This window comes from Rutidosis leptorrhynchoides, chromosome 3, assembly GCF_046630445.1.
Source record: "Rutidosis leptorrhynchoides isolate AG116_Rl617_1_P2 chromosome 3, CSIRO_AGI_Rlap_v1, whole genome shotgun sequence".
In the NCBI taxonomy this organism is placed as follows: domain Eukaryota; kingdom Viridiplantae; phylum Streptophyta; class Magnoliopsida; order Asterales; family Asteraceae; genus Rutidosis; species Rutidosis leptorrhynchoides.
Window position 1 is genome coordinate 132,295,019 of NC_092335.1, and position 72,089 is coordinate 132,367,107.

A 72,089-nucleotide genomic window follows, 5' to 3' on the forward strand; every position below is an offset into this window, starting at 1 on the left:
CACGAACTATACAATATATGTTAATTATACGTTTGTGTATATATATGTATATATACATATTTAACATGATTTAGGGATGTTTAAATATCTCATTTTGTATTAATAACAATAAGTTATAAGTATATTTTGAAACTACTAACTTAAGCTTTCAAAACGATAACTATACGTAACGTTATTTGACATAAATACTTACGACCTATAATGTTTATACATATATCGTATATATAATGTATTTAATCACTTTTAAAGACTTAAATACATAAAACAATATAAGTATATTCACAAAAGATAGCTATATTTGAATCCTCATTCCATTTTTCACAAGATTTCTATACGTATATCTAGAGTATATGTACTCGTATCATACCTAGCTTCTATACGTATTTACTATTGGTATATACACATCAAATCACCACCAACCAGCCCTTGTTCATGCCTTATGTATAAGGTAACTACTTTTGTTATTTAGTATGACAATTTCACATGATTAAAAGATCTTTTCACAAAATTACAAATTTATACACCTTTTACACCACCATAAATACATGCATCCATTTTCAATTTTTGGAACATCATTTCTCTAGCTAAACACACACACTTACTAGCCTCATGTCTCTCTAAGAACTCCAGCAAAAATCCTCTCATGAATCACCTTAAACACCACCATAAAAAGATCAACAAAAACACTACAAAAATACAACTTTCAATTCAAGTTTATGTCTTAAGTTGCTTCCAATCTTTCATCCAATTTCATCACTCTTTTGGTTCTAGGTTTTTACTCCTCTTTTACAGCAATCTTGTCCAAGTAACTTGAGGTAGTAACTTTGTTCATAACCTTATTCGATTCATATATATATAGCTATCTTATTGTATGGTATACAATTTTAACAACAAAAACATAGTTTGAATGATTTCAAACTTGTTTGCAAACTAAATAGATCCTTCTAACTTAACTTTTAAAATACTTCAAGACCTGTAATATAACTTAAATATATGCTAATTTAACAAGGTATAACTTGGTTTTTCAAAGAATACCTTAAAAAACTGTTTTTATGACGTCGGAGTGCAACCGGGGGCTGTTTTGGGTTGGATAATTAAAAACCATCTTGAACTTTGAATTGGAGGTTTATATTCTGGAAAAATGATATTTCTTATGAATATGTTAACACATAAAAATTTCATGATTTAATTCATAGTATAAGTATTTTTAGAAAAATGGTCATTAAATGATGTTTTTGTAACAAAAATGATTAACTTCATAAGTTTCACCAAAATTTGACCTATGACCTATGATTTCGAATACAAACTAAGGTATTTACAGTTCATATTCTTAAAGAGGGACTCGATCCAAGGAAGTGGAAAGTTGAATCAACGAAAACGGAGTTGTAACGAAGAAATTATGACCAAAACAAAATCGGATATCCAAGACTAGTTTAGCCACGAAAATAATTGGAGAAAATTAAATAAATCACATCTTCCTAAAGTAACATGATATTTTATACATATGTACTCATAATTTAATTTTATATGGTTCAGGATCACCCGTAAACAATACGAGAAGATTAATCATAAGATCCCATGATTGTACGCAACACGTCATTTGACAACACCGGTACTTTATGTACGCAACACGTCATTTGACAACACCGGTACCATGGGTCAAGATTAATCTCGACCAATACATATACGATGGGGGTTTTATTTATTTCATTGGGGGTTTATTAAACAACTAAATATGAACCATTAAAATTGAATTACTAACATCGGACTGCTAACTACGGACTAAGGAATTATTAAAAGTATTAAAAGTATTATAAGTATATATATGTGACGATTGTTTAAAAAGAAAAGGTATTGATATATTATATATGGATAGGTTCGTGATATCAATCGGAGACCAAGTCGAAATTACATATCTTCAAGACAAAAGTGAGTATATAGTCCCACTTTTAAACTTAAAATATTTCGGGATGAGAATACATGTATTTTATGTTTTACGCTATGGACACAAGTAACTGAAAAATATATTCTACGTTGAGTTGTACCACTGGCATACTTCCCTGTAGCTTGGTAACTAATATTTACAGCGGTATTGTAAACGCGAATCCTGTTGATAGATCTATCGGGCCTGACAACCCCAACCGGACTGGACGACCAGTATTCAACGGTTGCACAGTACTTCATTTCGTGACTACACCTTGGTACGGTGTAGTAAGATTTCATAATAAAGGGAATATGCGACGTGATTAAATGTTAAGTATGGTTACCAAGTGCTCAACCACTTAGAATATTTTTATTAAAATGTTTATATATGAAATCTTGTGTTCCATTGTTATAACGCTGCTAGCATCAAACCTATATATCTCACCAACTTTATGTTGACGTTTTAAAGCATGTTATTCTCAGGTATGAATTAAGTCTTCCGCTGTGCATTAGCTCATGTTAAGGATACTACTTGGGACCTTTTAAGCCATGATACAAAGACGTTGCATTCGAGTCATTGGAGTTCAATAGAGAATATAAATAAGTAAATGACAGATTAGGACATTTGGATATTATGAAATGTTAGACGAAAATGTCAAATATTGATGTAATGATAGTTTGCCTTTTAAGAATAAATGCAACGTTTGTAAAATGTATCATATAGAGGTCAAGTACCTCGCAATGTTATCATATGTTATTGTATTCGTCCCTATGGATTGGGTCGGGTCGTCTCACGACTGGTCCCTCGGTTCCACTAAACGTCTGTGGTTTGCATCCTTGAAAAGTTTTGTATGAGCATCCGTTTCATGAGTTTGTGTTTACAGCTGCTGCTTTGGCTGCTGCTTCGGCTGTTGCTTTGGCTGCTGCTTCGGCTGTTGCTTTTACTGCCTCGGTTGCAGCAATTCTTTCATTCACACGTTTCTCTACTAGTTGCTCAAACTCAGCATCCGACATTTGAGACATGTTTCTTCAATAAACACAACAGATATAATTTAATCATATAGAATATTATAGGTAAAATGAGTTGTCAATAGTTAATCGTAGCATATTAATAATATGAACCGATTATTATAAAAGCCTTTTCTTCTTATTAGCATTTTATAATTATTTCTAGGGTATTACCTACCCGTTAAGTTCATACATAATAGCTAGTACAAGGAATTAACTACTAAAATCCTAATAATATTCCACTATGAAAAATTATAGCGAGTTACTACATTATTATGTAATAATAATAATAATAAGAAGTAGTAATAATACAAATAATCATTCCATGCATTTATTATTAATAAACCAAAATAATACAATACCATACAATACTGATATTTTACATATGCTTATTTTACATAACAAGATAGAGTAGCACACATAAGCAATAGAATAGCGCATGGAAGATTTATGGTTGTGAGGTCGTTTATTCAGAACTATCAGAAACTTCTTCCCATTTGGTTCTCTCTGCCAATTGTTTGTGTGCACATGGTCCGACAGACATTCTGGCAGTGTATTTTATTTTTGGTTGGGGTTTTGAGGTACCCGTTGCCTCAGTGGGTTTAATATAATAAGGGTGGTTACGGATCGAATGGTCATGTTCCTTTTTAATAATTAAGGACTTTTTATTATTGTGGTTGTTTTTATTATCTATAGTAAGTTGGAATTTCTCCTTAGTGACCTCTTTTATTTCATTAGCGAAATCCTCCTCCTTACTGATTTCGTCTGATGACGAACTGTCTGAGTCATGTGTAGGAGAATATGATGACAAACTGCGAGAATATGTACTGGTGGTCATGAACCGAAATCTGCCAGGCGTAATCGGCACAACCCGCCCGTCGGCGGTATATCTGGACCAATGTCCATATTTGTTTAGAAATGGACGATCCTCGTCTACTCCAGGGATCATGAGTCCATGCCAACGATACTGTGGCTCCGGAAAACTAAAGCTGAGTGGAGCTGGAACCTCCTCTGGATTTACCGGGAGTTGAGATTCCCCGGCTAACACAATTTCTTCTTTAATAGGTATTGGAACGCCCTTTTCAGTTGTGGATAGAATAGATTCAGTGTCCAATTCCGAGTCGTACAAAATGATAGGATTAGAAGAAGTCATCTATCACATAATTGAAACAACAATTACGTTAGCATATAAATATATCACATATAATGTTTTTTGACCAAATGATAAGCAAAAATCAGTAAAAACAGATATGGTCATAGTCCAGACTCACTAATGCATCCTAACAATTACCAGTTAAACACACTAATGTAATTTCTGGTTCCCTATGACCTCAAGCTCGGATACCAACTGTAATGACCCGTCAAAATCGCTATTGACGCGGCACGTTAATCATTGATTCCACAGTGAGGTTTTGACCTCTATATGATACGTTTTGATAAAATATTGCATTCATTAAAATAAGTGACTTTCTAAACATAGAAAGTTATAAACATGTGGGCGAGTGCTTAGGTATAAGCAAAACCCCAAAATACATAAGTCTTTAATTTACAAGTTGACATCACAGTCCAATTATTTATTACACAACGCAGTTTTATTTTGAATGCAATAAACTTTGTACAAAGCATGAGAGACTCCACGCAGGCAACAAGCACATCACAGCGGAAGCATTCTAAGGACGTGAGAATAAAACATGCTAAAAAGTCAACACGAATATTGGTGAGTTATAGGTTTAATTGCTCGAGTCATAAGCATATATAAAGATAGACCACAAGATTTCATCAAAAGTTTATCAATAGATTCTACGTAACAGAGCACCCTGGTAACTAAACTTAACGCTATAGTGATAATTACCCCAATCGTTTTAATACACGCAAACCAACGTGTCTTAAACTCAAATAACATACGTCCGTTAAAAGGCTAGCGCTCTAGCTCGGACGGGGATGTCAAGCCCTATGGATCCATATACAATTATTCGCGCCCACCAGTCCATATCCTATGTACTGGCAGCTACTAGTTACCAAAGCTAAGGGATTTTTGGTTTAACTCAGTGTAGAATTTAGTATGTACTTGTGTCTTATCGCGTTTAAAATAAATTGCATGTATTCTCAGCCCAAAAATATTTAAAGTATTTAAAAAGGGAGACTATAAACTCACAGTTCAATATTGAGACTTAATATTGTAGGCAAATTGCGTAGACGTAATGATGGTAGATGACTGTATGGTTGGCCTTGGATTCAAGAACAATACCCCGAACAATACCCAATATTTCCTTAGCTTAAAGCGGTTTGAAACCCGAATTAAAACACCCTCGAATATACTTTATTATTATTAAACTTAAATTTAAATTATAATTATAATTATAAATTTAAATTTAAATTACATATGAAAATAAAATATGAAGTATATCGTCGAACAAACTGGCCATTTATAGTACTTTTCGATTTACTGTAGCTCATGCGATCACATGAGTTTTCAGTGTTTTTGCCATGCGATCGCATGGCCGCCTTTTCTGTTTTTGTTTGCTAGTTCGCCGACATCAAATAGTGTTACTGTAGCAAATAGTGTTTACTGTAGCAAATAGTGTTTTACTGTAGCAAATAGTGTTTTACTGTAGCAAAGTCATTTTTACAGTAGCAATTAGTGTTTTACTTGTACATCTTATAATATATATATATATATATATATATATATATATATATATATATATATATATATATATATATATATATATATATATATGTATGTATATTTACATAATATTAAATTATATAGAGAATTTGTTTAAATTAGTCGAAATTTTCCGGGTCATCACAAATTTTCTATGAACTTTTATCTTCCTCAGATTAACAATGGTGTACGAAATACTATTCCTATTAAAATTGTAACCAAAAACCTCGGCTGCTAATTCTTCTTTTCCCATGTTCTTAGAATATATTATCTTATTATTATATTTATTATTTATTAACTAACCTATAATTAAAACTACAGTTATCATACCCGTGAATCAAATAGAAAAGTTGATTGCAAATATTACTGTTTTGTACTGTTTCCATTTTGAAATTATTTCATCAACTTGATTTCTTTATGAAACCATTTCATCAATAACCATCTTATATATATACAAAATATATACATAAGCATGAATACATATTAATACACTGCATTAATAATCGAGCGAGTGAACCGACCACCATTAAAAAAAACCTTCCCCTCTTTCGTTTGATCACAACCAGTAAGTCCGCAATCATTAAAGTGGTATCCACTTAGTTAAGGTGGTTACACAATCTGTCTAGTGATGTTTCTGTCTCACTATGCAAACAGTCGAAATTGTTTTGTAAATGATCACGAGTTGGAGTTTAAATTGTTTGATTCGATACTAACAAAGCTGAGATAATATGCATATGTTCCAAACACTACTGAACTGCTGCTATTATCCCGCACACCGCCATTACTTTCGAGCTTTTATTATTCGTTAACCATCAACTACCATGACCCTAACTAAACCAACACAAATTAAACATCTCTTGTAATTTATACTTCTAATCATAGCTATTAAATACCTTTTCTGTTGAAGCCACCACCCCACCCATTTAGTCACCATCACCACTGCTACTTTATTTCGAATACTACTTCTATATTTTTATCTCGAACCAGGCTACTGTTACGGTCACTGCTTCAACGAACCACCATCACCAATTAATCACCCTAATCTTTCAAATAAAGCTGTTCCTACATACTATTGTTCCGTATTTACTTCTCTTTGTCGAATAACAAACAAAAACAAAATGTACTACTGCAGCTACTACAGCTTCTATATATGTTTATTTTTTTTTTCTTTCGATCACCCTCACTTTTCATCACCTTCATTCACTCCTACTGCAACTGCTCCGCTTTTCTTGTATTTGGTAAGTAATAAAACAAATACTAATGAGTTGGCACCATGATTATAAAGGGAATTAAAAAAAATCAAATGCATTAGGTAAAGTTCTCGCATGTGGGACGGTTTTGGATTTTATGGCCAACAAATATCATATTCATAAGCTAGTGGGTATTTTGTGTCGACTAGTACAAAAGCAAAAGTGGGCAATACTTTTTGTTCCACCTTTTATTATTTTAAATATATGTTGAACTTCATGTTTCATTTAAATGAAACACAATTGGTTAGTTATTCGAATGATATGCATGACTGTGATGGCATTATACGATGATGAGATTGATTATGTTATGATGATCGCGATTATGTTGAGGATAAGTAAGATAGATTGATGATTATGATGCCGCTAGTAATACGATGATAAGTCAGAAATTAAGAGGATGTAGATATAGGGATATGTTGATATGATCACATAATGATGATATATATACGGTAATGATAGATGATGATGTTAGATGCGATGATTATGAGTAATGTGATATCTTATGATCATAATAATATTAGATAAGGATGATGATGATAAACGTTAATGATGACCGAGAAAGAAGATGTAGACCTGCCCTTCTTTTCTTCTTCTTCCCGCTACGGTTCCCTTGTGTTTTTCTGATTTAATCGAGCTACTTATCAAATCAACGAAACCCTTAAGTTATAAGTGGGCTTAGGATTTTAAATGATTGGGTCGAAGATTCATATTATTCAGATGGGTCGTGTGGATTTATTTGGTTGATGGGCCGAAGCCATGTTTAATTTTCTGTTGGGTTGTGGGGTTAGGGTAGTTGGGCTGATAAAATCTGTTGTTGGGCCAAACTTTGTTTGGGATGAAAATCGGGTTATATACAATGGGGTTAGGATAACTTCAGAAAATCGGAGATGGAGGATGGTTTAAGGGTGTTTTGGGTGAGTGGGAGGTCGCGGGTTTGAGCCCGGCTCATGGCAGATATTTTTTTTTATAAAGCTTAATGAGGTAGTAACCTATTTATTATTATCATTTTTATTTATTTATTATTATTATTATTATTATTATTATTATTATTATTATTATTATTATTATTATTATTATTATTATTATTATTATTATTATTATTATTATTATTATTATTATTATTATTAATATAAGTATTGTTAATGTTATTATTATTATTAATTTATCATTTTAGTACTACCATTATTATTATGATTATGTTTAGGATTATTATTATTGTTATTATAAAAATAATACAAGTTAATATTATTTCCACTAATATTAATATTAATATCATTTTTGTAATTATTAGTATTACTATTATTATTAACATAAGTACTATTTTTAAAAATATCGTTATTATTATTAGTATTATCAATATCAAGAAAGTTATTATTATTAGTAAATCATTATTATCAAAACTATCATTTTTGTTACAGACAAATATTTTGTACCTAAAATATATACTAATAAAGGAAATTATGTGATTCCATTAAACGTATTAATAAATATACAAATGATATAGATTCGTGAATTCGAGGCTAACCCTGCATTGTTCAATGTCGTCATATGTATTTTTACTACAAAATACAGTATTGTGAGTTTCATTACTCCCTTTTTAAATGCTTTTGCAATTTATATTTTTGGGCTGAGAATACATGCGCAACTTTTATAAATGTTTGACGAAATAGACACAAGTAATTGAAACTACATTCTATGGTTGAATGATCGAAGACGAATATGCCCCTTTTGCTTGGTAGCCTAAGAATTAGTAAACCGATCTACTAATTGACGCGAATCCTAAAGATAGATCTATTGGGCCTAACGAACCCCATCCAAAGTACAGGATGCTTTAGTACTTCGAATTCGTTTTTATCATGTCCGAAGGATTTCCCGGAATGATAGGGGATATTCTTATATGCATCTTGTTAATGTCGGTTACCAGGTGTTCAATCCATATGAATGATTTTTGTCTCTATGCATGGGACGTATATTTATGAGAAATGAAAATCTTGTGGTCTATTAAAATGATGGAAATGAATGTTTATGATAAACTAATGAACTCACCAACCTTTTGGTTGACACTTGAAAGTATGTTTATTCTCAGGTATAAAAGAAATCTTCCGCTGTGCATTTGCTCATTTTAGAAATATTATTTGGAGTCATTCATGGCATATTTCAAAATACGTTGCATTCGAGTCGTTGAGTTCATCAAGAATATTATTAAGTCATTTATAGTTGAATATATTATGAAATGGTATGCATGCCGTCAACTTTCGATTTAATGAAAGTTTGTCTTTTAAAAACGAATGCAAGGTTTGTAAAATGTATCATATAGAGGTCAAGTTCCTCGCGATGTAACCAAATGTAATGTATTCGTCCTGATGGATTAGGACTGGTCGTCTCATGTGGTATCAGAGCGGTGGTCTTAGCGAACCAGGTCTTGTATTAGTGTGTCTAACTGGTAGTTATTTAGGTGCATTAATGAGTCTGGACTTCGACCGTGTCTGCATGTCAAAAGTTTTGCTTATCATTTCTAGTCGGAAATCATCTGATTATCATCCTTAGGAAATCACTTGCTTATCATTCTTAGTCTAGACACATTTTACTGCTTTGATTGCATGAATAGTGTATAGACAAATTCATATCTTAGCGTATCTGTTAATCCATATCTTAGCGTATCTGTTACTGTAGACTTTATCTGACACATTTTCTTAATTCCCTCCGTAATTTACGGGATCTTCTGTACTATAGACAGGTATTCTATGTAATTATAATATTATCCGATATCCAAAAATCATTTCATATCTAAAACCATTTATCAAATCGTACAAAATGGACCTCGTCATTAGTCCAAGTTTTCCGGAACCCGACAACCATTCCGACATGAATGTTCACCTAAGCTCCGGAAGCAGAGTCACCAGAATGAATCAACCAATCAGCCATCCCCAATTCATCTGATGGGTTCGTAGTCGACTTAAACAATGGAGACGCGATGAAGGCGATCCTTTCTACCAACCAAATTACCCTCTTGGCGAAGAACCTGAAGCACTTACCGGCCAACCTATCCGAAATACCATATTCACCCTCATTTCCAGGATATCTCACAATGATTATATGATATTCAAAATTCCCAACCTTATTCATCCGCTTATTTCCAACCTACAATCATCCCGGTGTAATAGAAGAAGTCAACGAGCTTCGCGCTTGAGTAATCAAATTGGAAAATATGGTGCAAAATGTACCAACTTCAACAACATCACCAGCACCAACATCAATACCAGTACCACCAACAACCCAAGTTTCAACATCACACACCCCAACATCTCATTATGTACCTCGAGCATAATCACCAATATGCGAATCGTTCTACATCATTTATCTTCGTTCGACATGGCGATTATGTAATCTCTAATGTTTTAGAGATTATATATTCTTGTTCTAACGATAAATCTGAAAGGACCCGTTCATATACATTATAAACGATTCACAATAGTTGATTACATTGCGAGGTATTTGACCTCTATATGATACATTTTACAAACATTGCATTTGTTTTTAAAAGACAAACTTTCTTTACATCGAAAATTGACAGGCATGCATACCATTTCATAATATCCACTATCCAACTATAAATTGATTAATAATAATCTTTGATGAACTCAATGACTCGAATGCAACGTTCTTCGAAATATGCTATGAAAGACTCCAAGTAATATCTTTAAAATGAGCAAATGCACAGCGGAAGATTTCTTTAACACCTGAGAATAAACATGCTTTAAAGTGTCAACCAAAAGGTTGGTGAGTTCATTAGTTTATCATAATCATTTATTTCCATCATTTTAATAGACCACAAGAATTTCATTTCCAGTTCTCATAAATATACGTCCCATGCATAGAGACAAAAATAATCATTCATATGGTGAACACCTGGTAACCGACATTAACTAGATACATATAAGAATATCCCCTATCATTCCGGGATCCTCCTTCGGACATGATATAAATTTCGAAGTACTAAAGCATCCGGTACTTTGGATGGGGTTTGTTAGGCCCAATAGATCTATCTTTAGAGTTCGCGTCAATTAGGGTGTCTGTTCCCTAATTCTTAGATTACCAGACTAAAAGGGGGCATATTCAGTTTCGATCATTCAACCATAGAACGTAATTTTAATTACTTGTGTCTATTTCGTAAAACAGTTATAAAAGTTGCGCATGTATTCTCAGCCCAAAAATATAAAGGGTAAAAAGCGAATGAAACTCACCATACTGTATTTTGTAGTAAAAATACATATAACATCATTGAACAAGTGTAGGGTTGGCCTCGGATTCACGAACCTATATTAATTATATATATTTATATGACGGTCAATATTTGTCTAACAATTTAGGCCAAGTCATAGTGTACCACAATCCTAATGCTCGAGTCTGACTCAACAGTATAGTAACATGTTATATTACCCATGCTCAGTTAGGTCAAAAGTCAAAGGTTAAAGTAAAAACGAGGTCGCATGCAAAAATACAATAACTTATACAAAAAAAAAAGATTTTTCGGTCAAACATGACTAAACGACCACTTCAGCGATTTTTAGAAAAATTAACGGAACTCCGATTGATAAACGGTCCAAGGATAAAAGTTACACATTACCAAAAAGATTAAGCATAAATTTTACAGAAGTAAACTAAAACTAGACAACTCGTAGTTGCCAACGCGGTTTCGGCGTTTCAAAGTTAATTTTTCAGCTTTAATAAAATTTACAAAAGTGACCGAGTAGCCTACTTTGGAGATTTTTAGAAAATTCCTCGAAACTCGGATTGACAAACGGTCAAAGCCTTCAAATTCTCGTTACCACAAAGATATAACATGATTTTTGGTAAAAGTAAACATACATCAGGCCGACCATGACAACTGATACAAAACTGACATTTTTAATAAAAAGTTTCAGCTCTTTTTAGAATTTTAAAATGTGATCAAACAGTCAACATTGACGATTTTTAGAAAAATCGTCGAGACTCAAATTGACAAACGGCCAGAGTCGTTTGTTAGACCTTACAGCAAAGAATTCAGTGGTATTTTTGTTTTAATCTGAAACAACGCAGATCATCGAGAATTTCAGTTTCCGTATCGACGTTTCATCAAAATTTACAAAACTTCTTTTATCCATAACTTGACAACCGTTCAACGAAACGAGACGTGCTTTATATGAAAATTCATCTACTCGACGAGTAGAATCCAAATAACCACTTTTTATTACCCAGAAAATTAGTTCACTAATTATTAACAGCATTTTTAATTACGAAATTAATTGTTTAATTCATAACTTTCTAACCGTTCATCGAATCCATTCGATATCTAAATGAAAAGTTTTTAATTTTTCGCTAGCTTTCCAAAGACATGCATATCTTATACCTTATCTCATCCCTAGTATAACAACCTTTAAGATTCATCATAACCTATCTAAGGGCAATATCAAAAGTACAAGCATGCATAATCCTATTTTCTCGAGCACTAGTCAGGGATACACTATTAATATGTAAAAATTAAATTAGGAGTACTCACGTATCAATATTGAGATTCAATATTGCAGGAAAGGTACGTAGACACAACGGAGTTGACAAACACAAGTTTGACCTCACAAGCATACCCATGAACAATACCCATCACCTCCATAGCCATAACTCATAATTTCCTTAGCCCTATCCCACTCATAAAACTTATTTTTAGATCACGCGAGCAGACCCTCGTTGTAGTATTTTATATGAATAATACTAATAATAATAATACTAATACTAATACTAATACTAATAATAATAATTTGATTAATAACAATAATATAAATATAAATATAATTATGAAAACTAAGTGATATGTGTGTGTATGTGTTACTAAATATAAAGGAAAGAAGTAGTCCACAAAACATAATTCGTTCAATTTAAAGCATTTGTCACCACCTACTATGCCAGCTGTTTTCCACTTATCCCTTGCCATCGTTTTTTTTTTTTTTTTTGGTCGCATGCTTGCTTCAAATTCACATGACTTCTTCTGCCGACAATTCTATGTAACATATGTTTTATATTTATATATTATTTAATATATAATATATTTAATCTTTAGAATTAATTAAATATTATATTATATTTACGTTCATGGTAAAAATATAATTTTTACAAAAATGACACGGTCGTGGTCTCACGACTCATGTACCACTTTCGGTTTTTCGGGCGCACTTTCGTACGTTTAGAAAACTAGCCTTTTACGTTACGCGACGTGTACCTTTTTCAAAAATTTGACTTACTCAACAATAAATTTCCTTTATAAAAATATAACTTATAAAATTGAGCGTTGTGGTCATTTACTTCTATAAATCAGTGACTCGTTGTTTGTCAAAATATTTTATTTTAAACTAAACGTTTTGTGACATGTACCTTTATTAATAACTAGACTTAAATTAATTAAAAACTAACTCACTTAAAGTGTAACTTTATCTTTTAAGTATTTTGATCATTTCCTTTTATAAATCCTAGTCTCATTGTTTATCAAAACATATATAATAATATTAGTTTAAATCAAAACGTTTTATGACTAGTTTGATATTGTAATTCATCTTTTTGTAACATATAAATATATTTTTTATTTAAAATATATAAACTTGTACATATTGTATATCATGGAAGTATTAATATAATAGTATAATAATTAGTTTTTGAAAACTAATAATAGTTCAAAGTTTATTTTAAATTCGTTTAGAAAATCTTATAACACGTAACATTTACACTCTAAACCTATAATTCCTTTATATGCTAACGTTTATTTTAGTTTCCTTAACCTTTCTAAATAAAATAACTTCGTATCGATCGAATCAAATAACAAGGGTTATGAAATTCAATCCTCCACCAACTTTTGTCTAATCCCCAATAATTAACACTTTTGTTCTTATATACAATCACTTTTCCAAATATTCCGAATACCGTTAAAAGTAAGGGTTTTCTAATTCAAAGTGGACCACATAACAGAGACTCTTCATCCTAATTCAATGTATCTTATAAATCAATCATTTGATATTTTCATCTAAACATCGATAAGCATAATAAACTTATTTTGAAACAAAATACGTTCTTGTAAAGTATTATATATCTAATACCTTGTTAACGCCTTCACTTATTAAGTATTTATTATATACACATATCTATATACACATAGATGTTCGTGAATCGTTAGGCATGGTCAAATGGTAACTTGAATACATGAATATAGTTTCAAAACTTTCGAGACTCAACATTACAGATTTTTTCTTATCGTGTCGGATACATATGAAGATTAAAGTTTAAATTTGATCGGAAATTTCTGGGTCATCACAAAATCAAATGAGTTTAATATCATATTGACTCATTACATCCATGATTACATCTGAAGAAAATATATATGTATATACATTTTTTCATAAAGATTGTAATTAAAAATTCTTTCGTACAAACTGTTAATGGTGAAAATATTTTAACGGGTAGGTAATACTCGAGGAATATTTAGATTTCACATTAATAAGTACACTGTACATTCTTCGAACCTGATTCAACAGTCATTTACTATCCCACTTACATCCACAAGATATACGAATCCGTTCACCACAGAATAACCATTTTCATTCAATTTCATATTTGAATTTTGACTTATCAGAATCCAACAAGTGGCATAATGAAGAAAACATTGGACAAAAATAAAATTTGTTAGAAACAAACAAATTAACTATGAGAAATTTTGTTAAGAAACCACGCTAACAAAATCCTAGCTAACTGTTCCTAGCTAACTGTTAATTCCTTATTACATTTTAATTATCGCAATTTAATTCTCGCAATTTTATTTATCGTCATTTAATTTCTGTATTTATTTTACGCACTTTAAATATCGAGACACGTATACAAGGTTTTGACATATCATATCGACGCATCTATATATATTATTTGGAATAACCATAGACACTCTATATATGCAGTAATGCTTGAGTTAGATATACAGGGTTGAGGTTGATTCTACAATAATATATATACTTTGAGTTGTGATCGAGTCTGAGATATGTACACGGGTCACAATACGTATTAATTAATTCAAATATTATATATTAAACTATATATGAATTATTGGACTATTAACTGTGAACTATCGACTGTGGACTAATAACATTGGACAATTAAAATGAATTAAAATATTGATTATAACATATGAAACTAAACATTTCTTCAAGTTTGCCACTTGATTTCATCTTAAACCTCATTTGTATCTTGATGATTACAATCTGCGTTCAAACCTTTCATGATTCTTGAAAACACCTCAATAGAGAGGATGAACCAACCGCACTTCATCTATGGAAGAAAAGATTGATGCATATAATTATGCACCTGAAAACACTCGAAATCTGAGAAAACATTTAGAAGGTATCTGTACTAGCTCCTTTAGCGTTATTATTACCAAAAAAAACACTTTACAATCCCTCTCCAAAGTAGCCAATTTTGTCACTGCTCCAGTAAGTCAACTTCGACCTTTCGTTCGAAACAACCTTATAATAACCTTGATATATGTGTGTGCTCTTTTATTGTTACCAGGGAACCTTTTATATTCCACCATATTACCATCAATGTTTAATCATCTAAAAACACAATTCTCCTGAAACCACCGCGGATTGATAACCGATGATTTAGATATCGTAGCATTAAATGCAGAGGAAACAGAAAAATTGTAGATGGTCTAAACGGTCAAAAGTTTGATGATAAAGAAGGGAGTGTTAGGAACGTTCAATAGAAAATTTGGTACTGAAAAACAGATTGAGCAAACCATGTAGGAGACCAAGGCTAAATACAAGGACCATACCATATATTCAAAGAAACCAGGTAATTCTGGATCCGATGAAACCTTCAACGAATATCTTGCTCCGTACTTATGTTAAAATCTTGCGGAAAAATCTTTCTTCATCAACCATCGAACTTAGAAATTCCAAAATATCATCATAAATATCTTCGATATTTCTGAAGATATTTTCATAAATATTCTCATTCTAAATTATTTATCTCTTCGTGCTATCTATATTACATCATAAAGGAAACTACTTTAGTTTCTAAATTTCTTTAAAATTTGAGTTTGAATTATGAATGATTTTGGAGTAGTGTTGGAAATTGATGCATGAGTTAGTATAATATAATGACGTCCGGCCAACGTGATTATATTACAGTAAGTCATGCTGAGTTTCTAATGAAACATGATGATTCACAGACCCTACCATCATCGTGTGCCATGTTACATAACTCTTTCATTCTATTTAATCTCTAAACATATCAAAAACATATTTTCCTGATAGTTCTATCTTTCCCGGATATTCTGGTGATTTGACAAAACAATTCGTGCTATTACCGTTCCTTTCTGCTTAATATATTAAGATCAATCGAAACTTCATACCTACGAATTCTGGACCATTATTCGCTTGACTTAAAGTCGGGAAGATAAAACAAAAGTATGAAGCTCCGGAATATAAGGGAGAATATAAAGCCCGATAACAACACATAATTTATAAACCGTGTATATCAATGTTTATTGCAACATAAAGACATGGGAGAATTAAAAATATTATAACCCCAAGGGCTAAGTAGAAGAAAATAGATTCCTCCGGTGGTAGTTGGAAAAAGAGAATGATTGTTGCGATAGTAAGGATAAGGACAAGAATCAGAACTGGATTAAGCATTTTCACAATCTTTTGAATTTGGGAATTGAGTATAGGAGTGGTAAAAATAATGGAACGGAAGAAGTTAATTTATAATGAAATAACCAATAAAGAAATCAAGGCAGATTTCTGCATTTAATTAGAGAGATCCTAATTTCCTTAATCCCGAGGAAATCAGATCTTATTCAGATTTCAAAGATTTTCTTCAAATCCCTTGAACTCCAGAAATCAACCCTATCTATGTCAAAAGTTATGATGAAACTTTAGTTTCTCATTTCACTCTTTTGTGATAGCTTCACTCGTACTCATCATATAAACGAATTGTTTTATCCATATTACTCTATGGTAATAAAACTCTATTTATCAACTCATATCCGTCATGAAAACATTTTTATTGTTAACTATGACGACCTCGATCAAATTTCGGGACGAAATTTCTTTAACGGGTAGGTACTGTGATGACCCGGAAATTTCTGACCAAATTTAAACTTAATCTTTATATGTTTTTGTCACAATAAGCAGACTCTGCTAGGTTGAGTCTTAAAAATATTGAACTGTTTTATATATTCAATTGACATTCGACTGCTCCCGACGATTCACGAACAATTTATTTGTAAATAGATATGTGTGTGTGTGTGTGTGTGTATATATATATATATATATATATATATATATATATATATATATATATATATATATATATATATATATATATATATATATATATATATATATATATAAATGGTAGTTGAAAATATAATTTTAAATATTATATGTTGTTGTTAAAATGAACTATGTAAAATAAAATAAAAATATGATATTATAATAATTATTATTTACGACATAACTATATATAATAAAGTATATTAAAAATAAATATTAAATAATTGTAATACTCGTTTGATATTCCGATTGATATTAAGTAAGTTAAATTCGAACTTATATTATTTTAAAAATTAAACGGTGATCCAAAAATGAATGATATAAATTATAGGCTTATTAAAAATGTATTTAGGAGTTACTTGTTAAATTTTATCACTTTTCATATTTTACCTCGAATCGAGCGTGGACAGTGATGTAATTTTTATTTAGTAGTTAACAACCAAATTTTATACCATAATGATTAAAATAAATAAATATAATTATTTTTAAATTTTGGAAATTTTCTATGAACTTTTATCCTCCTCTGATTAACAACGGTGTACGAAATACTATTCCTATTAAAATAGTAACCAAAAACCTCGGCTGCTAATTCTTCTTTTCCCATTTTCTTAGAATATATTATCTTATTATTATATTTATTATTTATTAACTAACCTATAATTAAAACTACAGTTATCATACCCGTGAATCAAATAGAAAAGTTGATTGCAAATATTACTGTTTTGTATTGTTTCCTTTTTGAAATTATTTCATCAAGTTGACTTCTTTTTGAATCCATTTCATCAATAACCATCTTATATATATACAAAATATATACATAAGCATGAATACATATTCATACACTGCATTAATAATCGAGCGAGTTAACCATCGACACTGAAACCATCAAACCATCACCGTGAACCACCCTAAGACCACCATTAAAAAAAACCTTCACCTCTTTCGTTTGATCACAACCTGTAAGTCCGCAATAATTAAAGTGGTATCCACTTTGTTAAGATGGTTAAACAATCTGTCTAGTGATGTTTCTGTCTCACTATGCAAACAGTCGAAACTGTTTTGTAAATGATCACGAGTTGGAGTTTAAATTGTTTGATTCGATACTAACAAAGCTGAGATAATATGCATTCGTTCCAAACACTACTGAACTGCTGCTATTATCCCACACACCGCCATTACTTTCGAGCTTTTATTGTTCGTTAACCATCAACCACCATCGACCCTAACTAAACCAACACCAATTAAACATCTCTTGTAATTTATACTTCTAATCATAGCTATTAAATACCTTTTCTGTTGAAGCCACCACCCCACCATTTAGTCACCATCACCACTGCTACTTTACTTCGAATACTACTTCTATATTTTTATCTCGAACCAGGCTACTGCTACGGTCACTGTTTCAACGAACCACCATCACCAATTAATCACCCTAATCTTTCAAATAAAGCTGCTCCTACATACTATTGTTCTGTATTTACTTCTCCTTGTCGAATAACAAACAAAAACAAAACGTACTACTGCAGCTACTACAGCTTCTATATATGTTTATTTTTTTCTTTCGATCACCCTCACTTTTCATCACCTTCATTCACTCCTACTGCAACTGCTCCGCTTTTCTTGTATTTGGTAAGTAATAAAACAAATACTAATGAGTTGGCACCATGATTATAAAGGGAATTAAAAAAAATCAAATGCATTAGGTAAAGTTCTCGCATGTGGGACGGTTTTGGATTTTATGGCCAATAAATATCATATTCATAAGCTAGTGGGTATTTTGTGTCGACTAGTACAAAAGCAAAAGTGGGCAATACTTTTTGTTCCACCTTTTATTATTTTAAATATATGTTGAACTTCATGTTTCATTTAAATGAAACACAATTGGTTAGTTATTCGAATGATATGCATGACTGTGATGGCATTATACGATGATGAGATTGATTATGTTATGATGATCGCGATTATGTTGAGGATAAGTAAGATAGATTGATGAATATGATGCCGCTAGTAATACGATGATAAGTCAGAAATTAAGAGGATGTAGATATAGGGATATGTTGATATGATCACATAATGATGATATATATACGGTAATGATAGATGATGATGTTAGATGCGATGATTATGAGTAATGTGATATATTATGATCATAATAATATTAGATAAGGATGATGATGATAAACGTTAATGATGACCGAGAAAGAAGATGTAGACCTGCCCTAATCGAGCTACTAATCGAGCTACTAATCAAATCAACGAAACCCTTAAGTTATAAGTGTGCTTAGGATTTTAAATTATTAGGCCGAAGATTCATATTATTCAGATGGGCCGTGTGGATTTATTTGGTTGATGGGCCGAGGCCATGTTTAATTTTATATTGGGCCGTGGGGTTAAGGTAGTTGGGATGATAAAATCTGTTGTTGGGCCAAACTTTGTTTGGGATGAAAATGGGGTTATATACAATGGGGTTAGGATAACTTCAGAAAATCGGAGATGGAGGAGTGGTTTAAGGGTGTTTTGGGTGAGCGGGAGGTCGCGGGTTCGAGCCCGGCTCATGGCAGATATTTTTTTTTTATAAAGCTTAATGAGGTAGTTACCTATTTATTATTATCATTTTTATTTATTTATTATTATTATTATTATTATTACTATAAGTATTATTAATGTTATTATTATTATTAATTTATCATTTTAGTACTACCATTATTATTATGATTATGTTTAGGATTATTATTATTGTTATTATAAAAATAATACAAGTTAATATTATTTCCACTAATATTAATATTAATATCATTTTTGTAATTATTAGTATTACTATTATTATTTACATAAGTACTATTTTTAAAAATATCGTTATTATTATTAGTATTATCAATATCAAGTAAGTTATTATTATTAGTAAATCATTATTATCAAAACTATCATTTTTTGTTACAGACAAATATTTTGTACCTAAAATATATACTAATAAAGGAAATTATGTGATTCCATTAAACATATTAATAAATATACAAATGATATAGGTTCGTGAATCCGAGGCCAACCCTGCATTGTTCAATGTCGTCATATATATTTTTACTACAAAATATAGTATTGTGAGTTTCATTACTCCCTTTTTAAATGCTTTTGCAATTTATATTTTTGGACTGAGAATACATGCGCAACTTTTATAAATGTTTGACGAAATAGACACAAGTAATTGAAACTACATTCTATGGTTGAATGATCGAAGCCGAATATGCCCCTTTTGCTTGGTAGCCTAAGAATTAGTAAACCGATCTACTAATTGACGTGAATCCTAAAGATAGATCTATTGGGCCTAACGAACCCCATCCAAAGTACCGGATGCTTTAGTACTTTGAATTCGTTTTTATCATGTCCGAAGGATTTCCCGTAATGATAGGGGATATTCTTATATGCATCTTGTTAATGTCGGTTACCAGGTGTTCAATCCATATGAATGATTTTTGTCTCTATGCATGGGACGTATATTTATGAGAAATGAAAATCTTGTGGTCTATTAAAATGATGGAAATGAATGTTTATGATAAACTAATGAACTCACTAACCTTTTTGTTGACACTTGAAAGCATGTTTATTCTTATGTATGTAAGAAATCTTCCGCTGTGCATTTACTCATTTTAGAGATATTACTTGGAGTCATTTATGGCATATTTCAAAAGACGTTGCATTCGAGTCATTGAGTTCATCAAGAATATTATTAAGTCATTTATAGTTGAATATATTATGAAATGGTATGCATGCCGTCAACTTTCGATGTAATGAAAGTTTGTCCTTTAAAAATGAATGCAAGGTTTGTAAAATGTATCATATAGAGGTCAAGTACCTCGCGATGTAACCAAATGTAATGTATTCATCCTGATGGATTAGGATGGGTCGTCTCAGAAACGGGGAGTCCTAAACCGGGTCATGTTACTTTTGCCGATGTTTCTATTGATGATCTTACAGGTTCTAGTGGTAGTATGGGAAACAATGAATTACCAACAAACGGTGAGGCGTCGGAAAATGCTAATGATGGGGATGGTTCGAAAAGCGGTGACGATTTCGAACTTAGTGCGGTTTCTAGTGATGAGGAGGACACAAATGAAACCGGTCCAACCATTTAGGTTATTCCTACACTAAGATGCTCGACTAGAGTGCCCAAACCTAATCCTAGGTATTCTCCATCAGTAAACTACTTGCTCTATACCGAGAATGGTGAACCCGAAAGTTACTTTGAGGCAAGAAAGATAAAAGAATCCATACAATGGGAGCTTGCCATGAAAGAAGAGATGGGGTCACTTGAGAAGAATAAAACTTGGTCACTAGTGAAGTTACCTCATGATAAAAGGGCGTTGCAAAGTAAATGGGTGTATCGAATCAAGAATGAGTTGGATGGCAAGAAAAGGTACAAGGCTCGTTTGGTAGTCAAAGGCTTTCAACAAAAGGAAGGGGTTGACTACAAAGAGATATTTTCACCAGTAGTTAAAATGACTACTATCCATTTGGTACTTTCTATGGTTGCATCCGAAGACTTACATCTAGAGCAACTAAATGTGAAGACCGCATTCTTGCATGGTGATCTTGTTGAAGAGATCTACATGAGGCAACCCGAGGGCTTTGAGGTAAAGGGTAAAGAGAAGTGGGTTTGTAAGCTAAAGAAAAGTTTGTATGGATTGAAGCAAGCACCTCGGTAATGGTACTTGAAGTTTGATGATTTTATGAAGAAGATTGGTTTCTTAAGATGTGAAGCGGATCACTGTTGCTACTTGAAGAAACTCAAGTCTTCTTATATAATCTTATTGTTGTATGTTGATGACATGTTACTTGCAGGTTCCAACATGTTCGAAATTAACAAGTTAAAGGGATTACTTTCCCGTGAATTCGAGATGAAAGATCTTGGTGGTGCTAGGCAAATACTTGGCATGAGTATTGTGCGTGATCGTTTGAAAGGTACTCTATACTTGTCTCAATCCAAATATATTGAGAAAGTAGTAGAGAGGTTTAATATGGAGAATTCAAAGGCTCATTCTATGCCTTTGGGTAGCACGATTAAGTTATCGAAAAGTCAATCACCAAAGACGGTAAAAGACAAAACGGATATGGAAAAGGTTCCATATGCATCGGCCGTGGGTAGTATTATGTATGCCATGGTTTGTACAAGACCCGATATTGCTCAAGCAGTGGGAGTTGTAAGTCGTTATATGTCTAATCCGGGGAAAGAGCGTTGGGAAGCGGTCAAATGGTTGCTTCGTTATTTGAAAGGTACTTCTAATATGGGATTGTGTTTCTCCAAAAACAATCTCATACTTAGGGGTTATGCGGATACTGATTTGGGTGGATGTGATGATTCGGGGAAAAGCACTACGGGTTATGTTTTCACAATAGGAAAGACGGCGGTTAGTTGGATGTCTCGACTACAAAAGAGTGTTGCTTTATCAACCACCGAAGCCGAATATATGGCTATTGCAGAAGCTTCTAAAGAGCTTGTTTGGTTGAAAAACTTCTTAGGTGAGTTGGGTAAAAAGCAAGACTATTGCGTCTTGAATTGTGATAATCAAAGTGCGGTTCATCTTGGGAAGAATCCGGTGTTTCATAGTCGTACGAAACACATCAAGATAAGGTATCATTTTATTCGACAACATATAAATGATGGTACTTTATTATTGGAGAAAATCCTTGGTACGAAGAATCCTGCTGATATGTTTACTAAGGTTGTTATGATAGAGAAATTGAGGTTTTGCATTACCTCAATTGGTCTTCTAATGAATTGATGAGAGAAGACCCCTACTAGAGAATTAGAGAGTTAATGTTTCAATTCTAACAAGTAGTGTTGAAGACCTTGTATCGAAAGTCTGCTCATCCGAAGTATGTGTTGAGTGTGTGTGTCCCAAATGGAGTTTGGCGGTATAATGGTGGTTTAACGTTCTTGGTTAGATCGTTGATATTTTGGGTTGACGAAGGTTGGGTTTGTTCAAAGTCTCCAAGTGAGAGATTGTTGGAGATATGGAGAACTTTAAACAATTAGAGGGAAGATTCCAGGAAACTCACACGAAGCTTCCACGAAGTTGTTAGGAAACTCATATGTATCTTCCACGAAGTTGTTAGTAAACTCACATGTAGCTTCCACGAAGTTGTTAGGAAACTCACATGTAGCTTCCACAAATTTGTGAGGAAATTCACATGTAGCTTCCACAAAGCTGTCAGAAAACTCACATGTAGCCTCCATGAAGCTGTCAGAAAACTCACATGAAGCTTCAAGGAATTGTTTTTAGCTTACTCCTTAAACCATTCTATAAATAGACCCTCTTGTAACTCATTGTAAACACACCACAAATATTCAGTAAATACATTCTCTAGTTAGTCCGTGGACTAAAGCAATCACAACGATTGCATATAACCACGTTATCTCTTGTGTCGATTTACATTTCTTGCATTTATAATCTTTCGTTCATTAAGTGGGTTAGTAATCTTGTAGAATTACTATCGGTGAGTGATCTTGTTGAATCACTTGCGTTGTTTTGGGTCCTAATATCCTAACAGCTTTTTGCTTAGCTCGTATGTTTGCTAAATCTTGCATTTTGAAAAAATATATATTATGAAGTATAAACTCAAAATATAAAATTATAACAATTTAACACATTTCTATGTTAGTAAATCTAACATTTATAGAACAAAAATACTTAGAAGCGTGAATGAATAAATGTGAAAAAGAGGTGCCAATGGCCAAACGCATTTTCATGTCTCGATATTTAATGAACCCCATTATATGACACGCTATATATACTCTCCTATGAATTATACAATTGCAATTTCAATTCCTTCATACATCATTCCTCTTACTTTTGTGATTAATTTTAAATAACATTTTTGGCATATGAATCAAGCAAAAAATTAATCGAATCAATGGCTGCACGATCCGAAATTATAGGTATTATAGATGCAATTATAATAATTATTTTTTTTCAAAACTTATGCTAGAAATTTTTTTTTTTGCTTCTAGTACAAAAAATCATTATAATTTTTTATTTAATGTTGTTCATTTATGATTTGTGATTGGTAAGTGAATAAATCAAGCGCAAACTATCAAAACCTGCTACAAAAGCACGTTATATTTTTTGATCGTAACCATGATGGTGTCATCTACCCTTCGGAAACGTATCAAGGTACTTGTTTAATATTACTAACAACGATTACCTTTGGCCTTATTATTTTAAATCATAATTTTATGTATATTTCGTTTGTTATATTCACGTAATAATATAATATTGGGTACGTACACTGTTTAGGGTTACGAGCAATTGGTAGTGGTATTTTCAAGTCTGCATTTTTTGCAGTCATCATAAACGTCGGTCTTAGTGGCAAAACTCGCCCGGTATGTATATCCCACTTCTAATTTTTCATTATGTGTATACTGGTTACTAACTTACTATATATGTCTGTTTAATCAAATATTAGGTTACCTTTACTAATATCCTAAGTTCATAAGACCATGCTTACACTCGCAACCCATGGCGTGTGTTAATTAGGTGGTAAGGCCCACAACACCATTTTTCTAGTCACGCGGCGTGGATTGATTGTATGGGTTGGACGTGTGTTGAAAACTCACGGATATAGTAAATTAGTAACTAGGTGTGACTTTTTTTAATGTTTTTTTTTTCTTTTCTATTAATTGTTTTTACTATAATTATTTTCATCTCCTTTTTAGTCCATTTCTAATTATATTTTACCACATTAACACAATACTCTTCGATCTTCACCTACACCCAACTCACACCACTATCAAAAATTCTCAACACACACCTTTTTACCATAACAAATGGTCTAAATGCATAGAAGAACATGTGATTATATTGGTGTGAAAGAATAACAAGCGCCAGATAGTTTGAAACAAAAAAATCGAATGAAATCCGTTATAGAATGAAGCCTGTGAATATTACATTATTACAACACGATATATATAGGATACTGATGATGTGCGGTGCCCATCGGGCCGAGTAATTGGGCTTGGTCCATAGGCCGCGATTAAGTCTCCATTCAAAACCTTAATTCCCTCTTATAAATAGAGGGGGTATCCATCAATTAGGGGGGACATTCTACACTAGGGTTTTTACCTACCACTCTCGGTAGGGTTTTTCCCTTTTGCCACCAATCGGCGCGGTCCATTGGCCGTCGATCGGCCGTTAGCCACCCTCCCGAGATCATCATCTCGGCTAGGGTTATCACGGTAACCGGACCGGAGGTTAACGTCGTTGAATCTAATAAAACCCCCTCTAATGCTCTCATGCATGTTCTTAGCCCTAGACGGAAATATGCATGATCAAGTGGTGCTTTCATTGAGAGATACAACATATCTTGTATTCCTTCTATCAACCAAACGGCTGTAAGTTTTTAATATTTATTTCATTATGTTAAAAATCTAGAAAACAAATGTTAGTATGTAATATGGTTCGCGGTTATCGATCAACCATATCACATGATATTTTAGATTCAAAATATAATGGGTTACTGAAAATAAATATGGGGATCTTGTCATGGGTTTTGTGATGCAAATCGTATGCATACGAGTTTAAAGCATTTTCCAAAGATCCCATGTTAAAAGCTATTTGCAATATTACTCCATGTAATACAATATGATTTGCAAGTTTCATGAACTTCACAAATCTTGTCTTTCGGAAAACTTTACATTTAAACGTGGAAACAACCACTTCTAAAATCAAATCGCTTCTAAAATTGGCCGAACACGAAATCATCTATTTGTTATCTTCACTCCCGGCTAAACATGATTGACAGTCGGAATCAGTAATTTTAGGCTGACGACTAAAGGTGGATGTTGTGTTGCGTCGGTGTTTGTGTTACGACGATAAAACGTGTGGGCACGGCAAGATCCGTAAACATGTATTCTCGATAAGTATACGGTTAAAGGTATACACGCTGCATCGCCGGCGGAGAATACGCATATTCGCCAAATGAATTGGATATTCCCGGATATTCATGACATCAAAGGTGCACGTGGCTTTGACGTTATTAGACGCGTTTTGCAAGTGGTTTTATATCCCATAATGGATAATGGATATGCACGACATAATTAATTATCTAGTTATAATATATGGTTGATTTTTGTGCATACGAAAGGAAAAGTTGTTTTGTTTCCAAATTTTAAGCGTATTGTTATATGTAACTACGAAATTCAAATTTTATTTGATTCTATTGTTAATCAGAGAAAGGTTCTGGAACATGTCACAAATTTCGTTACAGATCAAATTAAATATCACCATTAATTTAAATACTTCTTTCGCTAAGCTCATTATGCTATACTATTCGGCGAAGCTTTATTTGCGAAGATTAATTTGCCATAGCCAATTTATTTGACATAGATTCGGTGGCGATTAAATCGGTGTTAATCGTGTTGCGTTATCCGCAGTTTATCTATGCTTCAAGCACTTTGCATTATGTCAGAAAAGGAAGAAAGAAATTTATTTTTCTTTGGTTTAATTCCCTGGTTTCTCGGTCATTGCATAATAGCAAACAAAATTTGTTTTGTTTAATTGCATAAAGGTAATTATTTATTTATTTAATTGGATCCTTACGATCTAGACTCGATTTAATCGGATATTTGACAATTATGTCTATAAATATTTTACACAACTATGATTCTTTCAATCGTCGTGACGGGGTTAAATAAAGTAGAATTTCAGCCTTTAAATTTCTGCACGACGTTGTAGCGATACTCAATATGTTGTCGGCCATGGGCCTTTACTTGCTCATGCATTATTTAACTCTCTTGCCACTAGATTGGGATCAAACCAAGTACAAATTTGCTTGAATAAATACTAGTCTTTGCAAATTTGCATCAGCTTGTTCGCGGGAGCTTTCGTGGCAATTTGCAACAACTTTTGCGATCAATTTGCATGGTTCAATCTTTGCGCGCCTATTAACTCAGCACTTCGTGCAGTCTTTTACTTTTTGCAAAGCCTGTTTGTGCAGCCCTTTGTACGGTCTTTTGCATAGCCTTGCACAACCCTTTGCTCGCATTATTATGCCGATTATTTGTACTTGTATTCATGGTTTTGTGTGCGTTTTGCACCAACGTTTGCACAGCCTTTGCGGCGATTTTCATTCACGATTTTGTGTGCGCTTTGCACTAACGTTTGCGCAGCCTTTGCGGCGATTTTCAGGTGAAACACTCGCAACTAACTAGCGCAGTCCTTTGCGCCTTTTGATTTGGTATAGTACTACACACGGTACTTTACGCAAACATGAATGGGGTTCGAACTTCATGTCATCGATTTTATTGTCATCGTGACGGCATAAACGTGACGTTGATAACAACCGCCGTAACCTCACTGTCGATCGTTCCATTGATCAAAACCCCGATTGAATTTTTCCTCATAACTAAGGCATTTGACACAATCTTTTGTGGGATATCTATTCGACCTAAATTTGTGATGACCGCACGCGGTACAATTGCACAATGTTTTTCTACAATACCTTTTCACGGTGCCATAATGCGGCGTTAATCGTAAAGCATCTCTGTTTTCACTATGGCAGCTCTGCGTAAGCCCATGGTCGAAGTTTATGGGCGATTCCCAACACTGCACGCCCATTCACACGATTCTTAGTGTGTTATATGGCCCGATTCTTTGCACGTATGTTCGCATCATGTTTGCACAGTTCGATTGCAGCCCGAGCATTTCCTTGAAAGTGTACGCAGTTTCAAGAATAGACCATGTATTCTGTTTGTGGCTTTCCGGATGCTTAATTGTAGTCTTGTTTGGGTTCGATTCACATTCCATTCCATATGGGAGCTCTAATGGCCAAACGTGAATTTTGGGTTACCAAGATTAATTTACAGGGAACTTTAATACTTTATTTTCATGAATGCAATGCGCATGGTTTTGATGCATAAATATGCAGATGTGATTATTATATACTAAAGGGTCATGCGTATGCTTATGCTTTGTTATAAATATTTTTCGCTTATAACAACTTAACATAATATAACATGGCCAGTTTATATTAAATGCCTATTTGCGCAGTCATTTGTGCGATTCATTGCGCGGTCCTTTGTAAGTTCCTATTACTTTACAGTGTCAAGCTGTAATATTTCTATTAAAATTTCATACGCGTTTATCGCCCCTAAAGGTGGCCGGTGTCAACTTAGTGTTGGATTTCACCACCACAAAATACTTTCGTAGTATTGAAATGGGGGCTAGCATGGTACCAGGTTAGTAATAGGAAATGTGTATTCTGCTTTGTAATGTTCGGCCGTACAACCCATTTTAGGTGGGCCCGTTTGCACAATATGTGTTCTTCGGAATATCTCCCCTTTGGGAGGAGCGTCATTATCCCTCTGGATAACACCGGGTCGCTCCCGTTTCATGTTTCGTTGTGTCGTCATTGACTATACTAGTTTGTCGGAACTGACGCACTTCATTACCTTCTTTATGATGAGGGCGTAGACTTATGACGCAAATATTTCGCAACACGCTTCAACAATACACGGTATCTTTCCATACTACCTTTACGCGTTAAGTGTCATTCATGGAATTAATCCCGCATAGCACCATTCGCACTTCTACCGGCTCTCTTGTACGTTTTAGTTTTTTCATGCTTAGAGCAACTTTACATTGCACCATGGCTGCTCCGCATAAGCCCATGGCCGCAGTTATGTTCGTACTTAACGCACATTGCGCCATGGCGGCTCCGCATAAGCCCATGTCCGCAGTTATGTTTGTACTTCACGCGCATTGCACCATGGCAGCTCCGCATACGCCCATGGTTGCGAATTTGGTGTTGAGTAGCTTGAACATTTCTTTGAACGGTTATTTGTTCAGTAATTTGTGCGGACTTTCGCACAACCCTTTACGTGGTCTTTTCTGCGGTCCCTTGCGTGTCCATTTAAGTGCAGTTCTTTGCGCGATGTCGTGCACAGTTCTTCCAACAAGAATTCTACCTGTGTGAGTTTCCTGATGCGTTTCTGTATCATCCTTGAAGGTAGTGTCAACTTAATGTTCGATTTCAACACCACTAAATACTTAGTAGTATTAAAATGGGGGCTACCAGGATATATGGCTTCAACTGATAGGGAAGGTTTGTTTCTTTTAGCAAAGACCCTAAGCCGGAAGTACACACTTCGCTTTGCACCATGGCGGCTCCGCGTAAGCCCGTGGTGATGTAGTTCATTTGTGCATTACGCACGTTGCATAAGACCATGGTAGCTCCGCATAAATCCATGGTCGCATCTTATTTGGCATGCAACGACATTAAAGAGATGTAATATATAGCTAGTTGGACTTGATCACCTAAATTATCAGCTTATGTTCTTTACGACCATGATACAACTCTTCTTCATATGGCTTCTTGCCTACTTCCTTGCCTAGAATCGTCTTCACGATTGGTTTTTGGGTTTTAACCGTATGATTAGCTATACGGTTTATTCCCGGTTTGTCACATGATTACAATCATTCGACGGAGGACGCAACATTACGTAGATCATACTTTATTGAATCGATAGTCGAGTTACGTAAACCATCATTCATTCGTTCGTGGTTAGGGTTAACAGGTCAGTCTCTTACAACGGTAACCTACAACCCTCACGGGGCCATCGATCAACGAAAGTTATCGATGGTGGACTTAACATTTAACCACCCCATCGATATCATCATATCAATCTGGGTTATTCACGGTAGCCGGACCAGAGAGTTAAATTCTAAGATCCATAAACCCCACATTACTCGCAATTCCGCTAGGATTGTCTACGGTTTACGAACCGAAGAGTGGAATTCTGTTGTCCTCAAAATTCTATTGTTCATGGCAAGATTAAACGCGTCGCGGATATAATAACTTTCAAATGCCAATAAATCTCTCGCACATATTTTATCAATAGTTTATTGTGTGGTTCCTGCCTACTTAAGGGGTGTCCTCTAGCCCCCGTGCGGCAGAAGCCTGTTTGGTTACAAGGCTAGAATATAACGGCAGGTGAAGGGAATTGGGTTTTCCCTAGCCAAGCGCCACGCAGACTAGAAGGCTGCCAAGTCGACTTAAAATACGAGCATTGGGTTGCTTGTGCATATTAAATTATCTCAAGTATTGGTTTACTTGGGGAAACTCTTAAGTATAAAAATATTGGTTTGTTTTTAGTTAGCATTGCCTTACCACACAACTAAGTGCACCCCTAGTACGTGACAGAGCAAGTGATGCTGTAACTTATGAGTATAAACTTTTTTCTTGCGGACTCGCACACGGGCTTTTTGTTAAAATATTGATTTATTTTACACAGCGCCCGAAATTGTGCATAAGTTTTAGTTAACTTATGCGCACATTGTGTGAATTATCTTAATTCGCGATGATAGACAATTACAATCAAATGCATAAATGTCCATGATTACGCTGCGTAAGCGCATGGTTACTTGATACCCCTCACAAATATGTGGTAGGGATACCTCAGTATGACTCTGAGATCGGACTCCGCGAGTCTGAGATGCCTTGAATACAACTACGAGTTTCGATCAACTAGTTGTTTCAAGATGTCACCTTATCTTGGTCTTATTTATAGTTCGACATGACATGTTTTGATTGTTTTCACATTTCATACCGAACTGGGGGGAGTGATGGTATACTATCAGTATCCCTTCAATTTTGTCTTTGCTACATCGCTGATTTGTGCATCGCGGATGGTAGCGGAAGTTAGCATGCTCACACCGCTACATTGCATTAAGCGCAAGGATGCGTCGCGATCAGTTGTGGTTAACATGCGTGCGTCACATTTGACCGTATCGCGCATGATTGTAATAAGCAGGGCTTTATTGCGCATAGTTATAATGTACAGGCCGTACTGTGCAAGGTTCCACCCTGCAAATCTTTGCCCACCGCATGTCTTCATTACGTGTGGACTTATTACACCGCGTCATCACATTACTACATGGCTGCAGTGTGTATTGTGCATGACTTCACAGTTGTGATTGCGCATCGCACGGTTATATGACACGTTACTGCATGAGTTTTCGCGGATTCGCAACTCGTTTCAATGCAGGATAGTTACTATCCAGGGTAGATTATGTGATGGGTTATTTGCGGTGGCATATTTGTAACTTCGATATGACATTAATATGTCACACCGAACTTGGGGGACTTGATGATGTGCGGTGCCCATCGGGCCCAGTAATTGGGCTTGGTCTATGGGTCGCGATTAAGTCTCCATTCAAAACCCTAATTCCCTCTTATAAATAGAGGGGGTATCCATCAATTAGGGGGAACATTCTACACTAGGGTTTTTACCTACCACTCTCGGTAGGGTTTTTCCCTTTGCCGCCAATCGGCGCCGTCCATTGGCCGACGGTCGGCCGTTAGCCACCCTCTCGAGATCATCATCTAGGCTAGGGTTATCACGGTAACCGGACCGGAGGTTAACTTCGTTGAATCTAATAAAACCCCCTCTAATGCTCTCATGCATGTTCTTAGCCCTAGACGAAAATATGCATGATCAGATACATAAACCTTAAAGCTACTTAGAAACTCCAATGAACCAAAGCCTACAATAAGACTTGGCCTAACCTAATCCTCTGTCAGAATGTTGTGAATCTTTCCATCTAATGGTAATCAAACACAGCCTCAACGTATCGAGTTAATTGAATCTATCATGAGATAACCTAGTGGCAACCATCATGATATTTTAATAAGTCTTGAGTTTAAAATTTACAAGCATTACATTTTGGGTGGCTAGGAAAAAAATCCAGAAATGATAATCGGATTACCCAGTTAGGTACATCATAGTTCAAAATTTAAATCCCTTAGTTCAAAATTTTGTGTTAGAACCCTAATTCTAATTTCGTACTGGATCGTTGATTTGGAATAATGTAACACATATGAGAATTTTGTGTTAGAACCCTAATTCTAATTTCGTACTGGATCGTTGATTTGGAATAATGTAACACATATGAGGACCCCGTATATTTGTTTAATAGAGGGTGTTTTGTTTAGGGTAATGTTGTAATTAAACAAAGGAATTTTAGGTGAGAGACAAATGTTGAGTTATCACAAGATCTAATGGTTGTTATTGGAAGATAGAAGTTAATTCAAGGATTCTTTTTACTCCATTTAAATTTTTTTGAAAAAGATTAGGTGAATATGACTTTATTATTATATATAATAAATAATAAATATAGAATATAATATTGATAGATATAGAAGACAGATAGATATAGTAGATATAGATAAAAATAAAATGATCCGGCTAAATTAATACTCGCATATCTAAAAATAATGGTTTTCAAGTAATATGGTTATCTTATATGGAAACGACATTTTATTAGCTAGCTATATCAGCAACTTACTAAAAAAAGACATAAGCAAAAGCCGAATTGAATTATTACTCCATACTAAAAATTTAGTTAATGTACGATTAAATAAATGTTGGACCAATTTTGGTATATATAAAATTGCCATATTGGTATATACACGGTGTTCAATATTTTGTTTTAAAGTGATTAATCTAGAAGTTAAACCGAATGAAAGTTGAGAAAAAACAAAACCGAATGAAACTTTGAGAAAAAAACAAAACCGAACGAAACTTAAGTTTTCGGATCGGTTTTGGTTCAACATTTTTTACTTTATCTTTTCGAATTTAATTAAACCGAAAACAGAATTCAAAATCGATTCATCTAATCTAATAAATATTGAATTATTAATATAAAACTGAAAAATAAAAAAAATTTAAATTTAAATATAAAGACTGAAAATTTAATTTTAAAATCAAAAGTCAAATTTAAAAATCGATTTGTTATGATTTGATTTGTTATGATTGTTTTGGTTAAATTGTGATTTTTAGAATCTTCGATTTAGCCGAAGCCAGGTAAAACTTGAATTCAGTTTCTAGTTCGGTTTTGAAATTAAATTTGGTTTCGATTTTGGGTCCCAAATTTTCGAAATCAAACAAACCAAACCAATAAATTAAGGAAACTGAAATCGAAACGATGATGAACGCCCATATTAATCGGTCCGTAAATGCACTTTACAAACCTAAGATCCATTGATAATACCGGTTGTAATTAAAAGGGTTACGCATAAACACTTAAAGTTAAGACAAAATGATTTTGTGTCTGGTTGAAACAGGGGAAGATATTTCCTAATCTACTATTCCCGATTTACATCCAAAACATTGTTTTGGCTAAGCATACCAGCGACTCCGATATCTACGACTCTGAAGGAAGGTATTTATACGACTCACTTCGAACCTATTTCGTCCATTATCTTTAATTCGAACAATTACGTATCGTTGTTATTAGTTTGGTTCAAAAAGTACGTATGTCAACAAAACTCGTACATGTTTCATCGTTAATCAAGGTTTGTTCCCGCCAAATTCGAGGAGTTATTTCAAAAGCACGCACGCACAAATCCTAATGCCTTGACGGAAAAGGAAGTGGACGAGTTTATAAAAGCTAATCGCGAACCCAAGGACTATCTAGGATGGTATATAAATACAACGTTTTTAACAGAAACATTTCAATTGTCATTCATATGATTTGAACAACACATTATGCTATGTGGTACCGTTTTGTCTAGGATCGCGGCTATTGCTGAATGGAAGTTATTGTACGATGTTGGGAAGGATGAAAACGGATTAATTCATAAGGACATCGTTAGAGGTGTTTTTGATGGAAGCTTGTTCGAACAATTGGCAGAAAAACATGCGAATTCATCCAAAAAGAAACAATGCGTAAGTCTTTAAGGTTACGTTTAAACACATATATGACTCAATCCTTTATTTATAACTTAAGTTATCATTCATAAATATGGATACTAAATTTAAATAAGGAAAGTAAATGTAAAACAACAATTATTTTTTTTTACATGTTGAATATGATGAGATTTAACTAAGTGATATATTTTTGGTTATTTTGTTTTCTTTGTAGTGCTAAAAGTGCAATGGGTGGAACTCAGTAGGGATGGCAATGGATCGGATATGGATCGGGTGAGGCTGTATCCATATCCATATCCATTAATTTTTTTATTTTTCATCCATCCATATCCATATCCGTCGGGTGAAGCGGGTTAATGGATAATTATCCATACCCGTTTAAATTTTTGTTATTTTTAACAATTATAAGCGGTGGTTCACTATATACGATCAAAAGTAATATTTTTAATAGTTTATGCGATCGAAAGTCACATTTTACTAATCCATATAACAAATATTCAATAGATAACCTATTAAACGTGTAAAGATATCGACATGTAAGTTACTTACTTTTAGCTACATGGAATCACATTTGAACCACCAAAGTACGATAAATACATTTGATTATTTAAACAAAACAAAATATAAGAAGAAAGTTATATTTTTAGAGAAAATATAAAGAAAGATGAATATGAATATAATTAATGAAATATTACTATATAAATGATACTAATTTGAGTGATAAATTTATATATTTAGTTATTTCGGGTGAAAGCGGGTTCATCCATGAATGAATTTTTTTCATCCACATCCATATCCATATCCATTTAGATCGTCCATATCCACGAATAATCGGGTGGATCAGATGGATATCCACTGGATCGGGTATCCATTGCCATCCCTAGGTAGAAGTGTAGCATGAAGAGGTTTTATAGTATTGGTATTGTACAGTTGATGATGTGTTTGGTTGGGTGTGGTGTGACGTGTGCAGACGTGTATATATACTACATTAAATTATTAATTTGTATATATGCTGGTATTGAGAAGCTTTGACTGTTTGTCTTATGGGACTATGTAATTGAATAAATGATTTTGTAAAGGTAACGCTCAAAGCTTGGTTAACACACTGGAAAATGTTGGAAAATGTTGTGAATAGTGATTAGTTATTACATATAGTGTGACGATTATTAAAGTTTACAACACTTTTAAACGTATTAATTAAAGTCTTAAAGACGCTCATTAGAAAAAACCTCTAATAAATTGAGTTTAAGAGTAATAACGAACATAACAGTCTATATTGTTATCTCATTAATTCATCGCGTATAAAGGCGTGAATGGAAAGGAACAAAAACGTATTAGTGAAGGAGACGATTAGAGGAGTTTAATACGGAGGTTTGAAAAAATATGGCATATGAAAAGGCTATCTTAGCTTGTGTTTAGGTGTCACCTCTAGATTTTAAAGTGTTGATATACGGAGTAATCAAGAAAGAGACGTATTTAATTAATTTAGTGGCGTGTAATAAAGAATGGAGTGGAGTGGAAGTTGCTATATATCGCGTAAAGCCATGTTTAAATCCTTGGTTGCCAAGTTTGTGTTACTTGATCCATCTCAGTAAGCCAAATATCCATTATAAAACTTTTCAAAGAAAAGGTTACCACAATAACAATAATATTATAAGAAATAATTCCTGACCTTTAATTATTTTATGATATCTGTTGTTCGCTGTTCTTTTAAATACGTCTTACGGTTTATTTCTGAGTTTGTTTATAAAGGAAAGTAAAAGAAGAGAAAAGGATTAAAAGGAAATGAAATAGGATCTTTCTAATTTGAAATAAAAGTGAGAGATATTTTAGTTAATTTTTCTTTCATTATTTCTTTCTAAATTTTAGAAAGAAATAATGCAAAAAAAATTAACTAAAATTTCTATCACTTTTTTTTTTTCTTTACTCTTCAAAATAAGAATATTGTTCTTTTTTTTTCACCATTTACTTTACTTTCTCTTCAAAATTAAAGAAGCAGACACATCACTTCTTTCTTGTTTAGGCTTTGCAGTTTATGAAGATACGATTCACATAATAAAAACGATTCACAAAGACAATACTTGAGACTTGATTAGATCCACAAGCTGAACAATACAATATCGGATTCAAATACAAACAAAGCCTCTCAACAGTAACGCTACAAGATTAATAGTAGAAAACTATAATATTCGAATATTTCTAACAATAACTCGATCAACCATGGCATTGGATTATAACAAGAACACGGAAGAAAGAATATGATCGAGATGAGAAAAACTGAGCATGTGAAGATAGTTTTGTATATGATTAATTAAAAATATAGAACTTTAGTCACATTACCTTTGCATAAAGGCCTTTCTTAACTTTCAATCTTCTCCGAATCTCCACATGAACATAACCATCAACAATGCAGGATGATCAGCAACTCTTCAACATGACTGCTACACTGCGTTTCATCAACTCAACATCATCCTGCATAAGTTTAGGTTGTGTTTGGACGAAATTAGTTGAGCTTATGTTTGAAACTGTAGAGTTTATTATTTTTATAAGTATTTGGTAAACTAATTTGAGCTTTCGTAAATTAATTGAAAGAACAATATTAATATTAGTGAGGAGTTTTGACCTGGAGTTTATTTTTATCATAAGCTAGTAGAGAGGAGTTTATTTTTTAGAAATTTATTATTTTCATAACTTCTACATTTTATGTCTACCAAACGAAGCTTAGACTTAGAGCTTATTAAATTATAAATTCAAGCTCCTATAAACTTCCATAAACTCACACAAGCTCGCTCTCCAAACACACCTGTAACTCATTAATTAATAGCAAAACCAACAAATATATATCCAGATTATAAACCGGAACATAATTCCATTTCAACACTGCGACTCTTAATACTTAATTAATAATAAATAATTAAAATACTAAGGATAAGAAAAGTACTTTTATTTGGATTATCAATTACCAAATTAATTGTGAAACTCAAATCAATGGTTATTGAAAAGAAACACAAATATGACAAGATATCCAAATCAATAATTGAAATCAAAGTATAAACTCATCTAAAGTTTAATATATAACGTTCATTTAAATGTCACTTACTTTATTCTTCATCAACAAAATCTCTTCCTTTTCCACTATAACCTACTCGGATTGATTAAAATACAAAGCGGACACTAGACGTTGAAAATCTCAAAATAATAATGTGGACACTTGATGCGAGACGAAAGAAGTAACTGCTAACTTAACACGGTACTCAAAATTTATATTTTTAGTTTCATATCAGCAAATATTAATATTAATGTGTCGACATATTATGATTCAATTAGAGTCAACTGTCACCAACGATCGAAACATTTTTAACTATATATAATTTTATTATGTTAATCTATTATGTTATTTATTACTCGTACAATTATTAACATCTTACAGTTGTCTCAAATATATTTGGTGTTATCAGAGTATTAGAGATATACTTAGGGGTCAAATAATTGTTATACTTGGAAAGCAAGTTATGAGTAATATTGTATAGATATTGTTTCTAAATTGTTGTAATGTAGCTTTCTCTGCAATTCATGTATGTATTATAAATATCAATGAAATAATTTCCACACTGTGTGAAGAATTATTTTCTAATATTGTATATCAGCCCAATCGACTCCAACCACTTTAAAAACTATTTTCTTCTTAGTAATTCTTCTTTCTTAACTTCTTAAACTTTTCTAATTACATATGGACTGTCATTAAGGTGTATAAAAAACTTATACAATTTCATAACCGTAACTTTTAATTACATTAATAATCGCTATGTATAAGACTTTATGCACCATAACGACAACCCCACTAAAAAAAAATTCATTTAAATTTATATTATTTTATAGTAAAACGGAATTTAAATTAAAATAGATCCAAAGATCTAAGTTGTTACAAAGTGATTCAAACCCTAACTATTCAAATTAAATAGAAATGAAATGATCAAATTTACAATTTTAGTGATGTAGACCCTGATCTCACTATGTATATATATATATATATATATATATATATATATATATATATATATGTATATATATATATATATATATGTATATATATATATATATATATATATGTATATATATATATATATATATATATATATATATATAAAAGTTATCGGATAGTTTGCAATCGATCAGGAGCAAACTGATTTCGAAAAAATTCAGCCAGGGAAGAGAGTACTCCAATGCCTTTTGCAATGGCCAAAACTTTGTGGACGTGTTTACGGGAAGAAAAAGAATGCCATATTTAAAAACTGATTCATCAAAGATAAACTTGGAGAGAATGGGCAAATGCCTGATTGGGGGAAGTTAAAAACTTTGAGGCACTTCAGAATTTCTGAACCATTTGTAATATAGAGGGCTTCGAAGATTGCATCATAACTTATCTCAGAGGAGTTTCCATTCTTATGGAATGGTCTAACAAAGAGGCGGCTCTTAATGTGTATCAAAATTGTTGATAATGCTAAAAACGAACATATATTTCATAGCATTATCCCTCAAGAAAGACAAGCTTTTAGTTGCAATTGTTCTATTTACAAGTGATAATCGTTTAAATAATAAAAGGTAAAGACAAAAGACAGATTCGACGAATTGAAGATGCAAATGACCAAAAAGCTAAAAAGTACAAAGTACAATCCAAGTGGTTCAAATTATTGATGAGAAACGTTTAAAAATTACAAGAGTACAAGCCGTGAAACACAAAGTACAAGATATTAAATCGTACGAAAAGGCGTTCAAAAATCCGGAACCGAGACATGAACCAACTTTCAGCGCGCGACGCAATGGACCAAAAATTACAAGTCAACTATGCACAAGAATATAATATAATATATAATTAATTATATATATTATTAAATATTATAATTATACGCAGCCCACGTTTTGAATTTAATCTATGAGCTGAATTCCAGTCCTCCGCACTCACAGAGATTTGATGAAGAAAATCTCCGCACTCGCGGAGCTCAACAGTGAAACGTGGGCCTATAAAAGGCCGCGCATTCTGATCGATTTCAACATCTTTTTCTTTTCCTTTCTCATATCATATACGATATATATTTATATTTATATTTTATAATTTTAATTTTAATTTAAGTTTAATAATAATAAGGTTATAGTGGCGAATGTTTTAAGTTTGTAAGTCGAAATTCTGTCCGTGTAACGCTACGCTATTAATACTCATTGTAAGTTATGTTCAACCTTTTTAAATTAATGTCTCATAGCTAAGTTATTATTATGCTTATTTAAGCCGAAATAATCGTGATGTTGGGCTAAATATTAAAGACGGGGTAATTGGGCGTTGGACCATAATTGGGGTTTGGACAAAAGAACGACACTTGTAGAAATTGGACTATGGACTATTAATGGGCTTTATATTTGTTCAACTGAATGATAGTTCGTTAATTTAATATAAAGATTTACAATTGGACGTAATTATAAATAACCACATACACTCGATCGGACATGATGGGCGGGATATTTATAAGTACTAATAATCGTTCATTTGACCGGACACGGGAATGGATTAATAGTCAATGGACTCATTAAAACAGGGGTGGATTACATGCAAGGACACTTGGTGTAAATGATAATAAAGTATTAAAACCTTATTACAGTTTAAGTCCCCAATTAGTTGGAATATTTGACTTCGGATATAAGGATAATTTGACGAGGACACTCGCACTTTATATTTATGACTGATGGACTGTTATGGACAAAAACCAGATGGACATATCGAATAATCCAGGACAAAGGACAATTAACCCATGGTAATAAATTAAAATCAACGCATCAAACATCATGATTACGGAAGTTTAAATAAGCATAATTTCTTTATTTTATATCTCATCGCACTTTTATTTACTGTCATTTTATTTATTGCACTTTTAATTATCGTTCTTTTAATTATCGCAATTTTATTTTACCGTCATTTTATTTATCGCACTTTAATTTATCGCACTTTAATTTATCGCACTTTAATTATTGTCATTTACTTTACGATTTAAATTAAGTTATATTTATTTTTAATATTTTACATTAGGTTTTAATTGTGATTTAAGACATAAAATCGATAAACCGGTCATTAAACGGTAAAAATCCCCCTTAATAATAATAATAATACTACTTATATATATATATATATATATATATATATATATATATATATATATATATATATATATATATATATATATATACACAAATATAGTTTAAAAATATAGCGTTAAACTTGGCTAGCTCCCTGTGGAACGAACCGGACTTACTAAAAACTACACTACTGTACGATTAGGTACACTTCCTATAAAGTGTTGTAGCAAAGTTTAGGTATATCCACTCTATAAATAAATAAATAACTTGTGTAAAATTGTATCGCATTTAATAGTATGTCGCAACAAAAATATAACTATTTTGTACCCCTCTGCTTTAACATCAAGTATTTTTGGCGCCGCTGTCGGGGATCACCGAAGCGAAACGCTATAAAAAAAGATTTTTATTACGTTTTAATTTCTTTTTATAAAGATACGTTTTATATAATACAATCAAAAATATAAAATCAAGAAAAAGAAAAATATATATCTATATTTTTAAGTTTAGTTAAATTTAAAAAGTTTATATTTCTTTTTATTGTGAAAAGTTATAAAAACTAATAAGTAAATTTTTCTTATTTATAAGTTTTATATAAATATTTTTTTAAAAAAAATTTAAAACATAAAAAAAAGAGTAAAACGAAAATATATATTTTATAAAGTATAAAAGTATTTTTTTTAGATCTTAAAAATATAAGTATATTTAAATTACTTATTTTAAATTTTGTAAAATTATAAAGTAAAAATTAAAAAATTAAATAAATAAATAAAATTAAAACTGAACCTGCGATTTCTGGCCTGCATCTCTTCTGAACCTGCATACTCCGCACTCGCGGAGCTCCTAGGCAGAAAAATCCGAACTCGCGGAGCCTATTCTGACACGCCAGATTTCAACATCATACAGCATTAATTACGGAGTATTATTAATTATTATTATTATTAATCAACCCTAATTAGGGTTTAATTATTTAATTAGTTTTTAATATTTGTTTTAGTTTTATTATTTAATTTATAATATTAAGTATTAATTAGTTTTATTACTTATAAAATTAATACTTTTATAAAATAATAATATAAAAATAATTTTTTTGTTAAATTGAATTTTTATAACTTTAAGCCTATTTTTATATTGTGTATATTTTTAATCGTTTAATCGTAATTTATATATTTATCATTCATAACTAGTTCAATAGAAGCATTGGCAGACTTAGGTGCTAGTATAAATTTAATGCCATATTCACTATACACTAAACTAGACCTTGGAGAATTGAAACCAACACGAATAAGCATACAACTAGCAGATCGATCAGTAAAATATCCTAGAGGGATAATGGAGAACATGCTAGTTAAAGTTGGTACTTTAGTATTTTTAGTAGATTTTGTTATTCTGGACATGGAAGAAGATTCTCGAGTTCCTCTTATATTAGGAAGACCATTCTTAAACACGGCTAAAGCAATAATAGACGTGTTCGGTAAGAAATTGACCCTAAGTATAGAGGACGAGAGTGTTACCTTTTCTGTTGATAGAGCCATGCAACAACCGCAATCTGCAGATGATACATGTTATTATATTCAAACTATAGATTCACATGCAGAATTGTTAGAAGAATTTTCAGAATTACAAGGAACAGGAGAATGTTCTTTAGGGGAAGGAACTAAACCAATTGATGAAGCTGAAATGTTAGCCGCACTCATGGCTAATGGATATGAACCAACAACAGAAGAAATTCAAATGTTAAAAGAAGAAGACAAATATCGATACAAATTATTGATAGAAGAACCACCGACATTAGAATTAAAGCCACTTCCAACCCATTTGGAATACGCTTATTTACATGGTGAATCTGAATTACCTGTAATAATATCGTCTTCTCTTTCGGAAAATGAAAAATCTCAACTCATTTCTGTGCTAAAAGCTCATAAACCAGCTATTGCATGGAAGATTCATGATATTAAAGGTGTAAGTCCTTTGTATTGCACACATAAAATCCTTATGGAAGAAGGTCATAAAACGTATGTGCAACGCCAACGAAGACTAAATCCTAATATGCAAGATGTTGTTAAGAAAGAAATTATTAAACTGCTAGATGCAGGTTTAATTTATCCAATCTCTGATAGTCCATGGGTAAGCCCCGTTCAATGCGTACCTAAGAAGGGTGGCATGACTGTCATCACAAATGAAAAAAAATGAACTTATTCCTACTAGGACTGTAACAGGATGGCGTGTTTGTATTGATTATAGAAAATTAAATGACGCCACCAGAAAAGATCACTTTCTCTTACCTTTCATTGATCAAATGTTGGAAAGATTAGCTGGGAATAGTTACTATTGTTTTCTTGATGGTTTTTCCGGATATTTTCAAATTCCAATAGCATCCGAGGATCAAGAGAAAACCACGTTCACGTGCCCTTATGGTACTTTTGCTTATAAACGCATGCCATTTGGACTTTGCAAAGCCCCTGCAACCTTTCAAAGGTGTATGATGGCAATTTTTCACGACATGATAGAAGAATGCATGGAAGTTTTCATGGATGACTTTTCAGTCTCCGGTGATACTTTTGAAACATGTTTAGTTAATCTTGAACGAATGCTTATTAGATGCGAACAATCAAATCTAGTACTTAATTGGGAGAAATGCCATTTCATGGTTAAAGAAGGCATCGTTCTTGGTCACAAAATTTCAAAGGAAGGAATTGAAGTGGATAGAGCTAAAGTAGATATAATTGTTAAACTTCCACATTCCACCAATGTTAGAGGAGTTAGGAGTTTTTTAGGGCATGCCGGTTTTTACCGACGTTTCATAAAAGATTTTTCTAAAATTGTCACTCCTATGAATAAACTCCTAGAAAAGGATGCTCCATTCATCTTTTCAGATGAATGCATCAAATCTTTTAATATTCTTAAAGAAAAACTCACTAATGCGTCGATCATGATAACTCCAAATTGGAATCTACCATTTGAACTCATGTGCGATGCAAGTGATTTTGCAATGGGAGCCGTTTTAGAACAAAGGATTAAAAAACGATTTCAACCTATTTATTACGCTAGTAAGACGTTACAAGGAGCACAAAAGAATTACATAACTACTGAAAAAGAACTCCTTGCTATTGTCTTTGCTTTTGACAAATTTCGTTCATATCTCGTTCTAGTAAAAACGGTGGTCTATACCGACCATTCTGCTCTTAGATACCTATTTTCAAAATAAGATACCAAACCATGATTAATTCGTTGGATCTTACTCTTACAAGAGTTCGATATTGAAATCCGAGACAAAAAGGGAGCAGAAAATCTCGCCGCTGATCATCTTTCTCGTCTTGAAAATCCCGAATTAGAAGTTCTAAATGAATCAGCCATACAAGATAACTTTCCTGAAAAATATCTATTGAAGATCGATTATAATGAAATTCCATGGTTTGCAGACTATGCAAACTACTTAGTATGTGGATTCCTTGAAAAAGGGTTGTCGTACCAAAAACGAAAGAAATTCTTTAGTGATATAAAACACTATTTTTGGGAAGATCCACATTTGTTTAAAAGTTGTCCCGATGGAATAATACGCCGATGTGTATTTGGGGATGAAGCCAGTCAAATCTTAAACCATTGTCACATAGGACCAACAGGAGGGCATTATGGGCCTCAACTTACAGCAAGAAAAGTTTACGACGCTGGATTCTATTGGTCTACAATTTTCAAAGACGCACACCTTCTCTGTAAATCCTGTGATGCTTGTCAAAGGGCCGGAAAAATAAGTCAACGTGATGAAATGCCACAAAATGTCATTCAAGTATGTAAAGTATTTGACGTTTGGGGTATTGACTTTATGGGTCCATTTCCAAAATCTCATAATAGTCTCTACATTCTCGTTGCCATTGATTATGTATCTAAATGGGCAAAAGCACAAGCTCTCCCAACTAATGATGCACGAGTTGTAGTCAACTTCTTAAAACGTCTTTTTGCAAGGTTCGGAACACCGAAAGCTTTAATAAGTGATCGGGGTACTCTTTTTTGTAATAATCAACTAGAGAAAGTTCTTAAAAGATATGAAGTAACTCTCAAAATCTCAACCGCTTATCATCCACAAACAAGTGGACAAGTTGAAAATACCAACCGAGCTTTAAAACGTATTCTAGAGAAAACCGTAGGATCAAATCCGAAGGAATGGCCCATAAAATTGGAGGATGCACTCTGGGCTTTTTGAACAGCCTACAAAACTCCAATTAGAACCACACCTTTTAAAATCGTTTATGGAAAAGCATGTTGTAGTGACCCGAACTTTTCCATGTTTATATATATAGATTAAATGAAATTGTTATTTACATGATTAAGTGTTTCCAACATGTTAAGCAATCAAACTTGTTAAGACTTTATTAATTGAAATAGGTTTCATATAGACAATTGACCACCCAAGTTGACCGGTGATTCACGAACGTTAAAACTTGTAAAAACTATATGATGACATATATATGGTTATATATATAGTTAACATGATTTTATTATAAGTATGTATCTCATTAGGTATTTTAACAATGAGTTATATACATAAAAAATGAGACTATTAATTTAAGAAACTCGAAAACGATATATATATATAACGATTATCGTTATAACAACGTCTTACTAGGTACATATGAATCATATTAAGATATTTATACACTTGGTTAATTATGTTAAATGATAAGTAAATATATTATTAAGTGTATTAACAATGAAATACATATGTAAAAATAAGACTACTAACTTAATGATTTCGAAACGAGACATATATGTAACGATTATCGTTGTAACGACATTTAACTGTATATATATATCATACTAAGATATATTATATATCATAATATCATGATAATATAACAATTTAACATCTCATTTGTTATAATAAACAATGGGTTAACAACATTCAACAAGATCGTTAACCTAAAGGTTTCAAAACAACATTTACATGTAACGACTAACGATGACTTAACGACTCAGTTAAAATGTATATACATGTAGTATTTTAATATGTATTCATACACTTGTGAAAGACTTCAAGACACTTATCAAAATACTTCTACTTAACAAAAATGCTTACAATTACATCCTCGTTCAGTTTCATCAACAATTCTACTCGTATGCACCCGTATTCGTACTCGTACAATACACAGCTTTTAGATGTATGTACTATTGGTATATACACTCCAATGATCAGCTCTTAGCAGCCCATGTGAGTCACCTAACACATGTGGGAACCATCATTTGGCAACTAGCATGAAATATCTCATAAAATTACAAAAATATGAGTAATCATTCATGACTTATTTACATGAAAACAAAATTACATATCCTTTATATCTAATCCATACACCAACGACCAAAAACACCTACAAACACTTTCATTCTTCAATTTTCTTCATCTAATTGATCTCTCTCAAGTTCTATCTTCAAGTTCTAAGTGTTCTTCATAAATTGCAAAAGTTCTAGTTTCATAAAATCAAGAATACTTCCAAGATTGCAAGTTTACTTCCAAGTTTTCTAAATCCATTCCAAGTAATCATCCAAGATCAAGAAACCTTTGTTACTTACAGTAGGTTATCTTTCTAATACAAGGTAATAATCATATTCAAACTTTAATTCAATTTCTATAACTATAACAATCTTATTTCGAGTGGAAATCTTACTTGAAATTGTTTTCGTGTCATGATTCTGCTTCAAGAACTTTCAAGCCATCCAAGGATCCTTTGAAGCTAGATCTATTTTTCTCATTTCCAGTAGATTTATCCAAGGAACTTGAGGTAGTAATGATGTTCATAACATCATTCAATTCATACATATAAAGCTATCTTATTCGAAGGTTTTAAACTTGTAATCACTAGAACATAGTTTAGTTAATTCTAAACTTGTTCGCAAATAAAAGTTAATCCTTCTAACTTGACTTTTAAAATCAACTAAACACATGTTCTATATCTATATGATATGCTAACTTAATGATTTAAAACATGGAAACACGAAAAACACCGTAAAACCGGATTTACGCCGTCGTAGTAACACCGCGGGCTGTTTTGGGTTAGTTAATTAAAAACTATGATAAACTTTGATTTAAAAGTTTTTATTCTGAGAAAATAATTTTTATTATGAACATGAAACTATATCCAAAAATTATGGTTAAACTCAAAGTGGAAGTATGTTTTCTAAAATGGTCATCTAGACGTCGTTCTTTCGACTGAAATGACTACCTTTACAAAAACAACTTGTAACTTATTTTTCCGACTATAAACCTATACTTTTTCTGTTTAGATTCATAAAATAGAGTTCAATATGAAACCATAGCAATTTGATTCACTCAAAACGGATTTAAAATGAAGAAGTTATGGGTAAAACAAGATTGGATAATTTTTCTCATTTTAGCTACGTGAAAATTGGTAACAAATCTATTCCAACCATAACTTAATCAACTTGTATTGTATATTATGTAATCTTGAGATACCATAGACACGTATACAATGTTTCGACCTATCATGTCGACACATCTATATATATTTCGGAACAACCATAGACACTCTATATGTGAATGTTGGAGTTAGCTATACAGGGTTGAGGTTGATTCCAAAATATATATAGTTTGAGTTGTGATCAATACTGAGATACGTATACACTGGGTCGTGGATTGATTCAAGATAATATTTATCGATTTATTTCTGTACATCTAACTGTGGACAACTAGTTGTAGGTTACTAACGAGGACAGCTGACTTAATAAACTTAAAACATCAAAATATATTAAAAGTGTTGTAAATATATTTTGAACATACTTTGATATATATGTATATATTGTTATAGGTTCGTGAATCAACCAGTGGCCAAGCTTACTTCCCGACGAAGTAAAAATCTGTGAAAGTGAGTTATAGTCCCACTTTTAAAATCTAATATTTTTGGGATGAGAATACATGCAGGTTTTATAAATGATTTACAAAATAGACACAAGTACGTGAAACTACATTATATGGTTGAATTATCGAAATCGAATATGCCCCTTTTTATTAAGTCTGGTAATCTAAGAATTAGGAAACAGACACCCTAATTGACGCGAATCCTAAAGATAGATCTATTGGGCCTAACAAACCCCATCCAAAGTACCGGATGCTTTAGTACTTCGAAATTTATATCATGTCCGAAGGAGGATCCCGGAATGATGGGGATATTCTTATATATGCATCTTGTTAATGTCGATTACCAGGTGTTCACCATATGAATGATTTTTATCTCTATGTATGGGATGTGTATTGAAATATGAAATCTTGTGGTCTATTATTATGATTTGATATATATAGGTTAAACCTATAACTCACCAACATTTTTGTTGACATTTTAAGCATGTTTATTATCAGGTGATTATTAAGAGCTTCCGCTGTTGCATACTTAAATAAGGACGAGATTTGGAGTCCATGCTTGTATGATATTGTGTAAAAACTGCATTCAAGAAACTTATTTTGTTGTAACATATTTGTATTGTAAACCATTATGTAATGGTCGTGTGTAAACAGGATATTTTAGATTATCATTATTTGATAATCTACGTAAAGCTTTTTAAACCTTTATTGATGAAATAAAGGTTATGGTTTGTTTTAAAATGAATGCAGTCTTTGAAAAACGTCTCATATAGAGGTCAAAACCTCGCAACGAAATCAATTAATATGGAACGTTTTTAATCAATAAGAACGGGACATTTCAGTTGGTATCCGAGCGTTGGTCTTAGAGAACCAGAATTTTTCATTAGTGTGTCTTATCGAGTTTGTTAGGATGCATTAGTGAGTCTGGACTTCGACCGTGTTTACTTGAAAAATGATTGCTTAACAAATTTTGTTGGAAACTATATATTATTAACATGTAAATATTATGTGATATATTAATCTCTTAACGTGTTTGATATTATGTGATAGATGTCTACCTCTAGAACAAGTCCCATTGACTCACCTAATAATAATGAAGAGTCAAATGTAAATTGGAATAATTCGTGGACTGATTCACAAGTTCCCGAAGAGGAACCGGAAGAAGAGTCGGAACCGGAAGAAGAATCGGAACCGGAAGAAGAATCGGAACCGGAAGAAGAAATAGAACCAGTGGGGGAAATAATAAAACGGTTAAGTAGAAGAAAATCCTCAACCAACCGACCAAAGTTAATTTTGGTCAATGGTGTTTCCGCCAAGGAAGCAAAGTATTGGGAGGATTACCAATTCTCCGATGAATCGGATCCCGACAAGGAATCCGATGATGTTATAGAAATTACCCCAACACAATTTAATAAGGCAAAAGAGAACAATAAGGGAAAGGGCATAAAAATAGAGAAATATAATTCCAACCCCGATGAACTTTATATGTATCGTCAACCCCCGAAGCCCTTAAGTTGTAACAATGACCCGGGAACCTCTAAACCACCAGGTTTTTCTAAACCGTTGTGGAAAACGACAGCTCGTATTAGGGGAACATCATATATCCCTAGAAACTTGGCAAAACGAACCAAAACCGAAGAAGAAGAAACGAGCGAGTCGGAATAAGATAGTTGTATTCGTGTGGTGTAATATATGTAATATAGTGTGCTTATGCTTTATGATATATGTAAAAATTACTTGTATTAATAAGTATTTTTTTTATGAATCTAACTCTTGTCTATTTTACAGTATAAAAACACAAAATGGATAGACAACCCAATATTTTAAGAGACCTACCCGGAGACATGATTGATGAAATCTTGTCTAGAGTCAGTCAGAATTCTTCAGCACAACTATTTACGGCGAAATCAGTTTGTAAGACATTCGAAGAACGTTCCAAGAATGTCTTGGTTTATAAGAGACTTTCGTTTGAAAGATGGGGGATATCACATTGGGAAACCCATAAGTTACGATGTGTTTACTTTGACGCATATATTGCGGGGAACCCAAATGCTATTTTACGCAATGGGTTAAGAAATTATTTTGACTCAATATATCCGAATATTGGACTTCGTGATTTAGAAAAAGCGGCTAACATGCAACATAAAGAAGCATGTTATGCTTACGGATTAGTAATGTTCGCTTCTCACCAAAGTGAGAACAAGAACATCGGGCTACAACTATTAAACAAAACGTTCCCACAAGTGACGGAGTCGGTAATTGGGGTAAGAAATGAGGTTTTTAGATTGTTACGGGACTGTTGGACATTACGTAACCCTCGTCCCTTTGACGACGTTACAACACGCTGTCTTATCAACGGCCATAACGGTTATGTTCCACAAGACCAAGGATGGGAAGTAGTCCTAGTAAAACCAGAATGCATGACTTGTTTCTGGACGTATGAATTACGTGTCTTTATTGCCTTTGCTGAACAACTTGTGTACTAGCTAGAATTATCTTCACAACTATCTTGTATCAAAGTTATTGTGTGCTATATTTCATGTTTTATGTAAAATAAGCGGTATTGTAAGTTTGTAAAATATTGTATAAAAGTTTGAACACGAAATATTATTATAATCAGTTTTTCATATAGAATTGTAGTAGTTGAATTGTATATTAGCTACTAAGTATGAACTTAACGGGTAGGTACTACCCGAATTTAAACTTATAAAACGCTAATATGAAGAAAAAGCTTTTACAAATGAGTTCATATTATGCTACGAAATACTACTAACTACTCTTAATATTCTGTATGATTAACTTGTTCCATTTGACTATTGTGAAGGAAATGGCACCGACTACTCGACACACCGTGAATATGAATGAAGAGGAATTCCGTACTTTTCTAGCTTCAAACATAGCCGCAGTACAGGCTGCGCTACATACCAACAATAACCTTGGATCTAGCAGTACAGGAAATCGTGTAGGATGCACCTACAAAGAATTCACTGCCTGCAAACCTTTGGAATTTGATGGAACCGAAGGACCGATCGGATTGAAACGGTGGACCGAGAAGGTCGAATCGGTGTTTGCCATAAGTAAGTGTACTGAAGAGGACAAAGTGAAATACGCTACGCATACCTTCACAGGTTCTGCGTTAACATGGTGGAATACCTATCTAGAGCAAGTGGGACAAGATGATGCGTATGCACTACCGTGGTCAGCATTCAAGCACTTGATGAACGAGAAGTACCGTCCCAGAACCGAGGTCAATAAGCTCAAGACAGAACTTAGAGGGTTACGAACCCAAGGATTTGATATTACCACGTACGAAAGACGATTCACAGAATTGTGCCTATTGTGTCCGGGAGCGTTCGAAGATGAGGAAGAGAAGATCGACGCGTTTGTGAAAGGATTACCGGAAAGAATCCAAAAAGATATAAGTTCACACGAGCCCTCCTCCATACAACAGGCATGTAGAATGGCTCACAAACTAGTGAACCAGATTGAGGAAAGAATTAAAGAACAGACGGTTGAAGAGGCCAATGTGAAGCAAGTCAAAAGAAAGTGGGAGGAAAACGGTGATAAGAATCACCAATACAACAACAACAGCAATTACAATAATAATCGCAACAATTATCCCAACAATCGCAACATCAATCGCAACTACAACAAACGGCCCAACAACAACAACAACAACAACAACAACAGCAACTACAATAATCATCTCAATAACAATAACAACCGCAACAACAACAACAATCAGAAGCAGCTATGCCAAAGGTGTGAAAAGTATCACTCGGGGTTCTGCACCAAATTTTGCAACAAGTGTAAAAGAAATGGTCATAGCGCGGCGAAGTGTGAGGTCTACGGACCAGGGGTTAACAGAACGAAAGGAACAAATGGTATCGGAACGAGTAATGGCGGAGCAAGTAGTGTCGGAGCAAGTTATGCCAATATAGTTTGTTATAAATGTGGAAAACCGGGCCACATTATTAGAAATTGCCCGAACCAGGAGAACACGAATGGACAAAGCCGCGGAAGAGTTTTCAATATTAATGCGGCAGAGGCACAGGAAGACCCGGAGCTTGTTACGGGTACGTTTCTTATTGACAATAAATCTGCTTACGTTTTATTTGATTCGGGTGCGGATAGAAGCTATATGAGTAGAGATTTTTGTGCTAAATTAAGTTGTCCATTGACGCCGTTGGATAGTAAATTTTTACTCGAATTAGCAAACGGTAAATTAATTTCAGCAGATAATATATGCCGGAATCGAGAAATTAAACTGGGTAGCGAAATATTTAAGATTAATTTGATACCAGTAGAGTTAGGGAGTTTTGATGTAATAGTTGGCATGGACTGGCTGAAGAAGGTGAAAGCAGAGATCGTATGTTATAAAAATGCAATTCGCATTGTACGAGAAGAAGGAGAACCCATAATGGTGTACGGAGAAAAGGGCAACACGAAGCTACATCTTATTAGTAATTTGAAGGCACAAAAACTAATAAGAAAAGGTTTCTATGCTGTTCTAGCACACGTCGAGAAAGTACAAACTGAAGAAAAGAGCATCAATGATGTTCCCATTGCAAAAGAATTTCTCGATGTATTTCCGAAAGAATTACCGGGATTACCCCCACATCGATCCATTGAATTTCAAATAGATCTTGTACCAAGAGCTGCACCAATAGCTCGTGCTCCTTACAGACTCGCACCCAGTGAGATGAAAGAACTGCAAAGCCAACTGCAAGAACTATTAGAACGTGGTTTCATTCGACCAAGCACATCACCATGGGGAGCTCCTGTTTTGTTTGTCAAGAAGAAGGATGGTACATTTAGGTTGTGTATTGACTACAGAGAGTTGAACAAATTTACCATCAAAAACCGTTATCCACTGCCGAGAATTGACGACTTATTTGATCAACTACAAGGCTCGTCGGTTTATTTGAAGATCGATTTACGTTCTGGATATCATCAAATGCGAGTAAAGGAGGATGATATTCCAAAAACTGCTTTTAGGACGCGTTATGGTCATTACGAGTTTATGGTTATGCCGTTTGGATTGACTAACGCACCAGCTGTGTTCATGGACCTTATGAACCGAGTGTGTGGGCCATATCTTGACAAGTTTGTCATTGTTTTCATCGATGACATACTTATTTACTCAAAGAATGATCAAGAGCACGAAGAACATTTGAGAAAAGTGCTAGAAGTATTGAGGAAAGAAAAACTGTACGCTAAGTTTTCAAAGTGTGCATTTTGGTTGGAAGTAGTTCAATTCCTCGGTCACATAGTGAACAAAGAAGGTATCCAGGTGGACCTGGCAAAGATCGAAACCGTTGAAAAGTGGGAAACCCCAAAAACTCCGAAGCATATACGTCAATTTTTAGGATTGGCTGGTTACTACAGAAGATTCATCCAAGATTTCTCCAAAATAGCAAAACCCTTGACTGCATTAACGTATAAAGGGAAGAAATTTGAATGGAAGGATGAACAAGAGAAGGCGTTTCAATTATTGAAGAAAAAGCTAACTACGGCACCTATATTGTCATTGCCTGAAGGGAATGATGATTTTGTGATTTATTGTGACGCATCAAAGCAAGGTCTCGGTTGTGTATGCAACGGACGAAGGTGATTGCTTATGCGTCTAGATAATTGAAGATTCACTAGAAAAATTATACGACGCATGATTTGGAATTAGGCGAGGTTGTTTTTGCATTAAAGACTTGGAGGCACTACTTATATGGGGTCAAAAGTATTATATATACCGACCACAAAAGTCTTCAACACATATTTAATCAGAAACAACTGAATATGAGGCAGCGTAGGTGGATTGAATTGTTGAATGATTACGACTTTGAGATTCGTTACCACCCGGGGAAGGCAAATGTGGTAGCCGACGCCTTGAGCAGAACGGACAGAGAACCCATTCGAGTAAAATCTATGAATATAATGATTCATAATAACCTTACTACTCAAATAAAGGAGGCGCAACAAGGAGTTTTAAAAGAGGGAAATTTAAAGGATGAAATACCCAAAGGATTGGAGAAGCATCTTAATATTTGGGAAGATGGAACTCGGTATAGGGCTGAAAGGATTTGGGTACCAAAATTTGGAGATATGAGAGAAATGGTACTTAGAGAAGCTCATAAAACCAGATACTCAATACATCCTGGAACGGGGAAGATGTACAAGGATCTTAAGAAACATTTTTGGTGGCCAGGTATGAAAGCCGATATTGCTAAATATGTAGGAGAATTTTTGACATGTTCTAAGGTCAAAGCTGAACATCAGAAACCATCAGGTCTACTACAACAACCTGAAATCCCGGAATGGAAATGGGAAAACATTACCATGGATTTCATTACTAAATTGCCTAGGACTGCAAGTGGTTATGATACTATTTGGGTAATAGTTGATCGTCTCACCAAGTCAGCACACTTCCTGCCAATAAGAGAAGATGACAAGATGGAGAAGTTAGCACGACTATATTTGAAAGAAGTCGTCTCCAGACATGGAATACCAATCTCTATTATCTCTGATAGGGATGGCAGATTTATTTCAAGATTCTGGCAGACATTACAGCAAGCATTGGGAACTCGTCTAGACATGAGTACTGCCTATCATCTACAAACTGATGGGCAGAGCGAAAGGACAATACAAACACTTGAAGACTTGCTACGAGCATGTGTTATTGATTTCGGAAACAGTTGGGATCGACATCTACCGTTAGCAGAATTTTCCTACAACAACAGCTACCATTCAAGCATTGAGATGGCGCCGTTTGAAGCACTTTTTGGTAGAAAGTGCAGGTCTCCAATTTGTTGGAGTGAAGTGGGGGATAGACAGATTACGGGTCCGGAGATAATACAAGAAACTACCGAGAAAATCATCCAAATTCAACAAAGATTGAAAACCGCCCAGAGTCGACAAAAGAGCTATGCAGACAGTAAAAGAAAAGATATAGAGTTTGAAATTGGAGAAATGGTCATGCTTAAGGTTTCACCTTGGAAAGCCGTAGTTCGATTTGGTAAACGGGGGAAACTAAATCCAAGGTACATTGGACCATTCAAGATTATAGATCGTGTCGGACCAGTAGCTTACCAACTGGAGCTACCTCAACAACTCACGACTGTACATAACACTTTTCATGTCTCAAATTTGAAGAAATATTTTGCTAAAGAAGATCTCACTATTCCGTTGGACGAAATCCAAATCAATGAAAAACTTCAATTCATTGAAGAACCCGTCGAAATAATGGATCGTGAGGTTAAGAGACTTAAACAAAATAAGATACCGATTGTTAAAGTTCGATGGAATGCTCGTAGAGGACTCGAGTTCACCTGGGAGCGTGAAGATCAGATGAAGAAGAAATACCCGCATTTATTTCCAGAAGATACGTCAACACCTCCAACTGCTTAAAATTTCGGGACGAAATTTATTTAACGGGTAGGTACTGTAGTGACCCGAACTTTTCCATGTTTATATATATATATATATATATATTAAATGAAATTGTTATTTACATGATTAAGTGTTTCCAACATGTTAAGCAATCAAACTTGTTAAGACTTTATTAATTGAAATAGGTTTCATATAGACAATTGACCACCCAAGTTGACCGGTGATTCACGAACGTTAAAACTTGTAAAAACTATACGATGACATATATATGGTTATATATATAGTTAACATTATTTTATTATAAGTATGTATCTCATTAGGTATTTTAACAATGAGTTATATACATAAAAAATGAGACTATTAATTTAAGAAACTCGAAAACGATATATATAACGATTATCGTTATAACAACGTCTTACTAGGTACATATGAATCATATTAAGATATTGATATACTTGGTTAATTATGTTAAATGATAAGTAAATATATTATTAAGTGTATTAACAATGAAATACATATGTAAAAATAAGACTACTAACTTAATGATTTCGAAACGAGACATATATGTAACGATTATCGTTGTAACGACATTTAACTGTATATATATCATACTAAGATATATTATATATCATAATATCATGATAATATAACAATTTAACATCTCATTTGTTATAATAAACAATGGGTTAACAACATTCAACAAGATCGTTAACCTAAAGGTTTCAAAACAACATTTACATGTAACGAATAACGATGACTTAACGACTCAGTTAAAATGTATATACATGTAGTGTTTTAATATGTATTCATACACTTTTTAAAGACTTCAATACACTTATCAAAATACTTCTACTTAACAAAAATGCTTACAATTACATCCTCGTTCAGTTTCATCAACAATTCTACTCGTATGCACCAGTATTCGTACTCGTACAATACACAGCTTTTAGATGTATTTACTATTGGTATATACACTCCAATGATCAACTCTTAGCAGCCCATGTGAGTCACCTAACACATGTGGGAACCATCATTTGGCAACTAGCATGAAATATCTCATAAAATTACAAAAATATGAGTAATCATTCATGACTTATTTACATGAAAACAAAATTACATATCCTTTATATCTAATCCATACACCAACGACCAAAAACACTTACAAACACTTTCATTCTTCAATTTTCTTCATCTAATTGATCTCTCTCAAGTTCTATCTTCAAGTTCTAAGTGTTCTTCATAAATTCCAAAAGTTCTAGTTTCATAAAATCAAGAATACTTCCAAGATTGCAAGTTTACTTCCAAGTTTTCTAAATCCATTCCAAGTAATCATCCAAGATCAAGAAACCTTTGTTACTTACAGTAGGTTATCTTTCTAATACAAGGTAATAATCATATTCAAACTTTAATTCAATTTCTATAACTATAACAATCTTATTTCGAGTGGAAATCTTACTTGAAATTGTTTTCGTGTCATGATTCTGCTTCAAGAACTTTCAAGCCATCCAAGGATCCTTTGAAGCTAGATCTATTTTTCTCATTTACAGTAGGTTTATCCAAGGAACTTGAGGTAGTAATGATGTTCATAACATCATTCAATTCATACATATAAAGCTATCTTATTAAAAGGTTTAAACTTGTAATCACTAGAACATAGTTTAGTTAATTCTAAACTTGTTCGCAAATAAAAGTTAATCCTTCTAACTTGACTTTTAAAATCAACTAAACACATGTTCTATATCTATATGATATGCTAACTTAATGATTTAAAATCTGGAAACACGAAAAACACTGTAAAATCGGATTTACGCCGTCGTAGTAACACCGCGGGCTGTTTTGGGTTAGTTAATTAAAAACTATGATAAACTTTGATTTAAAAGTTGTTATTCTGGGAAAATTATTTTTATTATGAACATGAAACTATATCCAAAAATTATGGTTAAACTCAAAGTGGAAGTATGTTTTCTAAAATGGTCATCTAGACGTCGTTCTTTCGACTGAAATGACTACCTTTACAAAAACGACTTGTAACTTATTTTTCCGACTAAAAACCTATACTTTTTCTGTTTAGATTCATAAAATAGAGTTCAATATGAAACCATAGCAATTTGATTCACTCAAAACGGATTTAAAATGAAGAAGTTATGGGTAAAACAAGATTGGATAATTTTTCTCATTTTAGCTACGTGAAAATTGGTAACAAATCTATTCCAACCATAACTTAATCAACTTGTATTGTATATTATGTAATCTTGAGATACCATAGACACGTATACAATGTTTCGACCTATCATGTCGACACATCTATATATATTTCGGAACAACCATAGACACTCTATATGTGAATGTTGGAGTTAGCTATACAGGGTTGAGGTTGATTCCAAAATATATATAGTTTGAGTTGTGATCAATACTGAGATACGTATACACTGGGTCGTGGATTGATTCAAGATAATATTTATCGATTTATTTTTGTACATCTAACTGTGGACAACTAGTTGTAGGTTACTAACGAGGACAGCTGACTTAATAAACTTAAAACATCAAAATATATTAAAAGTGTTGTAAATATATTTTGAACATACTTTGATATATATGTATATATTGTTATAGGTTCGTGAATCAACCAGTGGCCAAGTCTTACTTCCCGACGAAGTAAAAATCTGTGAAAGTGAGTTATAGTCCCACTTTTAAAATCTAATATTTTTGGGATGAGAATACATGCAGGTTTTATAAATGATTTACAAAATAGACACAAGTACGTGAAACTACATTCTATGGTTGAATTATCGAAATCGAGTATGCCCCTTTTTATTAAGTCTAGTAATCTAAGAATTAGGAAACAGACACCCTAATTGACGTGAATCCTAAAGATAGATCTATTGGGCCTAACAAACCCCATCCAAAGTACCGGATGCTTTAGTACTTCGAAATTTATATCATGTCCGAAGGAGGATCCCGGAATGATGGGGATATTCTTATATATGCATCTTGTTAATGTCGGTTACCAGGTGTTCACCATATGAATGATTTTTATCTCTATGTATGGGATGTGTATTGAAATATGAAATCTTGTGGTCTATTATTATGATTTGATATATATAGGTTAAACCTATAACTCACCAACATTTTTGTTGACGTTTTAAGCATGTTTATTATCAGGTGATTATTAAGAGCTTCCGCTGTCGCATACTTAAATAAGGACGAGATTTGGAGTCCATGCTTGTATGATATTGTGTAAAAACTGCATTCAAGAAACTTATTTTGTTGTAACATATTTGTATTGTAAACCATTATGTAATGGTCGTGTGTAAACAGGATATTTTAAATTATCATTATTTGATAATCTACGTAAAGCTTTTTAAACCTTTATTGATGAAATAAACGTTATGGTTTGTTTTAAAATGAATGCAGTCTTTGAAAAACGTCTCATATAAGGGTCAAAACCTCGCAACGAAATCAATTAATATGGAACGTTTTTAATCAATAAGAACGGGACATTTCACATGTCACCTTCCAGTAGAAATTGAGCACAAAGCATTTTGGGCTTTTGTGAGAACCCGTCCTTATCCTCCCGGACGAAGTCATTAACAGTTGGTCCCATTGCGATGATCGACTCCAAGTATGTCCTTAACATGAGCAAATGCACAGCGGAAGACTTAATTCGTACTTGAGAATAACATGCTTTAAAATGTCAACATAAAGTTGGTGAGATATATAGGTTTGATGCTAGCAGCGTTATAACTATGGACCACAAGATTTCATATATAAAAATATAATACACTCGCAAGTGTATAAAATCATTCTGCTTATGTTGAGGCCTCAGTAACCAACCTTAACAATAATATAATAAGTCATCTTCGCAAAGATGGATATGTACACTCGCAAGTGTATAAATAATGCTCGAAGTACTAAACATCCGCCCACTAGTTCTTATGTCTAGTGCAGCCTACTGGATGGGGGTGTTAAACCCGATAGATCTATCTTTAGGATTCGCGCTTACATGCTATTATAACATATAACTAAATTACCTAGCACATCAATCCGCAGAATATCATTTTTAATCACTTGTGTCCATAACGTAAATTATTTATAAAAAAAACAGCGCATGTATTCTCAGCCCAAAATATTTAAAGTTTAAAAGGGACTATATACTCACCATACTGTATTTTGTAGTAAAAATACATATAACATCATTTAACTTGTGCGAGGTTGGCCTCGGATTCACGAACCTATATCATTTATTTATTTATTAATACACATAATTATAATCGAACAAATAGATATATAAATTTATTAATTATATCATTTATATTATTATAATATATGTTTCATATAATTCATGTTATATAATTAAAAGTAATAATTTAGATTATAGATATTAACTATATTGATACATATCTACATATATCTTTTGTTTGTTAAACAGCAGTTATAATAATACTAATATAATTTTTAGTAATAATGATAGTAATAATAATAATTTGAAAACGATAATTTTTAATATATATATAATAAAATCGTTTTGATAAATATAATCCTTTTAATAATAAAGTTGATTTTAGTGATAATACTATTAATTTGATTAAAGTAATATTAATCATACTTCAAAAATTTAGAAATAATAATAACTAGCATAATAATAAAAATAAGTGATATAATAATAATATTAAGATACCAAATAATACCTTGGAAGTAATAAAAATTATAAATGCCCGGGACGAGATTCGAACTCACGACCTCTTGCTTAACCACGAACACCCTAAACCATTCCTCTAATTTTTCATTTCTGTTTTACTACACAATCTATATGATCTTAACTTTAAATTTTACGAACCCACTTATCCTTATCATTAAGATTATACCATCCATATCGTCATTTTAATTCAATTCAAGGACCCAATTCGAATCTTGGTCCATTAACATAAACAATCACAGCCCAAAACCAAATGACAATCTCATTTGACTAATCCTAAACCCAAACGGTTTTCTTGTCTCCTTTGCACATCAATTAGGTTTTAAAAAAAAAAAATAAAGGGTGGGGTTCGGTTTATCACTAGGGACAACAACATCCAACAACAATTAGACTCATGTAATCCCACTTGTTCTAATCATGCCACGTTTTTCCCTTGGATACCATTCAATCATCACTAGTATCCTTTTTTTTCTTTTTATCCTTTATCAATTACCCATTTAATCATTCAAACTAATGGGTCCAGTTTTCATATACTTTATATGTAGAAGTGTAGTTCCCTTTTGATGCAGCAACAATAGCCGAAAATAAATAAATAAAAGGGTCGTTCATCACAGTTATCTCCTTTCATCCTCACGAAACAGAAAGAGTATGGAAGTTAGGTTTAATGACAGCGATTATGGCGGTTTTGATTCAAGAGAAATAGATGGACGAGAGAGAAAAGAGGAGGTTGATCAAGGTTGGTTTCGATTATTTTGCTTTGTATATCTACGAAGGAAGAGAATATAAAAGTGGGTTGTGAGTTGGTTCATGATTTGTATTGGTGATTATTAAAACAAGGTAGCATCGGTTATATAGCAGTAGACAGGCTTTGGTTCAATCTGGAAAATGGTTTTGTAGCGGTTTTCAATGAAACGAATGGAGAGGATGGTAGTTATGGTGGTTTTACAAGGATAAGAGAAAAGAGAAAAAAAAGAGAGCATGTGATGGGTGGCCTAAGGTGGTTATGTTCGTGGTTCACCCGGATAGATATGGAAATCAGAAAAAGGTATACGTGTAGCATCAAAACAGGAAGTACAAGTGACGTGTTTGAGGTTTGTCGAAGATGGAGTGGTGATTTAATGAAGAAGGAACAAGAAAGGAGAAGATGTGATCGGAAGTAGTTGCAACGAAGTGGGTTTATGAATGAAAATAGGAAGTGGGTTGTAGGTGATGTTTGTTCGATGATTGTGGAGGATGGTTTAGACGTTTCTTCAACAACTGATGAACTCGATTTATATAATGAGGACATAAGGGAGACAATAGCTCACGGATAAACAGAAAAACAAATAATAAAAAAAAATATCTGATAGTGATTCATAGGAATTACGTGTATGCACATGTATATAATTATATAATTTGTTGTTTAGCTGAATAGTTTGTATTTTATGTTATTTATTTATTTTTTTTTTATATATATATATATATCAATTTATATGTATGTGTTTATAGTAAATAAATTTTTATTAATTAACAAATATATTAATAAAACTAATAATAAGAATATTAAAGAAAATAAATAAAGTATTAATAATCACAATTACATCCTATATTTGCAATTTAAATATAATACTTGTTTATGTAATATTATGTTATGTGATAACATTTATTTAATTTGTTAATGTTTATATATTATACATTTTTACTAAGTCAAATATATAGATTCATAATAACCTATATGTAATTATAATAATTTAATTATTCTATGTATTATTTTACACTTCCACATTTTCACTATAATAATAATTATTAATGGAATTTGTATATATGTATAAATATATATTATTTTATTTACACAAATAATTAAATCATAAAATGTTTCTATTGCAAATATATTTATATATATATATTTATTTATTTATTTACAGATAGTGGTTCGTGAATCGTTAGGAATAGTCGAAGGGTAACGGATTATCTGAATATAGTTTTTCAGACTTTATAGACTCAACATTACAGATTTTGCTTATCGTGTTGGAAACATATAAAGATTAAGGTTTAAATTTGATCGGAAATTTCCGGGTCGTTACAGTACCCACCCGTTAAAAAAATTTCGTCCCCGAAATTTGGTAGAGGTTGTCATGAATAACAATGGGTATGTTTTCATGACGAACATGAGATAATAATGAAGTTTTATCATTATTGGAAGATATAGATAAAACGATTTGATTATGTGAACGCACGAGTGAAGTTATCACAAAAAAATGATGTGAGTGAATATAGAATGGTTTTAACCGATGACGTAATTAAAATTGATCCCAAAATTTAAGGGATTTAAAGAAAATACTATGTAATAAGATTTGGTTCTTCGACGATTTAGGAAACAGTATCTCCTTTGATTTAATGTGGCAATCTGTTTTGATTTTTCTGTCGGATATTTCACTATAATTCTTCCTCCTTCGTTTCCTTATTTCTGTATCCCACCTCTTCTACTTTTTCTCCTAAATTCTTACTTTAAACATTCGTCAATATGCTCCATCCCATTCTGATTCTTGATTTACTCTTAATTTTCACATCTGTCGTTCTTCTTTTTCATTTACCACTAGAAGAGTCTATTTACTTCTACTATACTCTTGTGTTTATAGTATTTCTAATTCTCCCGTGTCTCTATATTGCTATCTGCACTGATATACACGGTTTATAAATTCTGGGTGGTTGTTGGGTTTTATATCTTCCCGTTCTCGAGTCAAGCGAACAATGATCCGAAATTCGTAGGTATGAACATAGCTAATGCTCTTAGAAAGAAATGGTAATGACACGATTTTGATTTGTCCAATTACCAGAATATTCAGGAAAAGATCGAACTATCAAGACGATATGTTCCTAATACGTTTGGGGATTAGATAGAATGTAAGAGCCGTGTAACATGACACATGATGACGGTACTGTGAATCATCACATTCCATTAGGAGCTTAACATGACTTACTGTAATATAATGAAGTTGATCAAGTTTCATTATATTATACTAATTCATGTATCAGTTCCCAACACTGCTTTAAACATTCCTATTTTAAACTCGAAGGTTTTAGAATTTAGAAACTAACACAATTTCTTTTATGTTGTAACGCAGATATTACGGAGAGATAAATATTCTCAGATAAGAATACTTATGAAAATATCTTCAGAAATATTGAGGATATTTATAATGATAATATCTTGAAATTTCTAATGTCGGAGGATGATGATGAAGATTGACCCGTAAGGGTTTAGATTCAGAAGCAGGGTGTTTGCTACAGAATCGTCATGATTCTTTATGTACAAATTTAGTCCTTGTATTTTGTTCGGAGTCTCCTTCATGGTTTGCTCAATCCGGTTTTCAGTACCAAATTTTCTATCGAGCGTTTCTAGCACTTCCTTCTTTATCATCAAACTTTTGGCCATTTAGGCCATCTGCAATTTTACTGTTTCCTCTGCATTCAATGCAGCCATATCTGAATCGTCGGTTATCAATCCGAGGTGTTTTCGGGCGAATTGTGTTTTTAGATGGTTAAACTCTGATGGTAGTATGGTGGAATATAAAAGGTTCTCCGGTAACGACGGCGAAAGAATAACGTATATATATCGAGGTTATACTAAGAGTAGTCTTACTGAGAAGTCGAAGTGGAGCTGTGACAAAATTAGCTTCTTGAAAAGAAATCGTATGGTTGTTTTTGAGTGATAAGGAATTCGATGCGGATACTTTTTAACTATAACTTCGGTTTCGAAAGTTTTTCAGGTGTATAACTGTATGCATGAATCTTTCTTCCATAGACGAGGTGCAGCGGGTTCAACTTCTCGATCGAGGTGTTTTTAAGAATCATGATAGGTTTGAATGCGGATTGTAATCGTCAAGATACGAATGAGGTTTTAGATGGAATCAAGTGGCAAGCTTGAAGAATTATTTAGTTTCATATGTTATAATCAATATTTTAATTTAATTCATTTTAATTGTCCAAAGTTAGCAGTCCAATAGTCTGATGGTTCAATAATTCATATATAATTTAATATATAATATTCGAATTAAATAATACGTATCGTGACCCGTGTACCGGTCTCGGTGTCGATCACAACTCAAAGTATATATATATTTTGGAATCAACTCCGACCCTGTATAGCCAACTCCCACCTTCACATATAGAGTGTCTACGGTTGTTCCGAAATATATATATAGATGGGTCGATATGATAAGTCGAAACCTTGCATACGTGTACCGTTATTTAAAGTGCGTAAAAGTAAATAACAGAAATTAAATGACAATAAATAAAATTGCGAGAATGTAAATTGCGATAAATTAAATGTTAATCAGTTAGCTGGGAACAGTTAGCCGGAACAGTTAGCGTGAAATCCTATCACAATTCCAATTAATTAATTCGTTTATTTCTAACACTTTTTATTTTTGTCCAATGTTTTCTTCGTTATGCCACTTGTTGGATTCTGATAGGTCAAAATCCAAATATGAAATTTGAATAGAAATGGTTATTTTGTGGTGAACGGATACGTATATCGGTAGTTGTAAGTAGGATAGCAAATGATCGTTGAATCAGATTCGAAGAATGTACAGTGTAACTTATTAATGTAAATTCTAAATATTCCTCGGGTACTACCCACCCGTTAAAATATTTTCATCATTAACAGTTTGTACAAAAGAATTTTTAATTACAATCTTTATGAAAATATACTTGCATATATATTTTCTTCGGATGTAATTATGAATTTAATGAGTCAATAGAATATTATACTCATTTGATTTATTGTTGGCACTTGATTACATGATCTCTAAAACATTAGAGATTACATAATTGCCATGTCGAACGAAGGTAAATGAGGTAGAACAATACGTAGAACAAAATTAATCGATGTAGAACGATATGTAGAACGAAGATCATACTCTAAATACAGATGGTAATATTGAGGCGTGTGATGTTGATATTCGAGGTACAGATTGTGATGTTGAGAGTTACAACGCGATTATGGTTTAGGGATGATAAAGGTACTGTCGACGTCGATGATGTTGGTACTGATTATGCTGTTGGTGCTGCTGCTGGTGTTCGTAACCTTCGCACCAGTTTCTCCAAAGTTGTCACACGAGCACGTAGTTTGTTAACTCCTTCTAGTACTACAGGATGATTGACGATTGAAGCGAGCGAATGAATAAGATTCGAGAGATGGGATAGTATGTAATCGTGATGAGATACTCTAGGAATGAGCGAGAAAACGATATTTCGTATAGGTTCGCCGGTAAGTGCTTCAGGTTCATCGCTAAGAGGTAATTGGATGGATGGAAATGATCTTAAATGTGAAATGATTTTCGGATATCGGATGATATTCTAACTATATAGAATATCTATATGTAATACTAAAGATTCCGTAGACTACAAAGGATGTTACGGCATATATCAGACAAATCTACAGATACGCCAAGATAGGAGTTATCAGATACGCTAAGATATGAATTTCGTCTATACACTATCGATGCAGTAAATGCAATAAGACGTGTCTAGACTTATGAATGATAAGCAGGCAATTTCCTAAGGATGATAAGCAGATAATTACCGACTAGATATGATAAGCAAAACTTTTGACATGTAGACACGGTCAAAGTCCAGACTCATTAATGTATTCTAACAACTACTAGTCAGACACACTAATGCAAGACCTGGTTCGCTAAGACCAATGCTCTGATACCAACTGTGAGAACCCGTCCTTATCCTCCCGGACGAAGTCATTAACAGTTGGTCCCATTGCGATGATCGACTCCAAGTATGTCCTTAACATGAGCAAATGCACAGCGGAAGACTTAATTCGTACCTGAGAATAACATGCTTTAAAATGTCAACATAAAGTTGGTGAGATATATAGGTTTGATGCTAGCAGCGTTATAACTATGGACCACAAGATTTCATATATAAAAATATAATACACTCATAAGTGTATAAAATCATTCTGCTTATGTTGAGGCCTCAGTAACCAACCTTAACAATAATATAATAAGTCATCTTCGCAAAGATGGATATGTACACTCGCAAGTGTATAAATAATGCTCGAAGTACTAAACATCCGCCCACTAGTTCTTATGTCTAGTGCAGCCTACTGGATGGGGGTGTTAAACCCGATAGATCTATCTTTAGGATTCGCGCTTACATGCTATTATAACATATAACTAAATTACCTAGCACATCAATCCGCAGAATATCATTTTTAATCACTTGTGTCCATAACGTAAATCATTTATAAAAAAAACAGCGCATGTATTCTCAGCCCAAAATATTTAAAGTTTAAAAGGGACTATATACTCACCATACTGTATTTTGTAGTAAAAATACATATAACATCATTTAACTTGTGCGAGGTTGGCCTCGGATTCACGAACCAATATCATTTATTTATTTATTAATACACATAATTATAATCGAACAAATAGATATATAAATTTATTAATTATATCATTTATATTATTATAATATATGTTTCATATAATTCATGTTATATAATTAAAAGTAATAATTTAGATTATAGATATTAACTATATTGATACATATCTACATATATCTTTTGTTTGTTAAACAGCAGTTATAATAATACTAATATAATTTTTAGTAATAATGATAGTAATAATAATAATTTGAAAACGATAATTTTTAATATATATATATAATAAAATCGTTTTGATAAATATAATCCTTTTAATAATAAAGTTGATTTTAGTGATAATACTATTAATTTGATTAAAGTAATATTAATCATACTTCAAAAATTTAGAAATAATAATAACTAGCATAATAATAAAAATAAGTGATATAATAATAATATTAAGATACCAAATAATACCTTGGAAGTAATAAAAATTATAAATGCCCGGGACGAGATTCGAACTCACGACCTCTTGCTTAACCACGAACACCCTAAACCATTCCTCTAATTTTTCATTTCTGTTTTACTACACAATCTATATGATCTTAACTTTAAATTTTACGAACCCACTTATCCTTATCATTAAGATTATACCATCCATATCGTCATTTTAATTCAATTCAAGGACCCAATTCGAATCTTGGTCCATTAACATAAACAATCACAGCCCAAAACCAAATGACAATCTCATTTGACTAATCCTAAACCCAAACGGTTTTCTTGTCTCCTTTGCACATCAATTAGGTTTTAAAAAAAAAAAATAAAGGGTGGGGTTCGGTTTATCACTAGGGACAACAACATCCAACAACAATTAGACTCATGTAATCCCACTTGTTCTAATCATGCCACGTTTTTCCCTTGGATACCATTCAATCATCACTAGTATCCTTTTTTTTCTTTTTATCCTTTATCAATTACCCATTTAATCATTCAAACTAATGGGTCCAGTTTTCATATACTTTATATGTAGAAGTGTAGTTCCCTTTTGATGCAGCAACAATAGCCGAAAATAAATAAATAAAAGGGTCGTTCATCACAGTTATCTCCTTTCATCCTCACGAAACAGAAAGAGTATGGAAGTTAGGTTTAATGACAGCGATTATGGCGGTTTTGATTCAAGAGAAATAGATGGACGAGAGAGAAAAGAGGAGGTTGATCAAGGTTGGTTTCGATTATTTTGCTTTGTATATCTACGAAGGAAGAGAATATAAAAGTGGGTTGTGAGTTGGTTCATGATTTGTATTGGTGATTATTAAAACAAGGTAGCATCGGTTATATAGCAGTAGACAGGCTTTGGTTCAATCTGGAAAATGGTTTTGTAGCGGTTTTCAATGAAACGAATGGAGAGGATGGTAGTTATGGTGGTTTTACAAGGATAAGAGAAAAGAGAAAAAAAAAAGAGCATGTGATGGGTGGCCTAAGGTGGTTATGTTCGTGGTTCACCCGGATAGAAATGGAAATCAGCAAAAGGTATACGTGTAGCATCAAAACAGGAAGTACAAGTGACGTGTTTGAGGTTTGTCGAAGATGGAGTGGTGATTTAATGAAGAAGGAACAAGAAAGGAGAAGATGTGATCGGAAGTAGTTGCAACGAAGTGGGTTTATGAATGAAAATAGGAAGTGGGTTGTAGGTGATGTTTGTTCGATGATTGTGGAGGATGGTTTAGACGTTTCTTCAACAACTGATGAACTCGATTTATATAATGAGGACATAAGGGAGACAATAGCTCACGGATAAACAGAAAAACAAATAATAAAAAAAAAAAATATCTGATAGTGATTCATAGGAATTACGTGTATGCACATGTATATAATTATATAATTTGTTGTTTAGCTGAATAGTTTGTATTTTATGTTATTTATTTATTTTTATATATATATATATATATATATATATATATCAATTTATATGTATGTGTTTATAGTAAATAAATTTTTATTAATTAACAAATATATTAATAAAACTAATAATAAGAATATTAAAGAAAATAAATAAAGTATTAATAATCACAATTACATCCTATATTTGCAATTTAAATATAATACTTGTTTATGTAATATTATGTTATGTGATAACATTTATTTAATTTGTTAATGTTTATATATTATACATTTTTACTAAGTCAAATATATAGATTCATAATAACCTATATGTAATTATAATAATTTAATTATTCTATGTATTATTTTACACTTCCACATTTTCACTATAATAATAATTATTAATGGAATTTGTATATATGTATAAATATATATTATTTTATTTACACAAATAATTAAATCATAAAATTTTTCTATTGCAAATATATTTATATATATATATATTTATTTATTTATTTATTTACAGATAGTGGTTCGTGAATCGTTAGGAATAGTCGAAGGGTAACGGATTATCTGAATATAGTTTTTCAGACTTTATAGACTCAACATTACAGATTTTGCTTATCGTGTTGGAAACATATAAAGATTAAGGTTTAAATTTGATCGGAAATTTCCGGGTCGTTACAGCTTTAAAGACATGTAATCTTGATTTGCATGAAGCTGGACGTCTACAGTTAAGTCAATTAAACGAATTAGAAGAATTAAGACATGAAGCATATGAAAATTCGTTAGTCTATAAGGAAAGAACGAAGAAATGGCATGATAAAAGAATCAGAAGTTCAAAAGAATTTAAGGAAGGAGACAGAGTCCTTCTTTTCAATTCACGATTCAAGCTATTTCCTGGAAAATTGAAATCAAGATGGTCTGGACCATTCATAGTCAAAAGAGTTTTCCCATACGGAACAGTAGAATTAATAAATTCAAATGGGATTGAATTTAAGGTTAATGGTCACAGAGTTAAACATTACATAGATAATCCAATGGATGTTGAAGATGAAGTTAATCACAATTTCGATACCACAGCTAACTAAGTGTGGGAAAATTTGAATCTTTTAAGGGTAATATGTATTTCTGTTAGAGTTAGATTTTCTGTTTTTGTGTAGTTCTCGAAAATGGAATCCGAATGGTCTTTCCCTAGCAGACCCTAAAGAACTAGTCTTCTCCCTCCATTCTGAATTTTTATTTCTTTTAGGTTTTACAAGATGAAGAATTCCTTTGATCTGAACCATGGCCTACTACTACACGTTATGATTACTAAACGTAATAATAACATCTTCCCGAGTGAACTGGTATCATTCATAAGAGGCAAAATGGACGAAGTGAGGAAAGAACTCAGAAAAGATCATCATAAGACACATTTTGGTAAAGGAAAATCAAAATTCGCAACAAAAAGAAGAGCACGACACCTTGAAAGATGCCATAAATGCGGAAAATGGTCACACGAAGGTACATGTTCGAACAATCAAACATATTCAAATACCGAATTTGTTACTCTATGCAGAGAAGGACCGTTTATATGTTTAGAAGAAAAGTTATTGAAGAATCGAGGTTACGCTTATGTAGCTATGGAAAACCAAATCACACGACTCTCCTATGAGTCAGCTAAAGCAGGTCTCTGAGAATTCTATCTCATAGGTAAGTATGTACAGTTTTTATTTTTTTATTTTATTGCTTTTAACCTTTTGATAATAAACGCTGAATCGTTTGCTATAAAGTATTAAATTGATATTCAATAAAATTATGTATGCAAAACCGAAATTATTGATATCATACAAAAATTTATTACATCACTGCGAAATTTACCGTTTATTCTTAAGGTAAAAATATCTTTAATCAATCAATCCAAAATATTTCAGAAATTCGTCAGGAGTAAAAACTAGGTAATATAGCCCAAATTACTTTACCCAAAAGAGGGGCGTATATTTTTGATAATATTTGATTGATTAAAGTGGGATAAAAGATCAAAAAGATTTTTAATTTTATTTTTACCTTATTTTTAAAATTAATATATAAATATTAAATTATTATTGTAAATCTTTTTAAATCAATATATTTAAGTTTTTAAATATTTTAAAAATTAATATTTTCAATATAAAGTTTTTAAAATTAATGTATAAAAATATTAATAATATTAATATGAATTTTTAATTTTATGAATTTTAAATTTAAGTTTGGTGTGAATTTAAAAACAATAATTTACTTTATTTCATTAAGTTAAAAATTTGATATTTAAAATTCGTCGTGAGTTGAAGACTAGGTCGTTGAACCAAAATTGCTTTATCCGAGGGCGGGACGAGAAATTTTATTATCATTATTTTTAATCTTATTGATTTAAAGTATGCCAAAAACATTTAAAAAACCCAAAAATCTTTGCTTTTAAAACAAACGCTTTAAAATGACAAATTTTAAAATTTTGTCGAGGGACGGACTAGGTAAACATACCGAAACAACCTCGTCCTAAATAAAAAGGAAAACAAAATTTTAAATTTAATTAATTGTTTTATTATTAAAGATTTTATAAAAAAAAGAAAAAAGAAATCCGCACTCGCGGAACTTGAAAGGGACCCACATCCGCACTCGCGGTGAAATCAAAACCCAGATGGGGTTAACTGGTCGAACAGACCAGTCCCCAACACACCACACCCATATTTTCTGCGAAAAACACACACAAAACGCTCTTAAATTCGAAATTTTTCACCGTTAATCATCAAAATTTTTGCTAAAATCATGTTGAGAAGGATCCTACCAAGAAGTTTTTCAAGAAAATCGGTAATTTTTACATCCAAACACTCTTTAATTCGAATTTTTAGTGTTCTTGAGCAAAATTATACCTAATTTGATTTTGATGATTTCTAGCTTAATTGTTCTTAAATTGTTTGTGTATTATGCTTGTATAACCTAGATTGATGCTATTTAACATGATTAGAAGCCTTAAACTTCAAATTTTAGGTAATCTAGGGTTTGTGTTCTTGAGCAAAATTGGGGCTTTTTGATATAAACGGGTTATGGCCGAATTTTGTTGTTAGTTTATACTAAATTGAGTAGTGTAACATGTTTAGGTTGCTAAATGATCAAAACTTTGATCCTAAACATGATTTTTAAGTATTAAAGTAGACTTTTTGAGTCAAAAATGCATGAACTCAATTTAATTGATATGAATGCCATTTGGAACTTGTTTAATTGCTAGTAATGATTATTTTGACATGTTATTTGAGATAAAAGCTAAAGAACATTGTATACATTTTCATATATATTTATTTGTAAAAGTGTAGAATTGTTAATATTGTGAAAATGCATATAAAGTTTAAAATGGATTAAACATGTCATTATGATTTTTTTGATTTATGATTCTGATAACACTAATGCATATTTAGATGCACACAAAAATTGTGTTTAATGTGTTTTGCAAACTGAAAGGGGTGAATCTTCATCCGCATCTCAGGCTCACAATGCTCCTCCTGAGAATGCAGAAGAACAGGAGATTAACGACCAATATAGACAAAATCTACCGCATCAATTCATTTCATATTCAAATATAGAATTGGCAGATTTACATCCTAATGTAAGGTTTGACCGACATTAGATAGATTATCCAAAATATCAGAGGAACTTGCACACCCTTCAGTCTAATGTTGTTGAAGTACCCAGGGTAATAGATTGGGAACCGTTAGAAACAGTGGGATTGGCTGATCCAATCAGAGAATTACTTACACAAAGGTATGGTAATTCTACTTTTAATGATTGGGAACGTTTATTTAATATACGTAGGCGTGTATATAGAGAATGGTGTGTGGAATTATTATGTAGTGTTGAAATAAATGATCGGGTAGCTACCTTAACCGATCGGAGTTTTATTAGATTTTTATTAGGAGGTGTGATGCGCCATATGTCTCTACTAGACATGGCTCAGGCTTTGTGTATATATACTCCTGAGGAACTAACATCTACTGATTGTCAAAGGTTAATAGTTAATGGTAGGAGGGTTGATGAGAATTTTGATATGAATGGAATATGGAGTAGAATGACTAGGCATAACCGATTTCGTGGGGGGAATTACTCTTATACTGATATTGATAGAGCTGAGCTAAGAGTAATTCATAGGTTCTTAGCAAACTCGATTACACAGCGAGGTAAGAACAAAGAGAAAGTAAATGAGAATGATTTATTTTATCTCATGTGTATTCGAGACCCACAGAGCGCTGTGAGTATACCTTATTGTTTGGGTTATTATTTATCGGCTATGGTTAGGAGTATACTTCCTAATGGTATAATAGGAGGTGGTATCTTTGTTACTTTAATTTCTGAGTATCTCGGTGTCGATAGAAGTCAGGGGGGATTAATAATTGCAGCACCAGAACCCCGTGATACAATTGGTTTGAAAGTATATCATGGTGCTAAGGTTTTAAAGAAACGACATAATGCTGCAGCACCATATGATGGACATCATCCACAAGTCGAAAGAGATTAGCAACAAGGTAATGCGGGAGGGGGGAATCAGATGACAGAAATGCAAATTTTTATGGCTCAACATGAGTATGAAATGGCTAGACAACAAGCATTTCAAGATTGGCAGTATCATCAAAACCAAATCATAAGTCATTGTGCACACATAAATGCAAACTACATTCCTACTCCAATGCTAGTATTTCCTCCCTGGACTATACAGACCCGAACACCGTACCCTACATATGACCCAGCTCAAGCATTCTACAGCACATACGGCTATGAATGGGATCCCTACTGGCACCATCCTCATCAACCCTAATGTTCTTTTATGCCTATTTTTATTAGTTGGTAACTTGTAATTTTATACTTTT

At 32.8% G+C, this 72,089-nt stretch overlaps 1 protein-coding gene across 1 annotated transcript; it reads left to right on the plus strand.

Moving 5' to 3' along the window:
* The first annotated feature begins 24,032 nt into the window (after positions 1–24,032).
* LOC139896827 (probable peroxygenase 5) lies at positions 24,033–33,930 on the plus strand. Its single transcript, XM_071879465.1, has 6 exons — positions 24,033–24,132; positions 24,266–24,367; positions 24,491–24,576; positions 33,315–33,412; positions 33,546–33,671; positions 33,765–33,930. The coding sequence occupies exons 1-6, from the start codon at positions 24,108–24,110 to the stop codon at positions 33,928–33,930; spliced, it is 603 nt and encodes a 200-aa protein (XP_071735566.1). The 5' UTR covers positions 24,033–24,107.
* The last annotated feature ends 38,159 nt before the right edge of the window (positions 33,931–72,089 follow it).

What these genes read in the sequence shown, in the direction of transcription:
- LOC139896827 (XM_071879465.1), top strand. Translation starts at nt 24,108, where the DNA reads ATGGCTGCACGATCCGAAATTATAG. An exon ending in TGCACGATCCGAAATTATAG is followed by an intron (nt 24,133 to 24,265) that starts GTATTATAGATG and finishes GTGATTGGTAAG; the next exon opens with TGAATAAATCAAGCGCAAAC. An exon ending in TTAGTGGCAAAACTCGCCCG is followed by an intron (nt 24,577 to 33,314) that starts GTATGTATATCC and finishes TGGTTGAAACAG; the next exon opens with GGGAAGATATTTCCTAATCT.